At 41.4% G+C, this 55,821-nt stretch overlaps 1 protein-coding gene across 1 annotated transcript; it reads left to right on the top strand.

Annotated features, from left to right (window-relative positions):
- Positions 1-7,745: 7,745 nt before the first annotated feature.
- On the top strand, positions 7,746-37,996 carry hhip (hedgehog interacting protein). The gene is made up of 13 exons (XM_080520775.1): positions 7,746-8,042; positions 11,766-11,958; positions 16,524-16,668; positions 18,343-18,544; positions 23,738-23,889; positions 25,192-25,365; positions 25,491-25,634; positions 25,911-26,029; positions 27,174-27,297; positions 28,122-28,267; positions 29,137-29,218; positions 35,302-35,450; positions 35,673-37,996. The coding sequence occupies exons 1-13, from the start codon at positions 7,776-7,778 to the stop codon at positions 35,867-35,869; spliced, it is 2,094 nt and encodes a 697-aa protein (XP_080376901.1). The 5' UTR covers positions 7,746-7,775; the 3' UTR covers positions 35,870-37,996.
- Positions 37,997-55,821: the final 17,825 nt, after the last annotated feature.

The raw sequence follows: 55,821 nt of genomic DNA, 5'->3' as shown, positions 1-55,821 counted from the left end.
AATTCAATTTAATTCATTTTCTTGAATTTCTTAAATAAAAAATTCAGTTTGTTTGTTTGTTTTGTTTTTTACATAGAAGAATAAGAAAATCGATGTTAACAGTGACATTGGTGACAAGTGGTAGCAATACAATATTTGGAGGCAGCAGGGGTCTGTGAGACCATTAAATACTTTAAATATCACATTGGCACTATTTGAGAAACTCATCCATTTATTTTTCACCTTGAATCCCAACATTCCCCACCAGTTTTTTTTTTCTGCCCCACGAGTCTCTATTCAGAATTTTCTAGAAAATGCAAATATTTAAAAATGAAAAGAGTGCAGAGTATGGATGCAAGGGTTTCTGCAATTGTCTGTATGTAACTCACCTCAGGCATAAATTAACTTGAATCAGTGAGTTTGGAAAGTCAATATTTATCCCATGTTGTGAAAAGTAGTGGTCAGGTGACATAGAGGAATGTTACACATATTATAGTTAAATGACTGAACTGTTCTTTGTCACTTCAACCATTTCAAGATGTTTCAAAAGATTGTCCGCTGTGCATCATAATGAAAAACAAAGTGTTGAAGGCTTCATGCAGCTCTGTCGTAGCTCCAGAGCTGTGGTTATAGTCCCGTGCATTAGTCTATTGTCTTACTTGCACAGACACACATTGAATGACTCAAACCTGCCATCACTGATGCCAGCGTGAAGACCATCGCCCGACGCAAAGCTCGCTTTCCTGTTAATAAAAACCTTACGGCCTGGAGAAGGCAAAACACATGTGACTAACGTGCACTTGTGCATGAGCAATTCAAGAGCCGTAACTATTAAAGTGGTTTAACTGATGCGGAACGAATAATGGCTGAGCTAAGATGGAAATGCACCTGGATGTAAATAATGAAACATACTGACGTCATATTAAGTTTACAGTGAGTGAGGCAAACAAAACCAGTGGCAAATCTGACATGTTATTGTTGTTGAGCCACCACTAAATGCCTTTCAGGACCAGTTGGGCTCAGAATCACAAAGGAGACCAAAGTTTGATTTATGCTTGGGGAAGAAATTTGAAAATGTATACTGCAATAACTGGCCAGTGTTTTATTTTATTTTTTTTTTACCAGAAATATCATGTGCTAACTGAAAGAGATTAGGAAAAAAATATTCTGTCATGGGAGGTAAACACATTTTAAATATGACTCATGCACGGTAATCAGATCTCAGACAAATGGGGATGTTTTCACCTCAGTTGTGTGATATAAAATAAGAAGAACCAGGTAATGAAATGTTAATTTGAAAAGAGGCCTCAGGACATTTCACTCTGATAGTAAAACACAGCAATCTTTGTATCGGAAGATACAAAACAAGATTTGACAACTAAATGCCGTTTCACTACTCCAGCCATTTCTTCTTCTGACTGTTGTTAAATGATCCCACTGCAAAATGAGCTTGAGATGTTTGGTTAAAAAAAAAAGAAGAAGAAGAAGAAGAAGAAAAGATGAATGTAACACAAACATAATATCCACTTTTGAGACAAGTGGTACAGAACTGTTCTATCGGGCCGATCAAAACCACAGAGAGGACCACCTTCAGAGCGACTTTTCCAAATAATCGACGCAAAATACTTTCCATTCGTTTAATGTAAATAGAGCTGGAATTGATTAATATGGTGGGTGTGTCATCCACCCTTTTTTGTTTAAATGACTCTTTGGATAAAATGTCCATGTTAAGTGAGAACTGATGTCTTCCATATTCACTAAACAAGGGAGGATTGGAAGAATAAACCTTTAGATTTTGTTTTTCTTGATCAAAGAAGAGATTGCTGAGAGAATAAGTAACACTGGCTGGATTTACGAGAATGTCAAAGCAATATAGTTTGTGTTGCCTGTATTAGCTTCTGATATCACCTGTATTTGAAAGGTTAATTATGTTACAGTACATGCCTGCTGTGTAGTTTCCGGTTGACGCGATCTACTCGTGCTTCAGAATGTGCTTTAATTTTCAGTGCCAGTTTATGTTCATACATATGCACATATATTCGGGACTTCTGCCTTCCTCATTCAGATGCCATCATTTGGAAGAGCACTCAGAAGCCTACCTGATGGAGAGCAAGACAGGCCAAGCAGGAACAGATGGGCTGAGGACGGCGGGGTACTGTGAAAGAGGGCGCAAGGGGAAGGAAAGAAGGGGGAGAGAGCATCGACAGTCAGGGACCACCATCAATGCTGCCCACACCAGACTACACTTACCACCAGCCCCACGCACCACCAACACCCCCACCCCATTCCATCCCGACCAATTCATTTTCAGCAGCCGCGATTCTCCGCTGTAATGAATATGCAATTTGCACACATATGTACTGCATCGTGCCGAACATGGTACTTGTTTGGTATCTGTTTAGCCCTGATGGAAACATTTACAAACAAGTGACCACAAAGAGTCATCAATCTGCACATTAACCTCTTACTTGCCTTTGGGGGTGATTGTGTTATTCTCTATTATAGGGTTCAAAGAAGGACCAAAGACAGTGTAACCAGCAGGAAATGGAAATTGTGCCTTTCAGCAGAGTACAGCAGCAATTATCTAAGTACCAACAGGATGAAGCTATGGTCACTTCAATCATTGGACTGTTTTGTAAATTTGATTTTTTTTTTTTAACTATCATCAAAGTAACATGAGCGATATCAGACTTGTGAGAGGCAGAATGTCCCTTTTAAAAACAACAGGTTGGACTCCGTAGAGTCATGGCGGCAAACATCTGGAAAGGCATCTGTCTGGTCAGTTTCCAACAGTTATTGAAAGGAGCAATGGAAGCCCACAGTACTATATTTATCTGCGTGGAGCTGCGTCATTGTATTTGTGTGTGTTTGCATGCATCGGGCAGCGAGTATAGCCTCAGCAGTTACAGCACACTCCGTCTCCTTGACTTGTGCAACTCGGTACGTGTCTAATGCCACCGCGCTACGGAGCCCTGGGTGGCTTCACTTATTCATGCCATGTGTATACTTTAGCCAAACAAGGCCTAAGGACACTCCAGGGTGGTACAGAGGAAGGAGGGGCAAGGAAGCTAAAGGCGAGGTAGTGTGGTCTGATGGTTGAAGCCCATGATTTAGAGGCTGTTGATACTGGGCAGACGGCCCAGGCTCAGTCACTGACTCACTGTGGATGACGCTGCATAAGTCACTACACTTAAAATGTCCTCATGTGTTTAGATCTGTTCAAGTGGAAATCAGGCGCACTCACACAGCTGGAAATTGCTACTGCATCTGATTTTCTTGTTTCTCTCGAGCTTTTCCCTGAAGCTTTCATAAACAGATGGCAAAGGCTCATTAAGCTGTTGTCAGGACTATTAATGACACTGTGAACACTTTCCGAGGTCTGTATGCCTTTAGGCGTATGGTTGCCAAAGCAAGACCATTAAAGAAGGTGTGAGAGTAATACAATGCTGCTGTGTGCTGCAAGGTGAGGGATGGATGCCATGATAGAAAAGTACACACATAGTTGAACGAGCGCTAGCGGTGCGCTGATGTTAATGATTTCGTGTTTGTGGTCAAGCTGAGTAAAATGAAAGGTGATTGCAGCACTGTGTTAAAGGTGTTAAATGCTTTGACCCCGGTGGACATATCCTATGAGTGAGCCAATTTCTTGGTAGAGAGGTGCATGCTACAGTTTTACTATAATAAAAATGTATGCTACCCGGATTTAATTTAATGATTATGCATTGTTTTGAGTTGATTCAGTTTTTCTTTAAAATTCAGAAAAAGGTCAGCATGATTATCCATAAAACAAACCTAAATGGACAAGTATATTTTGCCAGAGCTGTCTCACAAACTGCATCCCTCAAAATAATTTTGTCATCGAAGTTCTGGGATCCATGTCCAACTATTTCTGTATTACATTTTGAGACCAATAATCTGACATTCCTACACATTTCTTCTCAGAATAGTAGGGCACATGATGTGACAAGATTAGAAATGATCTGAAAAAAAGTGTTGGAAACAATCTTTCCTCTCATTCTTAACCTTCATCCATCCATGACCCAGCTTTATCCTCAGGGTGGAGGCAGGGTACACCCTGGACCTGCCAGCAGTCCATTACAGAGAAGAACACAGTCACACACACACACACTCACACTCTCATAAATACATGTTGTCGGACTGTGGGAGAAATCCGGAGCATTCAGAGAAACTACACACCTGCACAGGCAGAGCGTGCAAACTCCACACAGAAAATCCTCCAAGCTCATGCGTTCTGGACTCAAACTCGATACGGTCTCGCTGTGAGGCGAGAGTGCTAACCACTACACCACTGTGTGTTAAGTTTGAACTCTGCGTTATCACACTGTGTCATATCTCACAATATACTGAGGATGCACATCTCCAAAAAACTGAGAGACACTTTTTTAAACTTTCAGACATCAAAGAAGCCATTCCTATGAAACATACCCTGAGTTTGTGTGTCTAGGTTACTGCGTCAGTTGCGGTGAAATGAATTCCACACGGCAGAGGTGTATTCAGACTGTGTCCTGAGAAAAGAGGGTTCCTCGTATATCACCATTTCAAGAGTTTCGTTTTAGACCATTTCACTTGATGATGTCACATCTTGATTCAGTTTCAGTTTCCCCCAATAGGTAAATTATGGGCATGTATACTACATATCATCCAACTCAAAAAGCCCCTTTGCTGAGGAATGTCATTAAGAATAAACTCCTGTCTGAGGATTGTAACAACCTGTACCAATGTTGGGAAAAATCCATCTTGTGTCTTCCCGGAAATTTTAGAATTTCCAATTCAAATGTAATTAAAACACAGCAACAACTTCACAGGGCCGGAAAATGGAACCACTCCAATTTTGCAGCTTTTAGGAAAACATGCTGTGTTCCGTTCATGTCCATAGATTATTACTCATTAAAATAATAAATGTCACGGATTTCCTCCTGCTCCACAGTCTCCTATTGAACCCTACTTTCACAAACCTTTTTAGTTGAACTTGTGAACTGTGAGGAAGTGGTTTGGCCCACTTGGAGCGGAATCGCAGAAAAATGTAACGGATGGAGTTCTGTCAATTCTGTGTATGCTCATGATTGTGTTGCTGAGTTATGAATCAAATAAGGCGGTGAGACGGGAGAAAACCTTTAAACATCTCCTCAGTCTGGGAAATAGCGGAGGCGGCAGTGAGAGCTGGTGGATCTCCGGAGTCATGTTGTTGATGCTCATGTGGTCACACACAAACCTAACCATCATCCCCTGAGACATCCTTTCAGAGGGTCGGACTCTGAGCTTATGAAAATTCCCCTTCTGACCTTGTAGAAATAAAAGAATGAAGCAGGTGGTATGGTGTCAAGAACTGCTGACATTAGCCTGACAATATTGCACTTACATCAGTATTGAATAATGTGCGATCGCAATGATCAAAAACAATCCTGAGACAGTGTGAGAGTTCCCGCCAAGAATGGAAACGCAATGGAAACCTAATAGAATGAAAGACATGAAGTTTGATCTGAATAATGCTGAGAGCAAATATTGCAAAACATAGTGTTTTTTCTTCTATGAATGTACTGTATGATTGTTTCTACATGTGTATGCATGTGTGTGTGTGCACATCTTCCCTCAGCCTGTGCTTCACCCTGTCAACTAAGAACTGCGGTCTGTTGAACTGTGATTCTCTTGGTCTATCTCTCCCAGCAGATGTACTCCTCGCTGTTCCACAGCTGCATCCCACATGTTTACTTGCTGGTTGACAATGCAGTAATATTCTCCTCTCTGTGCTGAGAGCCGGAGTGTTAGCAGTGATAGTGGCGGTCGTGGTGACGGTGGAAGTCGCCTTCTTTTCATCTGGTTGTGTTTGTCACCTCCCCATAACATCCAGGGTACAGCAGTAGCGCTTTGGCTATACTTGGTCCTGAAATGTCTCCAGTTGGGCAATGTAAAGAATGTTGTGGGGGGGGTTCAGATCTGGCAGGGTCTGCCATGGCTTCATAGCACACACAGTCATTTCCATAATTGCCCACAATCAAACCAACCCCTCCTGGATTCCTCCCGCTCCAGATTCCTGCAGATAAGCTGAGCCGGAGCACTGGTGAGTGCTGGAGACCCCCAAGTAAGAACAGGTGCTGCTAATGTAAGTGATTTTAGGTTCACTGTGTTCCCTTAAAGAGGGGGTGGGGAACTGTTGTTTCTCTTGTAATTGGCATGGCTGGACATTCCCGTTTCAAACTGTTATCATGCGAAATTTCTGGAGTGAAACGGAAAGAGGACTCGTTCCACTTTGGTATTATTATTATTACACATCAGCCAAGATGCCTTCCTCCAACAAGTGCCTTTGTATTATGATTTCAGTGCTTGCTTGTACACATCAGCTACTTTTCCACTGCCTGCCGCACGTCCACTTCTTGTGCGGATACCAGAAAAAAAAACTTTTAGACCAGCAAAGTCAATCAACCCGTGATACAGTATTTGTTCTCGATTTTCAAAGTGCCAGAGTTATGGAGAAATAGGCACATATCAAGTTTTCCCATGGAGAAAATGATTCACTACCAGTGACACGCGCACACATCATTTTTATATATTGCACAGCATATAGTTACAGAGTTGGCTCTGAAGCATGATCATTAAGTTAGTTGAGCAAGGTGTCCTCAGATTCTCTCTGTAAAAGTACAAACAGCAAGCACGTTAGATGGAGGAAATGTTTAAATGAACTAAAACTAAGAGGGTGCAAAAAACAATGGTCAGAGTTGTGTCTTGGAACAGTGTTTTACGGTCTAACTGAAGTCAGCTGGGATGTATGTGATATGTTTTTTTTATGGTGTATACACACACATGCATTTAGGTCAGTTTTCGATAATATGAAGCATACATTTCTGTCCTCAAGGTTAATATCTAAGTACAGTTTTAGAGTAACTTTATAGTTTTTGATGCAAAAGCCACTATTGTGCACAGTAATATAACGTGCTTTAGGTCATAGAAGGAGAAAGTTGAGGATACCCCACCTCCCCCCGTATTATCACAACATGGCTTTAAATGATGTTTACATCCAGAGTGTAAGACGGCAGAGGCTCTTGGCAGGCTGCGTGATGGTGAATGATAGTCATTTCATTCGTGTTTTCGGCTGAGTGAGCAGTCCGTCCAGCCTCCGCGCGCGTGCACCGCTCTGCCAGGTGAACGTCTACCTTCGTCGTTTGGACGCGACCGCGGCCACGGGCGCGCTCACGCGGAGTCGCTACGTCACGGTGCTCGCTCCTCTTCTCGCGCGCTGGTTAAAAAGAAGGAGGAAAGAGGACGGGAAAACATGTGAGCGCTCACAGGACTTTTAGTGAGACACAACTTTTATTTTACTATATATTTTTTTAATTTTTTAAGTAAGCCGTGCCTGTACACACAGCCGCGCAGAGCACCACAAAGGAATTACATCAGAAAGGAACGACACGGCTCTTTTTCCACTTTACTGGCTTTTGATTTTTGGGACTTTTTTCTGTTCATCAGGATATTTTGTGTTTGTATTTTGATATTTCTATATTTGTACCATATAACCAGCGGAAACATTAATTTATTTTTAAACACCTGTCTCCATTGCAGTGAACCAAGAAAGATATTTGTATTATCAACCGGTTTCTGCTGCTTGGAGAAATATAAGCTATATATTTATACTTATAGCCTCCAGCACTGCCGGTTAACATTTCTCTTTTGATAAAGGGACATATATATTGTGTTTTTTCCCCCTTCTTTTTATTGTGTTTTTTTTTCTCTTTTTAAAATAGTATTATTATTTGATTATCATTTTTTAATTTTTTTAAACTATGAAGCATTTGCAATTTGTGCTGGTCCTGGCCATCGCGGTCAACATGTGGGAATGTGGGGACGCAAAGTTCGGCGAGAGGGGAGAAATCAGCCCCCGGAGGAGAAGATGTTACGACGGCAGCTCGCCCAAGCGGCTGAAGAAGAGGGAGAGAAAAGTGCTGCTTGACGGCAGCAGCGGGGACGTTTGCCACAGGTTGTATCCCCGAATGTCCTGCTGTCCCACCAGGAGGGCCGCCTTCCAGATCCTGCACCGCAGGGATGCCAGGGTAGGTTTAAAGTCCGCTCAACACCTTGTGTTCTCTTCTAATTGAGGGACTGGATTTTCTTTCTTTCTTTCTTTTTTTTTTTTTTTTTACTGCTGAGGCGCCTCCGGAGATGTATTTACAGCCCTGGAGTATTGTCATTCGTCTCGTTATAGCCGACAGCTGAAGTTGTCCCGGGGCTGTGCTGCCTTTCAGTCCCAATAAGATAATAAAAAAAAAAAAAATAAAAAAAATTTGAAAGCATAATTTCTGTACTTTTACACCGGCACTGAGAAGTTAGATGATCTTTTCCTTTACTTGTCAACAAAATCATTTACAGTTCGCTCCATTTCTAGTTTGCTGCCTTTATTTATTTATTTATTTATTATACATTTGCTGTTGGATAGTATTTCCACTCTGATTCCGGTCGTTTATGGTCTTTGCCTGTGTTTGCGCTGGCTTACTTTGTCCTGGAAATGAATGAACTTCTCGGTTCGTGTGGATAGATTAACATTTTTTTGTTTACTTGGTGGCTTGCTTTGCACAATCTGCTGCGGGTCTAATTCAGCATGTCCGATGCGCTTCGGCGTTACCATGGCAATCCCCCGCAGATTTACGTTACTTCTCGCCACAGTCCGCTCCAGCTGTCAGTTGACGCGTTTACCAGTAAAAGGTAGCGTCTCTCTCTCTCTCTCTCTCTCTTTCTCCCTCTCTTTTTTTTCCACCCCCTTGAGCAACCTCCTTCGTTCTTGTTTAATATTTTGTTGTGTTTTTAAGGTGGTTGTACGACATCGGTTTGTCAGGCGTGTTTAACGTGTAGGTACAAGTTTCACTACATGTCCGCGCAGCAGTGAAAGTAGTGCGGTTCCGACCAGGGCACACAGAAAATAAATAAATAAATAAAATAAAATAAAATAAAATAAATAAATAAATACGATGAAACACCACGAAACGCACAGCTCGGTCCTTTAAATGGACGAGTAGGGAGGGGGGGGCGAATGTGTGCGCCAAACTTGTAGCGGATTCCGTTGGATCCATTCTCATGTAAACCACTCCTCGAATCATTCAGTGGCTGGGTGGTATCCCACTTTGTGTTACGACAAAAAGCCATATTGCATCATTTAATTTGCTCAAGTCATGCAAATAAGAAGGGGTGGGGTGGGGTAGGGGGGGGAGCTGAAAAGGACGAACTCGACTTCTCCTCCTCCCCACTACACTGCCCACACACGGAGCCCTTTCTGATTATGGCAAAAGAATAACAACAACACCATTGTGTTTGTTGGTTTCACTAATGGGAGAAGCTGGAGAACATCACTCTCCCCCAGTCATCAGCCCCTGTCCAAGTGTTAATGCCTTTGAGAGGGTGTGTGTGCCCTTCACTATATCCCCCTGCCAACAAACTTACACCTATTCCCTGGAGGACGAGTGTTTTGTCTTGCCTGACCCAGTCCTTTGCTCCCTTCTCCCTCGGTTTATGTGACCATGTGCAGGTTGTTGCACATTTGTTTTGCGGCTGAATGACAAATTATTTGTTTTTTTTATTTTTCATAGTGTGACATCAAGAGTCACTAGCTTTGTTCCTGAAATCGTGCAGTCTCAGACCACTATGCAGATACAATCACAGAAGGAAGGAATCCTGAAACAGCTGTTTTCCCACATGAAGCGGAGAATTGCAGGTTGCAAAGCCAGTTTTCTGAATCTTAATACAAACACATGAAATTCCAAGAGAATACATTACTGACAGTTTGGACTTGTTTTTTTTTCTTATGCCATCATAGTCCCATGTTTCTGATTGTGGCTCTGTTGTTGACCTCAAGTAAAAGTGCAACAACAGCTGAGCCTCACAGCTATTTTCTCCTCGCTTTTGAGGAACATACTTGCTGATATTCAGCAAAAGGCAACAAACAAAGGTCCACTTGTTCTGGTTTGGATGATGGCAACATTGGAGCCCATCCCAGCAACATATGGACTCAGGGCATGGCTGAGAGCACACAAATGCTACTCTCTGTGGACGTTGTGCCAGCCCATGGCACACAGAATCAATGGGCAATTTAGAGCAGGAGGGCAGGCATGCCCTCAACACTACATGGCACACATACCGGGTCAGAGCCAGCTCGGAGCTCCCTTTCTGAGTAAAACACAAACAGTTGGGGGGGAAAAAAAATATGTAGAATGTTATTCAAAGAGTTTTTTCAAATGTAAAAAAAAAAAAGGTAATAAAGTGGATTTTATAATCTAGCGAATGTAAGATTCGTCTATTCTGTTTGATGTGATGAGAAATTTCCTCTGTTGATGTCAGTATGTTATTCAGGTGGACTTTCAGGGTTTTTGTTTCCCAGACGTTCAGCCACCTGTCGGGTCTGCCCAGTTCTTTACAGCCTCGAAACAGAAAAGCTTTCTCTCAGTTGCACTTTTGCTGCGAACAGAGTCAAGTGTAAGGTGTCCATATGTTAGCCTTGGGTCCCCGGGTCTAATTGACTTCGACAGACTGCTAATTTGTTGATACCAAAGTGGGAATGATGTGTCTGTCTATCTCTCAGTTGGTGTTTACACATGGACCTCACACAGAGCAAAGCACTACCAGCCTGCCTGGCTGCCTGGCTGCCCAAGCGGCACTGCTCTTGACCTAAAACAGATTACATTGTGTTTTATTATAGCTAATTTGTTATGTAAATAATCCCGCTAATTTCTTTTGGATTAACTCTATGTGTACTTTCGCGTAATGACCCCAAGTCAGGCTTTGAGGCTCTTTTTTTTGGGGGGGGGACTCCATTCATTTCATGGTCTGTGATCTGTCAGATGTGGGAATTGTAATTTGACTTTAACTCTTTGTGACCTACGGTAAGTAGGCAGAGAATGAGAAGATTACTTTGTTTATTTCTCCAAACAGATATGAGCTCCAACCACAGTGCGAAGACCATTTTGTTATGAGGAAGAAAATGTGTTTCGTGATTACACAGAGAACAAAAATATCAACATATGTCTCCAACAAAAACGATTTTAGATGTGTATTATAATGCTGTTTTTATATATTGCATTTGAAAACCCATAAATAAAAACGTACAATAAGAAAATGAAAGAAGAAGGGCAATGTCTCAATTGAAAATATGTAGTCATATAGTAGTGAGTCAATAACAATTTGGGGTACTGTTTGTGAACAAACTTTCTCTTACAATTTCATTTGTTAGCTGACAAAGGGAAGTTGCAGTTTGAATGCACTGTTAAACATAATATTAACTGCAATATCAATTTGCCAAACTACATTCTAATCCTGCGAAATCCATAAGATTGCAGTTGAATTTGCACTCAATCTGGGGCAACAAAAAAAACAACAGGATTTTGACATTTACATGTGAAGTGTGATATCTCGGGTTTGTAACCTGCATATAATTGTGCTGTGCTATTTATCTACGGACACTCTGGTCAACATTGAAGTATTTCAAGTTTTAACGCATTTCATACATATGTGAGTTAAGTTTGCTAAATAAATAACATCCCTTCTTTGATTGGTAATCGCAACTCATGTATATGGTTTGGAAATGTTGAACTTTGTCCTTATGTAGTTGTAGAAACAACCTAAAAAAAAACAACAACATTGTGGGATGTGAAATGTGTAATCATTCACAGTGTAATCTTAATATTACCTAAAGTACACGGTGGCTTGCTCGTGAAATGTAAAGTAAGAGGTAAAAATCAACCGGCCATCATTTTAATCAGCCATTGGTCCTTGTTGCGTGTGGTCTCCAGATTTTCTCCACGAACAACACAGAATGTGGACGTATCCTGGAGGAGATCAAGTGTGCACGCTGCTCCCCCAATGCCCAGGTGTTGTTCCACTCCTTGGACATGGACAAGATGCCACACAGGGAGCCAGACCTGCCGCGGCTCTGCCAGGACTTCTGCCGCGAGTTCTACTACACCTGCCGGGGGCACATACCAGGTAATTACACACATAATGATGGCCATGAATGCAAGCTTAATCATCGCCTCTGTGGTTACATGGCGGTACGTAAGCAAACATACACACTGAAGGGAGAAAGTGAAAGAAAGTGCAGCGTTGGAAATGTTAGATTGCGATTGTCTGAAATTGAGAACGAGCCTCACTTCTCATTTCGACTCGTGCTGCATTTGTCGGCCTGGCAGATTGTTGGATTTAGGCGAGACGTGGTGCGTCAGTAGTCTGGTTTGTGAATATTTATTTGTCCAGCTTTTACCTCATCTGACCTCACCTCCACTTGTTGCTGAGCTTGTCTTCCCGCTTCCTCGCCGACTCACGTCTTACGTCTCAGTTGCATTTTAATGCGTGAGTAAAATTACACGCAGTCCTTTTTATATACACATACCGAGATCTGATTAAGGTACAAACTAATGAAACACAGTGGATTCAGCAATGAGCAGAGTGATATTGGTACTGAGGAACGGAACGCTTGTCCCTCTTCTCGCTGATAGTTTATTTGAGACTGTGCAAGTTTATTGTGTCAACACAAGGTTGCAATAATTTTCCTTGATCGTGGTAACAACACATGGATTTGAAACATTTCCTGACATATGAAGGAAAATAACAGATTTGCACAGGTGGGTTTAAAATGCTTTTCTCACTGGCACGAACAAAATCCTGCCCCTCTGACAAGTGTACCAGAAAATCTGACTGACTGCAGCAAAGTGAAGTGTTTTATGACCAATTCCTGGATGCTGCTTGCTGGACTCAACCATGGGGGTTGATTCTGCACTTTAGATGCATATGCACACAAGATGTGGTCGAGACATGACTGCTGTGTGCTTTGCTAGCCTCAGACATAAACTGTCACTTACAAACCTGCGCCTCGTGTCCTGCCAATACAATGCTTTAATTCAATAGTGAGTTCTCTTGACACAGTTGGCGCGCTACTGTTAATCCTCATTATAAGTTGTGTTTAAGATGGACTTTTCCAGCGTCCTTGCAATAAACTCATGATACAGTTTCTCTTTTAATGTTTAACATCACAACTACCTGTGCCTTCATAGTGCACACCGAACATGATCAAACACCTTTGACTGTCTTTTCTCCACCAGCCAAGTCGACTATCCAATCTCTGCCGCCGCAAACTGATTAGATCTGCAGAGATTTGAAAGCAGAGAACAGTTTCAAACACATTTGTCTATAACCCACCCACATGGTGGCTGTCCCTGCTCAAGTCAAATATCAAAGACATGCATTCCATCAGAGTGCATCCTCGCCTGCATCTAATGGCCTGCGTGTATCATGTGTAACACCTGATCTACAATTGAGATTACCGTGCTATGTGCCACAGAGCAGAGCATGAGGAAGGAAGGAGTTGTCCTGTCTGAAGTTGCATTACTCGCGCATGAACCGACAGACAAATGAGTCTCGAGGATCAAACCAAAAAAAAATCTCTCTAGAAATCCAGAGGAGAAACCCCATCCAACACCCCAACACACACACACACACACGCACACACACACACACGCTCCCGTCCGCTGCTGTGCTCCCTCCCTGCTCACCCCCCCTTCAGCCCCCCACAGATCAGCATATGTGGTGACGAATGACACATTTATTTTTCTACAAAGGTTGTGTGTATGTAAAACTGCTGAAGTGCATCAAGATGTCAAGTACTTTGGGTGGGCCACCCAGGTTGCCTTGGAAGATAACCAGATGGAAGTATAACTTTAGCGCTGGGGAGCCAGGAATATGGACAGAGTTCTGTCTCTTGCTCTCTGTTTCTCCTTTTCACTCCCTCGCTCTCCACTTCTTTGCTCTGTCTCTTTGTTTTGCAGACTGCTCTTCTCCTATCACTCTTTCTCTAATAGTATAGCAAACTTTCATAGCTTATGAAGTGGATATGTCTTTGAGTTACCTTAACGCGCAGACTAGTAATGACAAAGTTATAACTTCGTCCTATGACCAAACATTTCTTGTAGAGGTCAAAGCAAGCATATGCATTGTTTGGTTTTATTTACAAGATTGTTATAACCCAAATGCACACGTTTTTTGAAAGAGTGTGTTTTGAGTAGAAGAAGCTGGAGAGCGGGGTATCTATGTCAGCAGCACAGCCATTAGCAATCAGCTTTTTTTTTTTTTTTGCTTTGACTTGTTGTGTTGCCATTCATAAATATTTGAAATTGTGTCAAAGAACAGTACAATTTGAGTCAGCAATAGTAAATGCAACCACAATAACATGCAGAAATTATCTTAATTTTCTGACTTTTGCTAATTCAAACCGACTGACAAAAAGCTTAAATTGAAACAGTAGCCTTTACAGCATCCATAACTGTCGTCCTGCTCTCATGAAACTTTCTACCGGCCCTTGATTAGGACGTGTACTTGGCCCCCTTTTCTCCATAAAGATATTTACTACCTCGACTCTCACTTCTGCCTTGGGGCCTCCCACCTTCTCTATACTCCTCTCATATCTTCCTTCACTCATCCCCCCACCCTGCACCCGAGGTCCCCAACCAGCATGGTTAAGATAACTGCAGACACCAGAGTGTGGGTGGTATAGCCAGAGTTGTGTATGTGTGTGTGTGTGTGTGTGTGTGTGTGTGTGTGTGTGTGTGTGTGTGTGTGTGTGTGTGTGTGTGTGTGTGTGTGTGTGTGTGTGTGTGTGTGTGTGTGTGTGTGTGTGTGTGTGTGTGTGTGTGTGTGTGTGTGTTTGATCTCCATGTTGTGTTTAGATGTTTGAGGGGATATCCTATCACCTCCAGTATGTGGTGCGGTCAGCCCTTGTGGTGTGTGGCAGGAGACGGAGATGAAAGGAAGGACAGGGAGAGTCCTGTTTGTATTTTTATCACTGGTGTATTTGCTCTCCTCTGTCCTCTGAGGGATTGACCAAAGGAAACAATATTGTCAAGATTGTTTTTAGGTCGCGAAGGGCCTGTGAGACCTACTGCACACTTTGCTTTTTTCTGACAATAATGTTGTGACTGCTCTGGCTGGAGGCGGAGCTGTGTCTGACTTGCTTTGTTTACACAGATCAGCTTTTGCTCTGGAAATGAAGTGTTTTAGGAAAACGAGCAGGTCAAAGGAAAACAGTATCTGATCTGTTGTCAGTTCTACCTTGAATCTGTGCGCTACGTTGGGAGTTTTAACATTTTCAGCATTTGGGAACATCATGTCCTTGTGTTACAATGCAAGTATCTCTCACCCCAAAAACATTTTTGTTTATTTGGAATTTCATGCCATATTGAACAGGCTGACTATTTCATTCCACATGCTGTGCCCATGTGCAGTGCAGTAATGCAAAACAGCCAGACCTGTTTGTTGGATAAAACAAGTGCTCGGCTTACTTTTTTAATGAAAGAACATTGAAGGATATCTAATAATTACCTAGTAATACACCAGTTAGGACCATAAACACTGTTTTGTTTAGCAGTAGCAATCAAAGTTCTTAACGCCTGTGGTACAAGTCCCATGTGGAACGACGATTAGACTGATGACTGTTTGATAAATGTGTTTTCTGGCTTGAGACTGAGAGTTGATGATGGTGTGGGACAGGATAATGTTATAATGTAGAGTTTCTCTCACTATGTCAATTGTTCCCTGGCAAGGAAGCTAATAACTAGTATTGCTGTCTCGGCTATATATACTTTTGATCAGCGGTTGCCCAGTTTAATAATCAGAGCAAGGTGACTTGAATCATTCATAGACAAAGCTCATATTGGGGCCACGGTTTGTGCAGAGGTTTCTTTCTCAAACCAGTGAAACTACTCCGATAAGTAGTTTTTGGCGACAAAGAGAAGGAATTACAGCTCTAAAAATGACTGTGCCATGCAGTCTTCGGCTACATTTTAAAAGTATTTTCATCCATCTCGAAGTGAATGTCCTTACATTACTTCAAAGTGGCAGAGATCAAACATTGAGCAACATTTGATATGTTTCAATCAAGCAGTTATGTGATGAGCATATCCACAAATAACAATATATGGAAAGTCATCTCTGGCTTCTTTGTAGGTTAACAACATTCCTAAAGAAGGCAACCTTGTCATTTTTCCAATATACAGTATGTCCATTAATTCAAATGATGAACGTCGTTTTGAGCATGAGAAAAAAGTGCTTTAAGTGAGAAAGCAGTTTATTTTTTTCTTTCTGCTGTCTGAAAGAGACCAAGTTCACTGTAAGGCCCGGTCTAATCTGTGATTCATTTGATTTGGCCCAGTTTCTCTTCACTTGTTCATTTCATCCTGGTCTAGCCAGGATTTGGTTTGGCTCGTCAGTCAAGTGTGACTCCACAACACGAAAGCACATGTCATCATTTCGCATCATTTCCCTCCTTTTGTGCATCTTCTTACCTTTTCTTCATCTCATCTTCATACTTATGTCTGCATATTTGCTCCAGCCACAATACATTAAAGATCTGTGCATTCAAAACAATATGTACCATAGAAAAATGTTTGGAGAATAATATTCATTGGCTCTTTGTAGCTGAGCCAGCTACACGAGTCAGGTGTGTAACGATTGCAGTGTAAGACTATGAGCCTTTGTTTGTGTCTGTCTGTTGTGTTTGCTAGAACTATTCCAAGCCGATGTGGATGAGTTCTGCCAGTACTATGGGAGAAGGGATGCCAGTTTATGCTTTCCAGATTTTCAACGAAAGCATCCACAAGGGCAAGACTCCAACTACTTGGGAGATGAGAAAATAGAAGATATCAGCAGGTTTGTGGTCTGACTTTTACCATGTTTTTTATCCACTTTAAGTGCCGAGTTACACTATGGAAGATTACTTTTGACTACTTCAGTGTATAAGTTCGAGACGTTAAGCCGTGTGTTTTACGTTATTGTGAAAATGGGTATGACCTTTGTAACATGTTCTGCATTCACTGGCCCATTTTGACATGGTCCATACTTTCAGACAGAAATGCAATGCAATTTCGTCTCTAATCCTAAACTTTGTCCAGACTGCTTTTGCTCAGCTTTGCTAACATAATGAAAATGCTTATCCTGCGTCATTCTGTTTGCCTCCCTCACTGCAAAGGTCTGTACATCACAGAGGGCTTTGCCCTTTTGTCCATGGGGGGATGCCTTTCATCTCGGTTTCCCCCCGAGGCAAGAAGGCCAGGAAGCATGTGCACCTGAGTCGCAGCAACCAACATTCAGTCAAATAACTTCCGACAGTTAAAGGGTCAGGGGCTCGTTTGTTGCTTTTGCTCCAAGAGGGCTAATAAATGACAGTGAGCGGAGCCGTCTGAGTAAAAAGTGACAAAATAAGTCAAAGATAATATCTGAGATTATGAGTTTTATTTTGTAGAAATGCAGGCACAGAGCTCAAATACTCATATGGTCCTCATGGAACACACAGAGAGTCTGGTTGTGTATTGTTTTGACATTTTCATGGCTGGTGGTATGTGTGGTTTACCCTGAAAACACTGAAAGTGGGGCACGGCCAGAGAGTACAATGCATTCAGTTTTGGATTGTTATCGTTGATATAATTGTAACCAAATACATCTACTTTTCTTATCATTCATAGTGAAGAGTTATGTCTATTCGTGGAAAAGCCACAGGGCCCTCTTCATCTAATCTTTGTTTTATACCAACAAAGATTAGATGTGCTGCCTATAACGCTCCAGAACATTCACATCACCCAACAGTAATGTAGTGATGAACTGCCCTTTTAAATGATGGAACAATAGGCAAGAGGAACTTGTGGGGACAGCTGGTTCTGATTGGAGAAAGAACAGAGACATTTATGCTGTCTAACAATACTTTTCAACGGAATATAATATGCCTGTTCATTGCATAGGAACAGTGATGTTTGTAGAATTCCTTGTCATCACCAGTAAGGTCAATGTAGACATAAATCCAAATATAGAGGGATTTGTTTATTTGCATGTTCCACATGGTTAAATTCAGAGAACCAGTGTGCAGAGTTATGCACTTGATTTTGAGACTGCAAATTCAATACATTTTGCCTGGTTCCCTCAGCTATAGCTGAAGACAATATAAACATGAGCAAATAAACAACCAGAATATCTTTTACACATTAAATCAACCATCCATAAAAAAAAAATCATCCAATGCTTTACTGAGTATCAGCAAAATGCAGATTTTAAAATGTAAAATCTACATGTGGAGTCATCGTTGAAGTTCCAGTGGGCCTATTCAGGGAAAGTCCGTGTTCATATTGAAAACAGTTCAATACAATTTTAGAGAAGGCTTTAGATACGTCTGCCAAAAAGTCTCATTCCCCAATGTGTTTGTTGTAGTACTCTTTGTTTTCTATAGATGCTACATTCATTTACAGTTGTCATTCCACATTCATGACTGGATTACTTGTAACAAACGTCATCATCTGAGGATTTGCCTTTCTTTTTTTTTTTTTTGTTTCCCAGGAAACACAAACACAACTGCTATTGTGCCCAGGAGGTGTTGAGTGGTCTGAGGCAGCCGGTGGCTGTGGTGCACTGTGATGATGGTTCCCAGCGGCTCTTTGTCCTGGAGAGGGAAGGAATTGTCAGGGTACTCAACCATGACCTCGAGCTCATCAAAGAGCCCTTCTTGGACATCCACAAGCTGGTGCAGAGCGGCCTCAAGGTAGGAGGGAGTCTCTCTTAATATTGTCAATAAAGAAATTGCTGGGTGAAAATGAAGATGGAAATATGGTAGTAATTTGAGGAATGGTGTAAACAAGAAAGAGTCAGGGAAATGAACTTGGCTGATGGTATGAAATAGTGCTTCGTTCATTTCTAGTTCTTGTACAAAATGTGGTGGCGCCTCAACTAAATTATTTACAACAGAAATGTTTGCACCTATGTAAACGTGTGAAAAATCCTCGGCCAAGATAAATCCCAGTGAAAGTAGTGCCTGCTCACTATTAGTATTCAATTATATAATTAGACTAAACAAGCAGTCATTCATCAAATGTTATTGTGCATTACACTATTATCTAATATTTAACTGTACATACTGCACAAGTTGTGCAAGCTGCTAATTTTCAGCTAATTCTCCCAAGAAAGGTTAATGGCTTTCTTAATCTTTCCCATATTGTTCGTAGACGAGTCCTAATATTACAGCTACTTAACCTAACACTTTAGATAATGACTTACACAATTCCCTGTAATACCTGATGATACCACATGTGAAAATGGGAATAACTACTTTTTATTGAATTTCTATTTCTGTACTCCTTTTCTCTCTCTTTACCTATCAGGGTTTTGATTCATGGTGTGTTGACTTAAAAAGATGTCAATGCCTCTGTTCACAACAGGGTTTAACGCTCATTGTTGGTGTTTCTGCATGACCTCCTACTGATACGTAATTCTGTTTGCCAGGAGAGGCAAAGATAAGATATTTGGATGTCAGAGGGCAAGTATACATGTGTTTTACTTCTGTTTGACTCCATGCGCTCTCAGAACATAATAATCACAGGCAGAGCATTAGAAAAGTTATATATGTGTTTTAATATGTGCCACCTCTCAAAATGTATTATCTAGGAATATGTAGAAATAATGTTCAGGGAATAATTTTCCATATTTGTCAGTGAATGTCACATTTAGATTTTTTTTTTTTTTTTTTTTTTGCAGAAAGTGCTTAGATTGCAAACAGAGATGGGATAGCTGGCATGTTTTAAGACATACTCCCAGACAGGATGTTTATCTATCATGCATGCCTCTTGCATTTCCACTGACAACCCCTTTGCTTACGAGGAGTTAAACGGAGCACAGCATTTGAATATGCAACTAGCCTCTGCGGGATTGCTCTCCCTGCACTCCTCAGCTCTCCGAATCATAATTCAATCCAAACTGGTTGTGGATAAAGTGACTGTTATGGCAATTCGATGTGGCTCAAGCCCCTGCAGGCCCCAGGAGTCCTATTCTGTGAAGTTGGCTGCCGGAACGGGCTTCCAGCCACACGGGGCGGACGGCATCACGGGAGGGCTAAGGTGTTTACTGGCAGCATCAACAGGATGGAGCTGCCTTTATACAGAGAGAGGAACCCAGGCACCCAGGGGACAGGGCAGATAACGGGTTTATCATCAGCCCCACGCACATGCTTTGATTGTAATGTTCTGTGTTTCCTCCTGTTCTTCACTCCCCCTCCTTGCTCGGATCCCCTTGGTGCTAATTAGGCCCAACTGCACAGAAACAATACCGTGATGTGGTGGTGTGCGTTCCTACCTGCGCTGTGGGTGTTCCACTGAAATTCAATCTTTACACTCCAGCACACCCCACACACCCTACCCACAGTACTATGTCATCACAGTGGTCATATCGGGTGAATGTGGCTTATGTTAACTGCTCTTATGCGAGTACAGCCGCGTTTGTCCAATTTAAAGAAAAAAATATTGAACTATAGCGAATATTAACATGATGGGGAATATTTTCTTTAACAACAACTTTTATCTTCTTATGTGCCACAGGGCACTGGTATGTTCCTCATCAATGGACAGATGGACTGTTTGGAGATGCAACCAAATACACAACATATTGATAGACGTGTACATTTTCACTGCAGACTGAGCTGCTTTGTAGTTTTTACCGTCTTTAATGCTTTAGCATCACCTTCATATAGCGACAACTTACTCTGTAGAGCTTCATACTCAAAAGTTGCATGTGTGACAATGACTGTTAGTTTATAAATTAATACATTCTACGAACATGAATTAGTATTTTAATTATGTGGAATTGAGTGTCGGTGGAGTAAAACAGGTAAAACAGAAATCAAGCCCAAGTTAGGTCTATTTAAACAGAATGTAAGTCCTGGAACTGGGTGCTGTGAAACCGTACTATGAAGAGGGCAGGTGGGAACATTTATTTCTATTAATTTATCACAGAGTTGTTGGATTGTATTTCACTCTTGGTCAGTGGGGGTTTTGTGCTTTGCTGTTTGATAGTCCAGTGATTTTACTATGAATAGGTGTTTCAGTGATGACTTCACTGTGTGATTCAGTTGCATGAGAAATCCAGCAGGAAGCGTTGGTGTTATCCCTGGATAAGAAAAGTGTGAACATACATAACTGCAGGTGGTTGTTTGGTGAAAAGCGCTGACGCTGTTTGGCTTCACTCAAACCATTTGGAATTTTCTTCTGATGCAGGAATTACCACAAGTCAGCAGTGGTGGGGGGGAAAAAAAACGCTTCGTTGTAACAAAGAAACCAATCAACATGCGTCACCAAGGCTCAAAGACAGCTGTCCCTACCCAATTGGAAATGATCTCCACTGTTTAGACAGGTTAAGCATCGCATGTAAGGTACCGTGAGATGTGAAACAACAACCGCTCCTCATCCCGGCACCTCACGTTCCCAGCTTTCTGTGGAATGATGCCAAGAGTTTGACAGAGCCAAAGCCAGAGCCCTAGAGAGCAGAATTGGAGGGAAGAGAAGGAATGCAGAGGCAGGTGTTTGTGAAAAATGAAGAGATAATACCTCGTGAGATATTCAGTCAGAACCCCCTGCCTGGTGCTGGAAGAATGATGGCAGTCATAAATAAGACAAAGATGTTCAGGGGGGAAAAATGTGTTTTAACTTGACATAGCTCAGTCATTTGTATAGTTTGATAAGGGTTTTGAGGGATGCAGGAATTTATATTAGCTTGCATTTTTGTCGTTTGCAAAAATGTTACACAATCAAGATGCTTCACGAAGCAAATAAGTTAACGTCACAACGTATTCTGTGCGGATGCAATCACCAAATACGGCATGTGACCTAACAACATGTTGAAGTGCACACATGGTAGTAGTTTTGGAAAAACACTGTGACAGAAGGCCAAGCAAAGCCTTTTACATCTCCAATCTCAGAGCTTTCACCGTTTACTTTAAAGCTGACACTGCAAAGCCTGCACTTTGTATATTCGTTAAATGAATGTGTCTGTACACTCTATTACTTTTTGTGCTGTGCCAAGAACATCTTACCTATTGCAGCTTTGGCAGTCATTTTAAAATGATCAATGCATGAGAGCCTGAGGTTGGCATCTTGTCTTCTTTTTAATCAAGCTATCTCTTTGGATTGGCTCCGCTGCAGTGTTTGTTTCTTATGGCTCCGCGGCCCAGCTCCTCTGTTAAGCTGGATGCCGAAGGAGCTAGTCATTAGCAAAGGAGCTAATATTTCAACTGATTTACCAGCTTGTGTCTTGGTGGTCCTGCTTTGGCCTTTATGGAATCCTGGTCTTTGACCCACTCCCCATAGTGAATTTATTTGAGGGATTGGTGGCCACTGCAGCTCCACATCCAACATATAGATCCAACATTTCAAAGTTCTCCTCCCAGGATGAAACTTTTTGACATTCTTGTAAAGGCCATTGTCTCTGCACCATCGAACATTCAGCTACGTAACGTGTGGCATCCACTCCAACATAACTCTGTTTTTATTTGACTTCAATGATCTGACATTTAGTAGTACTCGTAAATTTTTCAGAGGAAATTTGGCTTTTAGGTTTCGAGATTTATTTGTGAACTTTCACAACATTTCAGTTTATGTTGAATTGATAGACCCCCTGTGGCTTATCAAACAGGTCTCTGTTGTTGCTCGTTGGTACTTAGGATGCATTCCTTTGCAAATAGTCATCACTTTTGCATTTTGCATGTGACCTGTGTCACTGCTGTTTTGACTGGGCTGGGCCTAATGCCTTTATGATTTTTGTTTCGTGCTTGCTTGACGAAATTTGTGTTATTAATGGACAAAATCTGCAAAATGCCTGTTGTGTGAGTAAAATTTAAATGTCCCGTGGAGGAATGCACTCACACAGATTCAACTTTAAAACATTCTTCACACCTCAACCAAGAATTCTGTTCATTCTTTTGTCAAGAAGAAATAGAGAAGGAGCGTACAACATTAAAAAAAAAGGGCCGACCTGGCTTGCCTTGCCTGGGGAATGAAATGCTATAGCTGATTATTACAGCTAACTATGATGGGAGGACCACCAGGGTTGTGACAACTGATGTAGCTGCCTCCGGGGTGAGACAAAGGTTTACATATTACACAAGCAATTTAGATGTTTTCTAAACATGTTGCCAAGACAGTGGGAGTTGGCAGCCCCTTCCTTGTTTAGGTTTTCTTTTTTCCTCTTTTACTCTACTCTATCCCCCCTCAATGGTTTCCTCCTCCCATCCAGCCCCGGAGTTTTGCATGGATTTTGCGTAAATCAGGAAAGAGCGAGGGGACGGGGAGCAAAAAGCATGGAGTGAAGCACTCTGCACTTTTGTGCTCTCTATGAACTGTGAGTGAGCTAATAAATTCTTTCAGCCACTCAGCGCAGCATTCACGGATATCCCCCAAAGATTACACACACAAATCACTGCACAATGGAGGCCACCGGGAGGGTCCGGGCGTCACAGGGGCCCCCGACCCTGAGGACAAGCGCACATAACCAGGCTGCGGGGAAGGCTCTGTAAAGGCGGGGGGGGGGTTGTCGAAGAAGGTACAGCGCTACCCAGAGTCAAATGCTTTATAATGGTTAATAATGGTATATTCAAGAAGGTTGGTGAAGGTGTAAAGTGGAATGGAGGGCCGCATGAGAGAGAATGAGAGAATGCCAGTGGTGTGAAAGGGAATGTGATGGCCAAATAAAAAAGAGGATTAGAAAAGTTGAAGAATTAAAGGAGTTAGGGGTGAGCAGTGTCTGGGGGTTGCATGTTGGTGATGATGAAGATGACCAGGGGGGGGGCGGGGGTGGGGGTGGGGGGGGGGGGGGGGGGGGGGGGGGGGGGGATTCTAACCCCACACAGCCAAGCAGAAGCCAAGGAGGGACATAATTAACTCCTGGATCTTTTGTGTTTCTCTTCTGACTGCAGGGTGGAGATGAAAGGGGCCTGCTAAGCCTGGCATTCCACCCCAATTACAAGAAGAATGGCAAGCTCTACGTCTCCTACACCACCAACCAAGAGCGCTGGGCCATTGGACCACACGACCACATTCTCCGTGTGGTTGAATACACCGTTTCAAGGTAATGGGAGAAGTGTGTGCCAAATCTACCTTAACTATGGGTTGTTCAATGCTGTCTGAAAGGACACCAAATTCTTGGCTGCCTCACAGTCCAGACATGAGGGGTTTGGGATAAATTATGAACTGAATACGTTAACTATTAGGTATCTTCATTACATAGACAAATCAGCTCAGGCATTGTTGCAGTGATCTATTAACTGGTGACTGCTTTTAATCCACATTTTTTATTATTGATTTATTTTAGAATTCAATGTTTAGTGAGAAAAAAAACCCTCACTAATCACAGAATCTCAGCGCTGCTCTGTACTTGTGAATCCGCAACCTTGATTTTAACCAGAAAACATGGTGACAGAAGCTTCTTGGGCATATGGAGTAATTTTCTAGAGATGCAATGCAAAACAAAAACATGAATTTTTGTCTTATGGGGATTAGGAATGTAGGTCAAACCTCCAAGGAATCCAACTTTCAGTGAGAAGTGTTTTGCTGAATCTGTGCAACACTCCTTGGATGATAGCAGTGCTTTGCCTTTTCCCATGTGGATAACTCACGCTCTCTTCGCAATGACCTGTGATTAAAGAAACAGTCTTTTCTCACGAACGCGTTTAAGTGTTACATTTTAATATACATAATCACAGTTGTATGTTTGACTTAATGATTTAATCTTAATCATAGTTTTGGCATGCCGTCTCGGTGACTACTTCGAATCGTCTTTAATTTTAGGGCCCAATAGAAGTATGACAATTAAAGTACTTGATGGCAGTTTAAGAGATTTTTCTCGATCATTGACAAGCGGCTTTTTAAAAATTGCCCGACTACCCAAAATAACACATCATGACGTATTTGCTGCTGATGCTGTTGAAACAAAAATATCACCTCCATCTTAGAATTGTGTAATACTTTGAAGCCTGTGTTATATCTCCACCCACTGTCTTTCCCTGAATGAGAGAACACATTACATTTAGACTAAATGTCTCCAGACAACAAGTATTTAAAGTCATTTGATGTCGGATTTTTGGGGGGGTTGTATGTTATGTCAGCATTTCTTGTCGAGCTCAACAATTATTTCATGTAATGAGAGATGATGTGAAAGTGTAAAAGCATATCTTACTGCATCTGTCCAATGTTGTTTTTTTAAATGAATAAATCAAGGCCAAGACTTAAACTGTCACGTAGAAAGTGCAAATGTGTTTATATACGCCATGAAATGCTTATTTAAGACTGTATTATAGTGTACATGCTCTTTCATACCTACCAGTTGACCATTCAAATTCTTCCAGAGTGAACATGAAAATGTCTCCAACAGGAAAAACCCAAACCAAGTGGACACCAGGACTGTCCGTGTGCTTATGGAAGTGGCAGAGCTACACAGGAAACACCTCGGTGGTCAACTCCTGTTCAGTCCTGATGGACTGCTGCACATCGTTCTGGGAGATGGCATGATCACTCTGGATGACATGGAGGAAATGGATGGGCTGAGGTGAGATCGAAGGTCAAAAGGCCACTTCAGTAAAGTTTTGTCGTTTGCTGTCAAATAACCCAAGATTGAGGCCACCATAAAGGTTTTCTTTTTTCTTTCTTTCTTGTTTGTGTTTTTGAATGCAGTGATTTCACAGGGTCTGTTCTCAGGGTAGACGTGGACACAGACTGTTGTACGTCACCTTATTCTATACCACGGAACAATCCCTACTTCAACAGTACCAACCAGCCACCTGAAATCTTTGCCCATGGATTACATGACCCAGGCAGGTAAGTGAGATTGTGAGACCATTATGCTGAAGAAGATATATTCATTCTGACAGCTACACCATTGAAGTACTGGATTCTGTGTTTGAGTGAACGATTTACCATCATGCTACTCAAGAAGTATTTACACTAACATGTTCTGTGTAGGTATGGTTGATTTGGAAAATAGAGTTTGATTAAAAAAACAAACAAAAAAAACAAGGTGTATTTCCACTTTATGCATCATCAGTATTACTTGTACTTCTACGATATTCATTTTAAGCACTGTGTATTTTGTAGGTGTGCTGTGGATAGACTTCAGACCGACAATGGAAGTCTCCTAATCCTCTGTACCGATGCCAGTGGCAAAAATGCATCAGCTGGAAGAATACTGGAAATTAGTATGGGGAAGGATTATGGTGAGTTGCATAGAATATTCCAAAAAGGTCATTATTATTACCTTTGCTCATATTGGAAAGGAGGTCATTATTTACTTATCTGATGGTTAGATAACCATAACTCAATGCAACCTTTGCCTGAGATTATGTGATGGAGTTGCATCTTGAGAAAGAAATGAAAATATATAAATCCCCTGGATAACCTTTCATATTTATTCCTACAAAAGTCACATCTGGTTTTATGAAAGTCTCATTTTGTAAGAACAGTGTTTCGGGAACACATTCAGTAACACACTAGGTTGAGTGAAGAGACAATGAAGGTTAAATGTAAAAATGATTCGACCCAGAAATATTCCCTCATCGTGTAGTGAACATTTGCCAATAGAATGTGAGATTGTGTCCACAAGTTAGATTTAAAGATGTCAAAAACAATAAATGCGAGATGACGGTTTAGTAGTGTTGAGAACAGAGCTGAGGGAGTCTCGTCCTCCTCACATGAACAAAATAATCAACAACAGCAGTGTCTAACAATGCTTGCCTACTGCTGGCAAGAAACAAATTACTGCTATTAGTTCCTAATTATATGGAGCAGGTTATCTTTGCCACAGTGATGTATATTTTGATGACATAAGTGACTTTTCAATTCATTTCAAAATGTCCTTTCTTACCGCAGACCACCTTTCACCTGGCCTGATGCCCAATTTAACCAGTTGCCTATACTCTAAAAGGATTACAGTTGGAAAGGGAACATACCACATCTTAGAATGTATTTCCACTTGCCAAGACAGCGGTATTCCAGAAAAGTGCCATACGGTCCGAGCATCACGCTATTGAATTAGAGGTTAATATGTTCCCACATTCAATAAAGACATATTCAAATCTAGACGTCAAGAAAGACTTTCCCAATTATGTTGTCCCAATTAAATAAGATTCATTCTTTTCATTCATAATGCAGAAACCAGGGTGAATTTACAATGTTTATAACAGGCCTAAATGAAAATATACACTTTAAAACACATTATTGGTTGTTATAATCAGTACTTTTTGGTTTCAGTGATTGTGATGATATTGGTTTTATGTTAAACCTGCATTTTCATAGTGGTACGGTTAAATGACATGCAGTCAGCCTTTAAGCAGTGTCCTATACCTCTATGTCTCTTTGTAGAAAATGAGCCTTCTGTCTATGACCTGCAGTCCAGTGGAGGAGCGCCACCTGTGGGGGGCTTCATCTACAGGGGCTGCCAGTCCAGAAGACTTTATGGAAGTTATGTGTTTGGAGATAAAAATGGGTAAGTTGACATATAGGCTTACTTTTCTCAAAAAAGTAAGTATGCTAGACATTATGCATGCATAATATTGGGAACCTTTATTAAATCTGTCTGGCATCATGTACCCTTGGTGTATGACTCATTGTCTCTCTTCTCAAACTGAAAGATCTGTCCCTTGCGTCACTATGTGCCAATGTAAATACAATGTTCCGTCCCCGTTCAGGAAAGTTAGTCTCATGTTACTGTCACCACTCCACTACGGCTTATTGAGTGAAAATGGAGATTAGAGTTCCTGTCTTGTGCTGTGTGCACACTTTTCTTTGGTGTGTAAATCATCCTCCTTTGCTGATGTCAAACTGGTGATTGAATAAACAAAGGAAGTACATAGTGTGTGTGTGTGTGTGTGTGTGTGTGTGTGTGTGTGTGTGTGTGTGTGTGTGTGTGTGTGTGTGTGTGTGTGTGTGTGTGTGTGTGCGTGTGTGTGTGCGTGGGGGGGGGGGGGGGGGGGTACTACCAGTGGTCATTACGATTTCAGGACATATTGTTGAGGCCAAGTGAACTGAAGGCTCCAGCGTAATGTTTGTTTTCAAAGTAGAAGCGGAGGTCTCAAATAACAAGATGTGGAACATGATGAGCAAAAGGAAGACGGGTCACTGAACCATGTTATGTCGAGTAAAAGTTATCCATGTTTCCAGATATCAGTTGTGACTTGGACAGCACTGCCAAGTTCAACTGTACCTTCATCTGTTTAGTGATTAATGTGTATGGATCATACAAAACACTCTACGCTATGTCCACGCTACACAAACAATACTGACCTTTGTTGTGTGTTTGCTTTGCCATAGTAATCTACGGATCCTGCAGAAGTCATCGTTTTCAACGTCAGCAGGTGGTGAAGAGTGGCAGGAAAAACCTCTGTGTCTGGGCTCCTCTGGCTCCTGTGGCTCCATGCTTGTTGGACACATTTTGGGTTTCGGCGAGGATGAACTGGGTGAGTGAGCTTCCAGTGTGACACCGACAACATTTCTCATCTCAGATGTTCTGCTTTTGCCTCCTTTCATTCACAAGAGCGACAACTTTGATACACAAAGTGATTGAAGAGTATTGCTCTGTGAACGGTTGAAACATTGTTCACTTTTATATGACTGGTGTCAAAACATTTTCTTTTGAAGTGGAACTAAGATCGTCTATTATATATCTGGGATCAACAGTTATAGGCTAAGAGCTATCATGTATAACCAGAGTTGAACAAACTAACATGATACAAGTATGTTTTACTCCTGAGGATTTACTAAATGATTGTCTGTCAACCCCCTGGCGTGAGTGATTAAAGCGAACACATGATGTGGATCACTCACACAGTGATGTTCCATCACATTCATTGCCAGGTTTTTGGGAGCTGTCATTTGATCATTTAAAGATTTCTGCTTTTGATCATGATTTGCAAAAAAAAAAATGTGGATGGGGAGTGGGCATATGTCCCAAAATAGGGGCCCCATAGACACATGTTTACAATTTGTCTCCTTATGGAATTTTCTTTCAGGCTTGTTCCTCATTAAATTATCCGCCTGGTTCCCAGTCATGAGTATCCAATTGTCCTATTAAACTCTTTCTTAAAGTCCTTTGGCAAGTGCAGCATTGCAGAAGCCTTGGCACCACCCATTCTACTTATCCTCTCTCCTTTCATCCTCTTGTAATGGCCTGTTTCTTCTTGTCTCCTGTCTTTATTGTGGCACAGGGATTTAGCGCATTGTATGGCAAGGAGAGACGTTATTTATTGGGACAAACAACTATGCTACACATTGAAAGCGTTGAATGGAAATAGCACTGATGCCACTTTTCATGTGTATTGTATTGCAGGTGAAGTCTACATATTGGCAAGCAGTAAAAGCCTGGCGCAGTCACACAGTGGGAAACTCTACAAGCTGCTCGACCCTAAAAGGTACATATCTTGGAGTCTTCACCCATTTATAATTTTGGCAACTCAATGAACACTCCCTCTGTTTTTCGCTTTCATTGTTTTGTGATTAGCCCTGGATGATTTCACATACAACACAAAGTTTGATACTCTTCACTGCAGTTTACTGTCACCAAGCCCACGTTTTACAGCAGTGATGGCTTGTCTTGATGTTTTGTTTTGGGTTTTTTTTGCGTCACACTACCGATACTACACAACCTATTGATGAGATCATACTGTTTGCAAGTTTTAATAAGATGTGAAATGTTCAGATTCCTTGGCCAAAACAAATGTTCAGCAGTAACTGCAAAGTAAATATAGCGCTGGTGTACTGGTACCTGCATTATTTTTAAAGAAGCACATATAGCAGTACGTGATATTCAGAAATATGATGTTGTCAAGGTGTCAGGTTCGGTCAGTTTCGTCTTTGAATTCAAATGTTTAATTTGGCATCATGAGACAAGTGGCTAGAGGATGGAGCATACATGTGAGTTAGATGTCATAAAACAAATACATGTACATGGCATATAGCAGCGTCATTATTCTTGTCGTATGCATCATGATAGTAAAAGACATGAGTGAAAATGCAGCCATGATAATTCAAAACAGGTGCATATGAGATTCAAATCGATCCCCTTGTAATGTTTCTGCTCATGCTTCGATGGGCACGTTGGTGGAAAGTCGAGAAAATGTGATCTTTTACAGTTACACCATTCCCTCCAAATAAGTTATATGGTCACATCAACTTCAACTTGCAATGAAGATACAAGAAATGTCCCAAATAGATTATGTTTGTTACTGTGAGATCAGATGTGATTGAAAGAGACGGATAAAAGCAGACGAGCCAAGTCAGATTGAGAAAATTTGCATGCCTCTGAATCACAATAGAAACATATCCAGCGCTGATTATTCCTGGGTGACGACAGTGCCACCCAGGCATTAGCACAATTAATTAAACCGCAGATGTTTCAAAGGGGCCCTGGTGGCTCACTCCATATTTATGTTTTCTGGCAGGACTGCTGGACGCATTTCTCCCTGAGAACAATTCTTTCCACCATCAACTGGACTTGTTTAGTCTGTGCGGACCCTGTGGTGTTGGAGTCCTGACTCCTAATACTCTCTGGCTTCGTTATTAGGATCTTGTTACAGGGAGGATGAAGAGGGGGTGACAAGGGGGAGTAAATGGGGTAGCTAACGTGTCTGACCTCAGCACGTTATCAAGTCTGGTGGTCCTCCCCTCTTTTCTTCTCCATACTGCAGGGACATCTGGACCCTGCAGCCCTTTCAGACGGAGGTTTGTTTAAGAGTATGGTGGTTTTTGTGGTCTGGTATAGCATCTAGCACTGTGTTTTGATCAACTGTGTGTTTGGGAACATGGAGGCGGAGGGAAAGAGGAACTGTTAGGGAAAGCAGCGAAGGCTTACAAGGAAACATCGGCCATAAAATCCTTCAGCAGTGTTTGTGTAAACATGTCCTGGCCAGATGACTTCATTTCTAGGTATTTGTTTGTCAGTTGGAGTACCCCTCCAATAATAAATAGGCCACCATGCATTTTGAAACACGCTGAATGTGTGTGGTGTGAGTGATTGTGGATTTGAGAGGAAGAAAAAAAAAGTAAGAAAGCCTTTGTTGTATAATAGTGCAATTGAAATATTTGACACTATATGGTTTCTATATGGCAATAGTATTCCTTGATTGAAAGCTCTGATGTATTTATTAGTGACTGAAAATTTGGATTTGGATTTTCCTCAGATTGTGGAATAATGTATCATTTATTTCGATTATCAATAAGGTAATACAAAGTTATGTAACATACATATCAAGAGAGGATGAAGGAAGAGAAGGCAATCCCATTTTATCACGGGGAAATACAACATATTGTCATGTTTTGGGGGCAACAGTGTTCTTTATCTTTGTTGCCCACAGTGTTTTGATTTTGAAGTCTCAGTATGAGTACAGTAACTGAATAAAACTTTCAGACTTCAGTTTGATTGTGTTTTACTCTGCTCATATACTGTAGGCAAGTTTGGCTACTTTTCAGTCCCACTGAGACTGCATTTAATAACATAATTACTTATGCAATGTGAGCATTACACATTTGCGAGGAACAAACCTCCTTTTGGGAGAGAAACATGTTAAATAAATAAAGATATGATATAGTAACAACACAAGGATTCATTTCAGCTCGTTGCTGTGTATACGTGTGTATCATGGGAGTCATACAGTAAAGTTGCATGTTTATCATATCATAATTCAAAAGACCCACGATGCCCTTGAGCTCTGCAGTTGGTTAGAATCCGCCTCGCTTGTACAGTTGGTCTCTTGCAATTGCCTAATTAACAGATAGAGCCAGACCTCCTGCTGCTTTCTGGTGTAAAATGCAATTTGCCTTTCTGTTTGTTGCAGCCCCTCACCACAGAGTAGCAGGGGAGGCAGTGTTATGAGGGACATTTCACACATATTCAGGTTTTGTCAGCTGCAGGCTGGACTGATTGAATTACAGTGAGCAGAGACCTTAAAAAGACACAGTGAACTTCAAATGGGGTCCTGGGACCTTCTTTATGAACTGCATTAACCTCGGCAGTCACAAATCATTGGATGTGCCGGGGACGGAGACCACGAGTGCTCATTTGTGGATATATTTATCTGTATGTGTGCTCTTCTGTGCGTTCTGTGTGTACAGATATAAACCGTGTGGGTGGTGGTTAAGCGCGCACATACACATCTGTGAGCCTGTGTGAGTGCGCGGTGCCCTAGCTCCCAGCAGGCTGCAGGAAAAAAGCCTTTTCTTTATTTTCCTATCCCTCCTAAATCTTCCTACATCTCTGCTGTGGTCCTCCCCTTGACAAAGCTGCTTGCCAGTCCCACTGAATAGCCCTGGCTCCTACAATACACAGTAAATTTCTTGCACAATTAAAACAAGGAATGAAGCTACAAAAGGAGCCCCCAAACAATGGAGTCAGATGACAAAACTGCAAAAGAGACCACACTGGGCCGTTTGATTAAGCCATTGTTGGGGTGCACAATGTACACCACTCCACAGCCCTTTTCTCACATATACCTCATGTCAATCAAACAGGCCCTGTGAGCTAACAAGCTAAACACACATGCACTCTGACAAAACACAATAATTAAACAGACCAGGAACAAATTTGAGGCAGAGCATCCACACTCCTCTGACAGAGGAAATATGAATGGATGCCAGCGTACGTTGATGATTGGCCTAATACTGACGTGAAGAAAAAAAAAAAAAAAAACCTTACTATGTCTTCTCATGACAGCTGTGAGGCCATTCCTCAACTTGAATGTTTATCTCATTTTTCATCCAGTTTGAGCCTTAATTATGACATGATCTGCTTTTTATGTGACTATGTGGCGGCAGTTGTTGTCATCATCTCTGTGCTGTCGCCTTCTCCCACTCCCTCGCTCTCACACTTACGCCACCCCTCCCGAAGTTGATAAATTCCCACAGTGGCTGTTGACCCAGCTGCCTTTGTCAAGTGGCGCTACCAGCAGGTGCTGTTTTCACAGCCACCCTGGCAGTCGTACAGACTGTTTAGTAGCGCTGCTGACCCCTGCCTGCTATTAACAGTGTTAGCTACAGACCCCCCAATTCTCCGGGGACTCTTACTCTTTCTCTCTCTCCTTCTCTTTCTGTTTTCTTCCCTCCTTTGCTCTTTTTTAACTACATGCAGCCTGCAACAACAAAAGCCAGCACGGATGGAGTCTGGAGTTGGGTGCTGATGGGAGCATGGGAATCAAACCCCCCCCCCCCTCGAACACACACACACACACACACACACACACACACACACACACACACACACACACACACACACACACACACACACACACACACACACACACACACACACACAAACGTATAAAGTCATACACAAACATTGTCGTATCGTCACTGTTTATCAGGTGGTGTTTTAGTCACACAACATTTTTCAAAGTCAAGGTAAGATAAACAGTCAAATAAATACGTTATTTCGAGCCGACAGACACTGGCACACCCAGAGACAATAAAAGAACATACCGGAGTATTTATTCAAGGAAAATAAAACAGTGCTCAGAATACTAGACCATCAAGATGTGAATTGACTGTCAAACGAATACTTGAGATTTACTAAGTACAGTATTTACAACATTATACTTTTTGTGTTTACTGATTAATATAGCTTTGACTTCAGCGTACCATGTGCTGCCCAGCCATGATTGATGAGGCCTCTTCTCCCAAGGACTGAACATTGCACACACACACACACACACACACACACACACACACACACACACACACACACACACACACACACACACACACACACACACACACACACACACACACACACACACACACACACACACACACACACACACACACACACACACACACACACATTACTGACCTCCCAGGGTCTCGCCTGTCACACCAGCATTGGTCCACAGGAGTCCCCTTGAGGTTATCCATACATGTCTGCAAATATAGTCACTGTCCGATGTTTTTCCCTCACTACATTAGAAATGTTTACACGTACTTATGTCCACTCTCTCATTCACAAATGCAAAAACAGAGTGTGTGTGTGTGCGTGTGTGTGTGGGGGGGGTGGAAGGGGAGCAGGCGCTACCCAACTGAACCTGATTACGCACTAGCTGTATTATTTCCAGATTTGTGGAGCGTGATATGAAATAATTCGGTTTCAGCCCATTTGCTGATGTGCGTGTGTGGATGTTTGTCTTAATATGGAATGATCACATGCGGACTTGCCGCATGTGATGTGGAGACGTTTGTGTTTGTGTCTGTGTGCATTTTCCACGTTGTGTTTATATCTGTTGGAACCCTGTGTTAGCCATGTGCATTGTTACTCTCTTTAAGTAGGAAGAATGGAGGAGTCAAAACAATGAAAACAGACCATTTGACAGGGGTGATATCAAAGCTGTTTGGGTGATCTTACGCCGTAGATCCAAAATGAACTCGCATTGACAAATCATTGGAGAAATGATACACCCCGCGTGTAGGTATATACATAAATATTTGCTGGGATAAAGTCATAATTTAACATCATCTAAATGCACTCCACTTCAGATGTGCTTATGTTACATGTCAGCTTAAACCGATAGCCTTGAAACTCCACAGAGACCACAACATAAGGTGACAGATTTGTTGGCCTTCATGTTGTACCATTGGAAAATATCTTTACAGTAAACAAATGGTTATAGCTGTCACGATATATCAAAATTAAGTGTGAGGTGTTTAAATGGAATGCATTTCCTCCAGTGCGATCACAAATCACAGTATAGTATTACTGTGCAACTCAGCCAATATGCTTTGGATGGATGTTTTATTTTTTTTGTCTGGCCTTTACTTTTTGTTTAACGGGACATTTTCAAAAACTTTTCAAATAATTTTGCACGGAACTTTGTGAAAGCTGGTCTGATGTATGTTGCTGGGTTAAACTTTCAAACAGACACATATAATTCAGTGCACATTAAAGCACAAGTAGGACAGAAGGAAACCATCCATTACGAGCACAATCAAACAACCTGTGGACACCGGAGGACTAATGTCTGTTTTGTACATGATACCAGATCTTTTAGTTGATGCAGCAGCTGAACACAGAACGAATGCAGTGCTGATGAATGGGTAGAATTTAAACAACACATCACATAAGTCTCGACTTGCAATCATCTTTGTTGAAATACAGTAGAACTACACACCATTACGTCACACGTCACTTTCCTTTGATAAATCAATCCACCCGGTTTACAACTGTAATTATTTCCAGTGCAATCATTGTCTTTGGAAGTAAGCTCAATATTTAACCTGCATTAAAAAAAAACAAGGTCATGATTTTGGCATGTGACCTTTGAGGCAAAGTTTTAAAGAGGTTGAAATGTTTGTGTTGACTCGTAATTTCACTGTGAGAGAAACAACAGCCCACAGTACTCTGTGTGATGATATCAGACAATTCATCTCACTCTTCATCCTGCGACCTTTGCCATGTCATGTGATGCTTCTGTTTTCCACATACTGACTTTCCCTTTCCCTATAACAACTGTTGCAGGCCACATGCCCCCAAGGAGTGCCAGCGTCAGGTGGAGCCACCAGAGCTGCTGATGACAGCTTGTTCCAGACACTGTAAGAACGGACACTGCACCCCCACCGGCAAGTGCTGCTGCAGCCCGGGCTGGGAGGGCCCTCTCTGCAGAGTTGGTAAGTGCACTCCTGCTTCCTTCTGAGTAGTATCATCTGCACCAACATCCACATGTTGCATAGCTCTAGTTCTAAATGAGGCTTCGTAATGCATGTACAGTCAGTCTGCTGTAGCTTTCAATATAAATCATTGCACGCCATGTTTTTCTGACTTCATTACCCAATGAGACAAATTTCCAGCTCATGTCTTACTTGATGTTTGATCACTTCCTGTGACCGTAGCCAAATGCGAGCCAGCCTGCCGTAACGGAGGAGTGTGCATGGAGCCTAACAAGTGCCTGTGCAAGAATGGCTACTCCGGCGACCAGTGTGAGAAGAGTGAGCGGGGAATGCCCAACGACCAGGAGAAAGATGGCATTCTGGATCACATCATCGACGTGACTTCATACCTCCTAGATCTGACCAGCTACATCGTATAGGGGTGTGCAGAGGGGGGCTGATCCCCACCTTCGTCCTCAAGTTGACACAAATCTACCTATCACCACCAGCAGACTCGAATGAGGTGTCCTGAATACGGCCTCTTAATCTCCCTCACACTCACAGAGAAACACAAACAAATACACAAGACCCCCAACAGACTGCTTTTGATCCATGTCGCCACACACCAAACTCTTCTTCCTTTCACCTATAAGCTACTTGCTCTTGAGCACCAGGCCTGGCATCCAAGCCGTGTTCACGTTTCAAAGAGACCTACAGACAGCAGCGAGTTGATTGACAAGCATGGCCAAGTTATGGAAGTTCCATTAAGACATTTGCTCTCTGGTTCTGGAAACGCCTGCACACAGCTGGCTTCACGGAAGCTCCACAGGGTTAGAACTATTCTAGCCCAAGACTTTGAACATTTCTAGAGCGGGAGGGGGCTAACTTGTTGCTTTACTTTAAACCCCCCAAATGCGGGAGTTTGAAGCTTTTCAGAGGAGACAGTTAATTGTTCAGCAGTTCATTCAAGACTCTAAATTTCCATGAGCTTGTGATGATGCTCCATCAAGAACAAAGCAAAACAAACGTCTGCACATGCAGACTTTAAAGGAACATGACCTGTGGGTCATCTAGAGCCTGCAGTGCCTTGTGCTTTACAATTCTAAAGGCACTTATACAAGAAAAACCATGTTGTCTCACTTGTTATAGCAAATCTAGTTTGTGGGCACGTTGCTGTAATAGACAGTTGCAGTATACAGTATGTGTAATTTGTTTTGCGACACTCACTTTTCATCAGTGTACAGAATCAATCTGCAACCTACAGACTGTTAAACACCTTAAACACCGAAGGGAATATGGCAAGAGTGACAAGACTGAACTTTAATGCCAGTTTCATGCAATCTGAGCAATTTTCTGCTCTCGTGCACTGTTTTAATTTTTGTTAATTCACTTTATTCTTCAAAATGAATTAAAACATGACAAATGTAAAAGTGCAATGAGAGTAGTTTTACACTCGCACTTCCACGCTATCGCAGGAATGGTTCACCACACTCCATTCATTGCATCACACCCTGAACTCCAAACTATAAAGGGAAGAGATAGTACAGTGATGTATATTTCCAATAGAGCTTATCTAAGTACTACTTAGCATTGCAAAAAAAAAAAAAAACAAACAAAAAAAAAAAACTATAGCATTACTATTGTTTATCATAGAGGAGGGTTTATTTTTTTAAGCGTAATAATATATGGGAGAATATGGTGTCTATAGAAAGCAGTTTTACACTAAGCTTTTCAGTTCATGTCATTTCATGTTGTACTTATATATGCAGCTTTTATTAAAGACACGTGAGGATTTTCTTCTTTTCTTTTTCTCCACATTTTCTCCCCGGTGTCATTGTAATGCATGCCTGTGCCCGCACGGAGTAATTCAGAGCAGTTTTGGGAGTCCATCTAGCTACTTCTTCCCTTGATACATGGTCACATTACGACTGTTGGAGATGTGTCTGTGTTGTGACATGATCAAAGTCACTGTGGAAGCGGCTCCCCATCTGTGGCAGATCTTATCTGTGGAGAGCAGATTTGAGATTAATCCCCCCCCCCCCCAGGAAAAGAAAAATGTCAAAATTGAATTCTCTAATGAGCATCTGACTCCTACAGTGGAGTCAGAAAACGTTGGAACACAGGCGGGGATTGTGTGCGCGTCTTTTCAGAGGCCACACTGAAGTTCAGAGAGACAACTCATATACATGCATGCCCTTCTACTTCCAAAGCCACAAATCATCCTGTGAGAACCACTGCATCTGATTGCTTGCCATTAAATTTCATGAAACACACCGGCAGTTGCATTTTGCTGCTTCGAAGTCAAACGGTTGTCATGTTGTCCTGCTTCAATCTCGATAAGCAAGTTTCAAGAATCATGTGCTTCAATTAAAGTTCCGTGTCCATCAATGCCACACTTGCTGTTCATCTCCTGCTTTACTCGTGAAATAAAATCAACTCTACCTGGACTTTGATGAATCAATAATGAAATTCATGCTGTAAAATGGAAAAAAAAAAAAATCTTTTTTTTTTTTTTTTTAGCACTTAATGTGAAAGTTGCATTGTAGCTGCTGAGACGGCGTGGTGTGAATAGAATAACCATTTTCATTATTTAAGTAGTTATACAAATAAAATAATTATTTAAGTTCTTTATGTTGTTTTTACCATTGTACTGTATGTGGCAATTTTTTTTATTCCTGTATTGTAAATAAAACTAGGGATAACTTTGTTTCTCTTCAGAAATATCAATATGTCTATTAAAATTTATAGCATGTCTGAAAAGTGTGTCTCCTTTGCTTTGAGCTTATATCCTCCTTTTGACACAAAGTTTACAATTTAATGCTTGAAAGTAAATTAATATCAATGTATCGCTGCGGTCACCAGACACTCTTAGTGCTTTTGCAAATAATTAAGCTGTGTAACATGAACTGCTCACTTTTACCATTAATACACTAGTAACTATTACTTAATAGTCGATTACTGTTATAAAACTTATAATGCAGACACAATTACTAACATTTCATCGAGGTTCTCACTTGTTACACTTGTGTCTTACTTGTTGTCTTACTGAGCCAGCTGTTGCCTGATGTTTGCCAGCCAACACACTGTGGTGACTAGCAGCCCTGAATTCATTTCAGTTGTATGCTGGTTTTGTATTTGAGTGTTTTGTTGTTGGTTTCACCCATCACCATCATCAATTAATTTCAAGAATGGGCCAACAAATAGCCTCCCCTCACAGGAGCTCATGCAGTTGTATTTTTTAGTTAAAATTCTGAGCAGGCAGTCCTAGAAATAAAGTAAAATACTTTCTCTCTCTTAACTCTGAGAAAACAGTTAACTGTTGCAGGGCTGCAAATGAAACCGTAGCTGAGCTTTTGGTGAAGACATGACCTGTCGCCAAGGGATGATCATTAAATACAGGAGAAGTATGCCCTTGGCTTGAAATAGAGAAATTATATGGTAAGCCAGCTGCAACGTTTCCACTGATGGTTTTCCCTTCAGTCAGGTAAAAAGAGAGAAGGGAAGGATATTAAGAAAATATTTGAACTTAAACCAGAGCCAATGTGGCAGTGGATCTTCCAGTTTTCCCTTCGTTACTGCAGTCAACGGAAAAGCCGGGGGCAGATTTGACAGTGAGGAGCGAGCCGTGTGACGGCTGCTATGTCGTCATGCAGCGTCATGCCGTCGCCCAAAAGCTCAGCCGTAGAGCTCAAACAAAGTCCTGCGCTCTGTTTTTCGGAAGTACACAAACACGTCGGCACATGGATAGCCACACACGCAAGAGCTGCTGCTGATGGCAACATTAATTTCCTTCTCCAAATACCAACCAGGCTTTTGTGTTGTATAATGATAAGTGAGAGGAGACCACCCACCTCACTCACTCACCCACCTCACTCACTCACTCACTCACTCACTCACTCACTCACACACAGACACACACACCGACACAAAAGTGCACACGCTGCCATATTTAGAGTAATGCGATACTAAGTTGTCTATGCAATGTTCACATCCAATCAAAATCGCATGAAATGGAACTGTCCAATAGCACTGCGTGGTCCAGCATATATTTTAGTTTATACACTATCTGTGGCATGAATCATTACTTTCATTTGGAATAGTTTTCTTTTTCCTTCCCAAAGGGCCCTTGTCTGGCTATCTTTCCCAAACAGAGTAACCCAGTACTTTGAATAAACATGAGGAGCCTGTATACCAAATATTTGTAGGACTGAGATGGCTGGAAGTGCATGCTATAATATTGTATACATGAGTGAAGGAGTGAGCGCAAGCAATACTTATAGGGTAAGAAGAGAAGCCCTGCGGAGGTAGAAAACAATAGCCCTGATGAAGATGAGCCACGTCATTTGTTTTCAAATCCAACGAATCTGTTATGGTGTGTACTTGCATTTGTATTTGGTGGTAACTTGGTTGTAACTCATGCGTAACCTTCACATTCACGTTAAAGTGATTCATTGATGCAAGCATCTGAGTTGAGGTTCAAACTCATTAACAAATTAGATGTATCAGACTGTTTTGAAGTTTCAGTGTGTGTTCAGTCTGCCCGAGTTTATGTGCACAGTGTTGTTGTGTATTACTCAATGCTGTTTTTGAGGTGGTAGAGAAGCCTGATGTCAGTCTGAGGCACCAGCTTCAACTGCTCCTCCGGGATATTAAACCTTCTGCATCAAGTGTGACTGCTCCTCTTTTCTTCTCCTGCGTGTGCTGCTTTGGTTTGGTGATTCATTTCAGACTTCGCGTCTAACTACACGTCCACAAATGAGCTAACAATGGTGCAAACACCCCCCGTAGCCATTTTATCCCTGAGTTTATTTTCTGTTTTTCCAATAGATGATCTTAGTTTAATGGCATATGTAATGGGTTTGCATCAGACTGCTCTTTGATGCATAAATCCAAACTGCCCAATGTGATTGCCAATGGCATTTTTTTCTTTTAACTGTTAATGTTGAAGTTTCTTTTCTTTTGTGTTTCATAATCACAGCCTTATTGCGATGTTTTGGAGAATGTGACATCACCATATCCAAAGGCTTCTGGTATTCTTAAATCAAAGAAGATGTATTGACCATGAGTGTGGTTTGTGAAAGAATCATAGATGGAACAATAAAATAAAAAAATAAGAAAACGAGTTGTTTGTCTAAAGCAGTTATAAAAATCTGTGTTGAGAGTTGTTGAGAGAAAATGGAATCACCAAAATGGAATAAAGGTTTTTTTTTGTTTTTGTTTTTTTAAAGAGGGAAATCTGCAACAGTGTCAGGCCAGTTTTGAAAATTAATGAAAAAGCTAGCTCATCTCCGTGAGTCAAAGTCATTTATTTCTATTGCCTCATACGCTCTAATTGGATCTTCAGTTGACTGGACCAGTAAAATTAAAATGTAATAATCAATAAAAACAACCACAAAGTCCATGTATCCCCTTTGTGTTTAAGGTAAGAAGAACTTCATGAAATGATTGTTTATATCACTTTGCAAAATCTGAAAAACAGTTTCAACACCATACTTTTTACAATGAAATGAAAAAGAAATTATGTCAAATACTGAAACTCAATTTCTTTATTTCTTTATTTCCTGCTGATATTTCCTTTAATATATATGTGTGCGTGTGTGTGTGTGTGTGTGTGTGTGTGTGTGTGTGTGTGTGTGTGTGTGTGTGTGTGTGTGTGTGTGTGTGTGTGTGTGTGTGTGTGTGTGTGTGTGTGTGTGTGTGTGTGTGTGTGTGTGTGTGTTTTGGACTTTACAGCCTCTCTTTGTGATTCTCTGTTTTCTTGTGGATTGCGTTTAGTCAATTGGATTTTTGGTTTTTGGTTTTTGCTTGTTTACGATAAAGATGAGCTTCTGTTTGACCAATTAGACCATTAGATATTTTATGTGTTACATATAGTTTCTCTTCTCTGATCTTCAGACATGTACACAATCTGAAAATAATCATCCATAGTTCAGTATTGCCTAACATGCGCGTTGTGTTCAGAATGAAATCCCAGGAAAGTTCATCATAAGAAACCTCAAAATGACAGCGGTTTGAAATTTGAACCTGAAGACTATTTTGAATTGAATTCACATTTGTCAGAGGTCAAACATTCAACACAGAACAATCTGAAATGGAAACTACAAATAAAGTGTTTTGTTTATTTCTTTCCCGTTTATGTATGTATGTCACTCATGTCAGTTTACCTAAAAGCGTTGGACGGCGTCAACATAAATATTTGTGCTTGATATCCAGGACCTTAATATTAAGACGACGCCACAAATGTCAACTTGAAACGACTTTAAGAGTTTTATATTTCTTGTGAGCTCTGAGGAAGTTTGGTATTTATTCTGCACAGGTTGAAAGCAGCAGCATTCTGTTAAAGCGCATCGTGAATAAATAAATAACTATTCAGCTTCTCTTAAACTTTAGGTTTCTTGGAGAAACAACTGCAGGTTCACATGGAGACTTAGAGTATGCAATGGCAAAAACAGATCTACTAAGATCATTTCACACACAGCAACTGAAAAAGCATTGACTTTGGTTGAAATGTACAGTTTAATTTCTTTAAATGTGATGAATGGATTGCGATGTATTTAATTTTAAATAGACCACTTTCATTGAAGCCTTTCTTTTCTTTTCTTTTTTTAACAGGGTTTCCCATCGAATTCCCTCCTTCGTCAGAGCCACATTTCAGTCCATTACATTGAATGACTCCTAATGTTAGCACTTCCACCCATGTCCACACATGACACTTTTCTGGAAACTCTGTGAGACATCTCGTCAAGTCTTGTTTGACTCTCACTGCAGCAGGAATAACTGTTTCCATGGTGATCTAACCATACTTCCCACTTCACCACAATACCACAGAGCAGTGGTAATCACTGGTAAAACATACAGTATAATGTGCATTTCACTGACTTTAAAGTCATGTGCAAAGCAGTATGAGGTCAATGTCTTGTGAGGGGATTTCTAACAATTTTTATTGATCATCTACATCAACATGAGTGTTTTTTTTCTATTCTGGCAATCCTCCCCTGTGGTTATGATTATAAAGCATGGCCCTCCCAGCGACTCCAAACGATATGTAACGACATCGGACCTGTACTGTGTAAACATCTGTTTCAATGGTTGTGCGTCTCTTTGTGTATTTTGTTTTCCTGTACGTGTTGCTTTGCATTCTTCGTCGATCCTCCTGCTATATGTCTGGTTTTGTCACACCTCGTACTGCACACACACAGTGTATTTTCCGACCTCGCGTGTTTACTCAGGTCTGACTCGGTGAGCCCGAACGCTGAAACACGCGACAGAGGCAGCCTCAAATTCCCTCGTCAGTGATCACTTACTAAAGAAGACGTGTTTTCCAAGCAGGCTGCTGCTACTGCTGTTTTTCCTCTTCCCTCGCTAAACTCTCAGTTTATCACATGAAAAAACAAACCGCAGCCACCGACCACCTCGGAGGAGGTTTGAGTGGATGGAGGTTGTTCACATCGGTTAGATAGTTTTATTATTGTAGATATTCTTTATTTTGTTTTGTCATCACTCTCACTCTGCTGTCTTTACACCTCTGCTATCTCACGTTTCACATTTCCTCAATTCAACCCACAACCTCCAATCCTCCCCCATGGAGGTTTCCTCCGTTTTACGTGGACCCCACTCTTCTCCCTCGCAGTCTCTGCTCTTCCTTCGCCCTCCTCTCTTTCTGCTCCTGCATTCAGAGCTTGTTTACACTCCCGGACCACAGCACTGACTCGTATCCATGAAATGATGCAATTAAGGTTCCCACTGTGGCTCAATCTGTCATGTTAACACATGCTAAACCCCCACAGGGAGCTGAGAGCAGCACTGAGTGTTGGCTCACAGGTAAGACTGACGGGGGTGAGGGGAGGTAAAATGATGACCGTCCTGTTGGGAGCAGCAGAGAAAATGTGTAAAACGATGACATCAAACAACAGTGAGAAAGAAAATACAAGCAGAAAATGTCAGCTCAGTGGGTGTTTGCCACATTCACCTCTGAATGCACGCATTGTCCTCCAAAAAATAATTAGTATTTATTACACGAGCTTGTTTATTTATCATCTTCCAATAAAGACATTAAAACACATCATTAAAATAATTTACAAACCAAATAGGTAGTCCAAGTGTGCCAAAGTACATATAGATGGACCGGTAGCTCTGTTGCAGCGCCATCGATAAGACCGAGCCAGCAGCTGCTGTGCAGGAATTCATCTGTGAATTAGTTCCTCCAGCTCCGACTGCTGTGCTATCAGCTGATGATTAGCCTTCTTTCTTTTCTTCATCATGGAACAGCCTCTCTGCATTTCCCTCACAAGTTTCTCAGAATCTTCAAACTCTCGTTCTGCTGCTCCGTTTCTAAGACAATTTGCCAGCAGTAATGGAGGTTTTTCTGTTGTATTGCAGCATTCCTCTGTCATACAGCACCATCCAGTGGTCCCAGATGGTATGCAATGTAGCACACTCCTCAATAAAGGAAGTTGGCTGCGCCACTAGTCCAACAAACAACTAAAAGACATCATGACATCATTTTCACCATTGATTGTTTGCATGTAATCGTAATGGATCCTGTTCAGAAAGACCAAAATGTTAGTGGGGGGAAAAAACAAAGCAATTAGATATATAAACCAACTTTCTTTGGTTCATTTTGACTGTTATGTCAAGACCGTTGTGCTTTTTCTTGTAATGACCTGCTGTGTCGAAACCAGGAAATAGCTGACGCGTATCATGTGAGTCCATTTTGTCCTGTGTTGTAAAACATTAGAATATCACTTTTTTTTTTTTCTTTCTCAAATATAATTTCTTTTGACAGTGAGGAAACATTTCCATTTACACCCAGGGTGGGAGCAGTGGCAGTCATGCGTGATTCATTGATGTGGGTCTCCTCTCTGCTCTGACTGCAGCTTCCTCTGGCGGGGAGGCCACTGTGAGCCTGACCGCATGGGAATGCTTCAGGGTGGGAAAGAGCCTCACACTATCACCCGCTGTGTATCGTAACATACTTTCCTCAAAGTCACCAAAACACCAGAAAATTCTCCAAAAACATTAGAAAATTAATATAGTTTATTTTGACATATGAGTTGCTTTCCTTAAAAAGCTTATACTTACTACTTCATCATTCTCAAACCATTACAAGCCTTTATTGGGACAAAATTGGAGTTCACTGTCTGGGTTCAAAGACACTTGGACACATGGAAGGGGCCTCAAAACACCAACCTTTAGACTGGAAGACAATCCATTCTACAAACTGAGCCACTGCCACCCCTAACATTACATACTACCACAATTATGCCTAATATATTGGATGGGTCATTCCTTTTGGGATGAACTAGACGAGCTCAAACTGGTCAAACATGCAATTCATAAGAACAGCTACAGGACAAGCTATTGACGAAAACTCATATATCTCTGCAGGTTCACAAAAGCAGATCATCTGCCTCCATCTCACCTTCCCCCTTGCATTTTCTACTGTTTTAACACCCTTTAACCTCCTCCTATATCCACCATATAGTTTCTTCTCAGCACATAGCCACTCTAGCTTTATCGCACTATGAATGGTTCCTAATTGTCTGCCTGATCTCTTCCTTTATATTTTTGTCCATCCTGCTAACTCAAATGAAAATGTCAGCATCTCCATGTATTTCAGTCTACCTCAGCTTCTTGTCTTTCAAACATAAAGCAAGTGAATCCTAATGGATTTTTCTTTTTCTATATCTGCTTTTACAAAAAAATAAGAGCGATAGTCAACCAGAAACTTTTAAACACAGTGAATCCAAACAAATGAATTAACCAACCATGCACATATTTGGAGTGTGTCATTCATGATTTAATGGAATGGCTCAAGTTTTCTGGTCATTCCAGAATCAGAGCAACAGTTGCAGTGCAATGTAGATGGACTTGACTAAACAGTGGATCGGCAAGTTCTTTGGCTCATAACCACGAGCATGTGACTGTAATTACTGTACTGACTAATATGGGTTTGGTATGCCTCACTATGAGTGAAATTACAATAGAACGTCAACTGGATCTGCCGGTCGACAATGAGAAGTAATCCTGAAGGATAAACATTTTTTAAAACTTCTGACGTCCACGTTTTTTTGAATTACTGTTACTGAATGATTTGAAATAGGCAAAAGCAAAGTCGGAATTTATAATGTGAGAGTTGTGTTACTGTGCTCGAAAGATGATACAAACATTGGAGGGTTCATACAAATGAAGTCAAGACAAAGTAGTAGTTTGTCATATTTGGGATTTTCTTTTTTGGTTTTTGTCCAAAAAGCCTCATCCACTTTGGCATACTTACATACATACATACAAAAGCAGTGTTTTGTGTTTGGATAATACACATCCAAAGTGTTCAAAGAGAAGCTGGGTATTGACCTGTGATAGCAATACATCTCGTCCTTCGCTTGCTTGTTTTGTTGCTTTGCTGGGTGCAGAATTTTTTCTGAAAAGCAATCAAAAACGTGTTCTTATATTTCACGAAGCTCCTGTGTGTGTTCAATTCTACTACATATATGATGATCTTAATCTGTGCCCTATGCTCTCTGGTAAGTAGACAGAAAGAATAACAATAACACTCCTTCCTAATCACTCATGTGTGACTAAAACATGCTACCATCAGTCTATGTGTTGTATTTTTGTTTATAATCATATTTGTCGTATATATATTTCTGTGTGGAGAAGTGCGTGCGTCGGATCTATGTGAGTGTGCGCTTGGCTGTGAAAGACAACACATCGCTCTTTGTCTGCTTCCCCTCCATGATCCTCAGTCAGGCTAGGTAAACAACTGATGTCGGCTGGAATGGACCACCTAAGTATAAGTTTCCATCTGGGGGTATATCCTCAAAGCAAAGCAAGGAAACTTTCCGAAACACATTAAAAGGAGTTATGCAAATGGTTTACGGCAGCGCTCGTGTGGCTGTATTGTTATATTAATCTGTATACACTGTGGCTCATCTTGGCAGGATGCTTTGTTTGCCTTCACTCTTAATCTGCAGGGCTCATCTCAAGCTTACATCACTCAGAGTCAACAGAAGGACATACGCTCCGGTCTTACTGCTAACACCAGTGCTAACACCGGGGTCAACCACTGTGTGTGTGTGTGTGTGTGCGTGTGTGTGTGTGTGTGTGTGTGTGTGTGTGTGTGTGTGTGTGTGTGTGTGTGTGTGTGTGTGTGTGTGTGTGTGTGTGTGTGTGTGTGTGTGTGTGTGTGTGTGTGTACAAAAGTGACCAAGCAAAGCCAAAAAAGGTCAGTGGGATGACCTGAAATGTCTCCTGATGTTCCCAGGCACCTGGCCACACCAGCAAAGCAAACCTCTCCCCTGTTTGGTGTCAGTCTCTCTCTTCCATTTGCAAAAGAAATGGCCCGGAACAATTTCTAAGCCGTGTGGAACCAATACGCATTTTCTGATTACCACATTTTGAGGCATATTTATTCTTCAAACACAGACACCCCCCCCACACACACCCCTAAAATTCCCTGAAAAGGGAACAGTGAAGAGAAAAAGAGAGTGGAGCACAATTGAGGTTTCTGTGCTTGCAGAGATGTGGTTTTCCTCTAACAGAAGACGGGCCATAGCTTGCAACATCCTGTCCGTGTTCTTGTGTGTCCAGGCCAGTGAACTCTGCCAGATGCCTGCCGCCTTGTTATCTATACATGCACGGCCCTTTTCCCTTTGCTGTGCGCAAAAAAAAGCAGTTTATCACACGTCATTAGCAAACAAGCCAGGTTTTTTTTTTAACAAGTGAAAGCAAACACACAGAGGCACACTCATTCTCCTGCATGTTTGGATTTGTTTTTTAAATTCATGAAAATAAACATATATGTCAACATCGCACTAAGTAATACTAATCACTCTGTCTTTGTTGATTTCTTATGCAGAAAAAGGCTAAATTAATTCTACATTGACCACAGATACTGATAGTGTTATACACACCACATTTTGTAACGTCATAACAGGCTGTATATTACAGTGGCTGCTAAAGTATCACTTGTTTTGCTGGTGGTTTTTCTTTGGGTCAATGTTGATGTCTAGGTGAAAGGAAAGTGCACATTCCTCTCATCATCGCATCACTGTTCGGTGCAACGATATGTCAGTGCTTCGATCCTTGGGTGAGCGAAGGAGACACTTTGTTTCGGGCAACATTATTAATATGACAGGTAAAATCTTATATCTTGAATGTTGAGAGTCGATGTCCTTGTGAAGGCCAAAGTGACACCTTTGTCTGTGGATAATAGCAGATAATAGCGACATTGCAATGCTGTGCCTCAATGTGCAATTCTTTGACGGAGAGCGTTTTTGGGAAGGATATTCCAGGATAAATTCTGAAGGAGGGACTCACTACTGATGAGATCCTCTTCCCCATCTTCATTCTTTGAGGAAAATTAGCTGAATTTGGTGGAAGTCAACATCTTAGTTAGGGATGGCGTGCTGCTGTCGCCCACCTGGAACCTTCTGGTGCACCCTCAGCATAGGCCAGCCCAAACTCTAAAGACACTGTAACTCAGATTTGTCATAAATGCAAGATATGAATATCTGAATAGCTATGGGAGCATTTTAGGATGATACCTTTAAGATCAGAGCTGTACACAGCTTTTAGTCCTTCTGCTAAGCAAATGAGTTTCATTATGTGACGTACAAACACAACAAACTGCTGAGAATTAAACCTTGAAATTGTCCAGTTGTTTTTTCTCAAAGTACCCTCACTGTTTCTTACAGGACTGACACTTAATTAAGAAAAGCTTTCGATGTGTCAAGTTTTAAAATGAAAAAAGTCTTTCTTTTATATTGACAAATTAATCCATATTTACTGTGGATAAATAAAAGAGAAGCAACAAGCTTGGTAAAGAAAAACCCTCGTTGTTTATTGCTCAGCTATCACAACAAATTGCAACAATGCATGGTCTGGAAGTCAAGCCCACACTCAATCACACAAATGCACCCCCATAATTCCAACTCCACAGTCAGCACGCACTCTACAAAATGAATCAGAAATAAATCAAGCGAACAGTATTCCAGAAGCGAAGGATTACAGATTTTTCTCAGTGAAATGTTGGACTGGAAAAAGAGAAGGAACCCATACCGTCTCAGAAAATATCTGCGATGAATTCTCATCAGTACCACATAAGGTGAAAACACACATGGTGTGTATATTTTCTGTTGGAATCTGGGTGTATTTTTGCATGGCTAAGTGTTTTTTTTTTTTTTTTGGTAGTGCTGCCTCACCATTGCCAAAGCCTTAATCCTCGTTTTGGTACAGAGACTGCCTGTGGTGGTGGTGTACTGTGTGCTTTCTAATCTCTCCAAAGCTCTGTGTCTAATGGCTGCACTGCCTCTCTGTACACTGTGTGCTTCCAGTTCAGCTGCAGCCTAACAGGCATGGAAAAGTGGTGACAGGAAGAGGCTGTTACACAAACAGGCTTGTGGGAAGGAAGGAGTTAAATTTATGATCTGAAACTTTTTTTTTCTTACCATATTCATTTGACCCCAAAGTCACATCTAATTAAAAAAAGACACTTTACTTTTGTCAAACAAACGTGACTCATGACATTAAGGTAAAACCTCTATTAAGAAAGGATTGTCTCCATGTCAAACTTTGCTTTGAGAGTTTAAAATCAAGAATGCTCACCAAATTTGCTATAATCTCAATGTGACGTCCTCAGGTTGGTACTGATTAGAGTCAAAAGTCTACAATCCAAACATATTCAATCAGCCTTATCGATCATGTGTGCTTGATGTTGCCTCTCATTGTAATTCTTCTGTATTCTGTATCTGTATTTAATAACCATATCCATAGTGAAACGTCACTCAGATCCCTGGGGCAGGATACACCCTGGACAAGTCACCCGGGCCTCACGGGGGGAAATATAGAGAGACGCACTCACAAATACAAGCAATTGAGAGAAACTAATCAACTTCACATGTTCCTGGACTGTAGGAGGATGCTGGAATACCAAGTTCAAGTAAAACGTTCAAGTTCAGGTAACAGATACATTTAATAATCTCATTGTAAGATAAGACTATGGGCAACTGTGGCTCAGGTGCTTAAGCGGCTTTTCTTGCAAGGATGCGAGTTTGATCCCACTTCTCCATATATATAAGTGTCCTTGAGCAAGACTGTGAACCTGAGCGCGCGTGTGTGTGTGTGTGTGTGTGTGTGTGTGTGTGTGTGTGTGTGTGTGTGTGTGTGTGTGTGTGTGTGTGCATGTGTGTGCATGTGTGTGTGTGTGTGTGTGTGTGTGTGTGTGTGTGTGTGTGTGTGTGTGTGTGTGTGTGTGTGTGTGTGTGTGTGTGTGTGTGTGTGTGTGTGTGTGTGTGTGTGTGTGTGTGTGGTTCAATATGAATAACAATGTAAAGTGATTTGTGCTCACCAGGAGAAATGGAAATGCCAATTTGTGATGCCATTTAACCACTACTCCATCATATGGTTAAATGCATCTCCATCAATTTTAAATCCAATCAAGTGTGTGCTGGCACTGCAAAAACCGACAGGAACATTGCACAAAAGCTTGATGTATTAAGAGAAACTTATATAAAGATAGGTTTTATCAAAATTAAATCAATACATGTTTTATTGTTACTTTAGACATGTTACAAAAAGCATTGTTGCTTCAGGGCTAAAAAAAAAAAATTTGTAAACTATGTTTGCAATTTCAGCTTTTGACTCTATGTTAGTACACCTGTGTGAGACAACAGTAGTTGTATTTCAGGCTTTCAAGCAGTGCTGTGTCTTTTTTTTCTCCCGTGAAGTAAAAAAAACATGTTGACTGAAAATTAGTTTAGAGACGATTATAAGCTTCAATTCACTTTGCATGATCTGCACATCATTATTGTACGTTTTGATATATTGATATATTTGCTATTCTAACAACAGGGTTTGTACTATGCTTTGCAATGGCAAAATCTTTTTTGTTTTCTTTTTTGTTTTTCCTTTTTTTTTTTTTTTAGCTTTTTCACAGCTATAAATGGATGTATTACTGTCACCAGAGTCTGGAATCCCACATTTACTGAAATACAACTATTACTGGTGAGGTAATGCAGCAAACAACACTGAATAAAGTTCCTTGCAGTCATCAGATAGGTGTTAACCAACTGTGGTGTAAATGTTTGTCTTTGAGATAGCCATGAAAAATGTGTGGGTGTTAGCCGTTAGCCACACTGTTGTTTACCTAAAACTTCCAAATCCATAAACTGGTTAAATTTGATCAAGCTCACTGTAAACTAAATCAATTAGGACATTTCACGCTGCATACCACTGTGAAAAGTCACAAGTGTGTTGGACATACTTAGAAGGCCTATTCACTGTTCAGCCTTTGCAGACGAAGAAATGGTGGGGTGGGGTGGGGGGAGGGGGTTGTTGGAGAATGCGAAACACTTCATTTTCACCCCTCTCAGTTCTGTTGCATTATCTCCCTGCTGTTCTCATCAGGCACTCGCAGGTGTCCAGTCCGGTGACTTTATTCTTGACCTTCAACCTTTCACCCCTAACACCTGGGCGACTCCTTGGCATACCCTCTGTGAACTCTGACCCCAGACTGTCAATCAACCTGGAGTCACCTGTTTTGAGGCCTTTTAAAAAGACTGTAGTTGCTATGTAGCGATAAGTCATAGCTCACCTATTCATCCATCTGATAAATGCCCCGAAGACAATAATAAATCCATCTTAGGACTGACTTCAGATTTTTGTTCGTGCTTCATTCTGTCAATTTCTTTTTTGTTTCATGAACACCTAAATAATGAAATTGGAGTGTAAGTTACTCAGCTACTTGTGCAGTGTGATGTCGTATTGTTTGTTTTACTTCTTAGGTCATTTGGAGAAGGTCAAATTAAGTAAGTCATGTTCAGGTTCACATTTCCATATATTCACATATTCATATATTCACGTGGGTATTAAAACCAGATGTACATTTATAGTTTTCCATGTGTATTCCTGCATGAATAAAACATGAGGAAGTAGTATATACATAGTATGTTTATGATACATAATACTACAAACCTTTCACATTGTCTGTAGGGTTGTTGTTCAAGGCTTTTTCCAATGATCCCACAGGAGCTAATGAAGCTTACACAGACTCATTTTGATTAAATATACATTTTAATGCAGCTGGCAGATGCAAGGACAAATCCCTGATTAGAGTTGTGGTGCTCTGCATTGAGGATACAAGCATATGTATATTGGAGTATTTCCACAGCAACTCTCCTCATGAAAACAAGTAGATGACAAAGTTGCTTCCAAATTGACGTTAGTTAATTCAAGCTAAATTTCCTTTGGTCCAGAGCCAGACAGTGTACCCTCAATTTATCCAGCTGTGTGAGTAAAGATAGGGAATGCAACAGATTTCCCTGCACCTTTAGCATGATTTTAACCGAGAGCAACATATTTTCACTTTTCCAATGCATCTGTTGAAAGCAGTAATTAAAAGACCTTGTACTTGTTCTGATTAGTTTTGACTAAAGCCAGGTTCAGATAATTGAATCGAGGAATAATTATCTACTGACAAAACACACATAAAGCAGACTGCATTGGAAAAAAACAGAACCTCCATAATATGCAAAAAAATGGAAAATTAGTTTTCTTGTTTTCTTGATGCATGGGGTACAATAAGACAGTGGCTCAGTTGCATAACAAAGAGAATATTCCTTTGATTTTGTGCTCAGGGGCCTTTCCTTTAATTCAGTTTGCATGTTCTTCCTATGAGGTTTTACCCTTCTCTCATATCATGTGGGAAGTTAAATGGTGACTAAATTACCCACAGGTGGCAACAAGAATCCTTAAAGGATCAGAGGGGTTCATCTCATCCCTCCCAACCTTAATTTTTGCATAATCAGTCAATCAATGTTTATTCTTTTTGTAGAGCACTCGTCATACACGGATAATGGAGCACAGAATTATTTGAGCTTCCTTGTTCTTTTACTGGATTGTGACCTTGTCATGAGAGGGGCTCCTGCGGTCTAGTAATCTCTAGAGAAATGCTGCAAAGAGTAAAGTACGGCAGACCAGATCGGTCCGGGGTGAAAATCCTGAGAAACATGTTCAAAACTACCTAATGCAAGAGAAACACAATCAACTGTGTCTCGCCTGAAAAAAAAAGTCACAGGGACCCAATCTTGGAGTCAGGCCCAGGTGTAGTGTCGGCAAGCATCTGGTGGCCACGTTAATAGGTTGAACACAGCATGAACAAGTGACTTGCGAGGCCTATGTGGGCCCACCACCTGTAAAATCCAACAAGGACGAGGAGGTGTGCGGATACTAACAAACCTCTTGCTGGTGGCCACACAATTGAAGTTTGTTCTCATGGACAACAAGATCACCTGACAATGGCTCAAGGTTGCCGTGAGCATTACTCTGACTGTTGTTTGTGCTTATGCACCGACAGTACAGTATTTGGCCTTGGAATAGGTGGATGATTTCCTAGAGCCGGCACGGATAACTCACTCTAGAGTCACATTAAAGCTCCATTGACGTGGGTCCAGTCCATGGCCAGATGGAAAGAGGAAGCCTTTGGGGGATGTTTGGCAAGGCGGGTTCCTGACTTGGAGGACAGAAATCAGCTGGTTCAATGGATGAAGCAGTTGCATGAGCAAAGTCTGTGTTAGAGGGATGTTCAGTTGGCCACTCAGGAGGGTGTGTAGGGGTCTTGCTCAAGGCCCCAATGTTCAGTAAGAAAGGACATAATTTAACCAAGAATGGAAATATTGTCTGGAGGTGAAGGGAGCGATTTGAGGATCTCCTGAACACAGGGGATATGCCTTCCTCACAGGCATGAATGAAAGCCATTTCCATGGGGAAGTTTAAAGCCCTATGGGGCTCTTGGTTGACACTCCTCTACAGTAATGCATGTATTTGAGGTACAATACCACTGCACTGGCTGACTCAGCTGGTGGTCGCACCCTTCAAAAAAGATAACCAGAAAGTTTGTGCCAGCTATCAAGGTATCACACTTCTCAGCCTCCCCAGGATAGTCTATGCTGCCATACCAGAAAGGGCACTCGGACTAATACAAACAAACAGGAGGAACAGTGTAGATTCCATTCTGGCTGTGGAACAATGGACCAATTCTTCATCCTCTTGCAGATTATTGAGGGAGCATGGGACCTCAACAATCTACATACGTTTTAAAGAATGTGAGAAGGCTTATGACCAAGTATTCTGAGACTCCCGGCAGGCGGTGCTTAGGAATTATGGGACACGGAGACTGCTGCTTTATGCTATTCAGTCTCTGTATTTCTAAAGAGAGAGGGGTGTCCATATACTTGGCATTGAGTTGGACTTCTTCAAAATGGGCACTTGACTGAAAGTGTATTATTCTGAAACGTATTATTTGTCTCCCCTTCTGTTCATGATTTTCATGGTCATGAGTGTTCAGGCACAACCAAGGTCAGAAGAGTCATATTGGAGAGCCGAAGGGCGGCATCTCTGGATGATGTTGTCCTCCTGGCACTGTCACAGGAGTGTTTCCAGTGTTCACAGGAAAGGTTTTCTGCCAAGTGTGATGCCGTTGGGCTGCCAATCAGCAGCTCCTAGTCAGAGTTTATGGTGCTCTCACAGAAAAGAGTGGCATCCCCTCTCCAGGTGGGTGGAGCAGCTTCCTCCCGGTGGAGGAGTTGAAATAGCTCTGGGTCTTATTCACTAGTAATGGGAGGAGCGATCCCAAGTTCAGCCCCAGATTCAGACATGCAAGTTTACTGGCAACTTTGGCTGTAAAGTCTACTTGTCAGTCTACATCTCCACCCTCACCTATGTTCAACAACTTTGGGTCACAACCAAAAGAATAAGATTGTGGATACAAGCAGTTGAAATGAGAATCACTATTTATAATACAATTAGGAGTTTAACCATCCAGGAAAAATTCAAAGTGAGGTCGCTACTCCTCCACATTGAGAGGAGCCCGTTGAGGTGATTTGGGTATCTTATTAGTATACCTCCAGGTCACCTCCCATCATAAGTCTTGTCCGACTAAAGGGCAATTCATACTTGATAAGAACAAGAATGATGTAATTTCCTTCAGCCAGCTCCTTTTGGCTGAAGAAATTTGTTTCGGCTGTGCCAACCGTCCTGGCCGAACTGTGTAGGTTCCACACTGCCAAAACTTCGGCACTGACGTGTGCCAGCTTGCGAATAACTATCAGTCATATTTTAATCATATTTAGCTTGTAACATCACTACTGTATGAGCGCTACAGCTCGTTAAAATGTTGTGATGCACCTGAATGCATCACGAAAATCTAGCTCCTCTCGTTAAAACCAAACCAACATCGTGGCTCAGACATAAACTCTCTCTTATATTACTGAAACAGTTAAGCAAAAAGCATTTCTGAAAGCACAGGAGATGCAAAAATATACTGCGCATTTGAAAAGTTAAAACACTGCTTCACAGACGTGTGGCTGCTGTGAGGGGGCGTGGCCTGCGAGTTCGGCAGCTTCTTATCAGAGTATGAACAGTCCTGCAGAAAAAGCATTAATTTCGGCAGCTGGCTGACGTCCCTGCAAATTTTTCTTCTTGTTCTTACGGCTTCCAAAAGGGAGTATGCAGGGGGCTTTAGAAGAGGCCCTGAACTTGGCCCAAAACCAGCGGAGAGATTATATCTTTAGTTTTATGTGGAAGTGGCTTAAGGACAAGAAAGTCTAAGTCAAATCAAGGCAGCAAAAACAGAGTACAGTTCATGTATCTCACATCTGCAGAGCGCACTGGAACAATAGAACTAGTGACTAAGACACTTAAAAGGACAACAAAAAGACAAAAAAAATCAAATGAAACACGTCTTTATAAAGAGAATAGTTCCTCAAAAAAGACTTGCAAAAAAAAAAACTGCTTATTTTAAGCTGATAATTTTCAGGCGTTAACAAATATGAGCAAATCTAAACATTTAGAAATATTAAACCCGTACACATTTGCAAGGATTCTGAACACATATGTTTGTGTGCATTTCAAAATGACTAGAATGGAGAAAGTTAAATCTAGCCTGCAGCTTTTCAACCAAATTTCTCCTTTCAAACGGGTACATTAGAAGAGACATTTCAGAGTTATCGTCAGGGACTCAAAGATCGCCACATCTCGACATCTCATAGAAACACACAAGAACAAGCCAGAACAAAATTTAAGCCAATCACCGCGCAGGTTTTGCCATGGGCGATTTTAAAAGTGCTTGAAGTCTCGGACATCAAATGACACTGATTGGTAGAGTTTTATGTCAGTCACTTACATTGTTGCTCAGTAATTAGTGTTAGTTTGTTTGGCCAGCCACCACTGAGCATGAAGTAGAACTTTTACTGTATGTCACATTGCATAAAGATCAACAATTTGCAAGAGAATGTGACAATTGATTGTGAAATCTATAACAAGCTCAGAAGCTTCTGTGGCACAATCACGTCCCTATAATTCATGATTGTCAAGTTGTTAGTTGCCAGGTGTCCTG

This window comes from Blennius ocellaris (genome assembly GCF_963422515.1).
Source record: "Blennius ocellaris genome assembly, chromosome: 3".
Taxonomy (NCBI): Eukaryota; Metazoa; Chordata; class Actinopteri; order Blenniiformes; family Blenniidae; genus Blennius; species Blennius ocellaris.
The sequence above is the reverse complement of the archived record's forward strand: the minus strand, read 5'-3'. Positions and strand labels throughout refer to the sequence as shown.

Bases quoted from the DNA above. Each gene is read 5' to 3' on its own strand.
- hhip (XM_080520775.1), top strand. From the start codon at position 7,776: ATGAAGCATTTGCAATTTGTGCTGGTCCTGGCCATCGCGGTCAACATG. The intron at 25,366-25,490 runs GTGAGATCGAAG...TTTTGAATGCAG, and splicing joins GAGGAAATGGATGGGCTGAG to TGATTTCACAGGGTCTGTTC. The intron at 25,635-25,910 runs GTAAGTGAGATT...TGTATTTTGTAG, and splicing joins GGATTACATGACCCAGGCAG to GTGTGCTGTGGATAGACTTC.